Below are 72089 nucleotides of genomic sequence, written 5' to 3'. Positions count from 1 at the left end.
CGTGATGGACTTTTATTTAAACTTGAGGAAATCCTAGCTATTTAGCATACTCAGGTTCGATTCATTTGTGAGTGGTTCTTGTGCATGCTTCCTCTTGATCATTCTTAGTTTCATTTGTGAGTGGTTCTCATTCCTATTGATCACTCTTGGTTTCCAATTGTGGATGGTTTGTTGCTTACCATCTTATGTTCCCTTTGTTTCGAGCATATCCTTTCTATTTTGTTGCATCGAGTTTGAACACAACGGTTTTCGTGTGTGGCTTCTGGCTTGCATATCATATTCCTTCTTCTTTTTCATGCATCTTGTCATTTGGTGGTTATGGCTAGTTGGTGGCTTGTCATGTGGGAACTACCACGGGGGCCTGTGTAAGGGGGCTGACCACGTGGGCCTGTGTAAGGGGGCTAAGTCCTAAAGCTTATGATGATAATAATTACTTTTACCCTTAAAGTCAAAAGTAATGAAACTTGGAAGGTTTACATTGGCTTGCAAAATAAGATAATGATAGAGCTTATCCTAAAGCCACGTGAGGGAGTATTTGGAAGTTTGAGATTGGAAGAAAGGAGAAGCTTGAATAGGAAGATAAAAATATTCAAAGGAACTAATGATTGATTCTTACTCCAAAAGTCTTAAGTGGCATGAGTTGGAAGGCTATGAGTGGCTTGGAAGAGAAACTAAGGAAATCGTTTTGCTCGCACTAGGGGCTGTTTCTGCAGAAATCCTTTATCAACGGAAGCACGGATCAAACTTGAGTATGATAAATAGCTAGGATTTCCTCAAGTTTAAATAAACGTCCACCACGTACCAACATATCAAAAAATTATAGCATCTTCACAAATACATCCTTAAGTATCTTAACTGCTATTTACATTACAATATTGGGATTACACAGGTACACAAATAAATCCAACTCTAAATCAGCCAAGCACCACCTTTGAATCCTTGCTCGCGCTGGAACCTAGAGTACCTGATAAGCTTAACATACCTGGAACGCCTGACACTTATGAAAGCTGGGACGATGAATGCCCCAGGGGTAAGAAACACCTGAGTTAGATTATTACACCTAAGTGAGTGGTAAGAAAGAAAGAAATAGTGCATGCAAGAGTAATATGCAGCTTTGCCAAGAGACATGTAGAAATAAGAACAAAATCTCCCAAGATCATAGCTCACTGTAAGAGAAAGAGATCCCCTGTGATACCCCAACAAATAGCCACAAATACAAATACCGAGATGCATGTACAATAGGCAAGATTTTCTCAAAAGCAAAAAACACACGAGATGTAACCTCTCGGCCCTCTTACACAGGCACGAGATCTCCTCCTTACTTGCCATGTATGAACCCCTCGGCCCCCTTACACAAGCTCGAGGTAGCCCCCTTACACAGGCCCACGTGGTCAGCCCCCTTACACAGGCCCCCATGGTAGTTCCCACATGACAAGCCACCAACTAGCCATAGCCACCAAATGACAAGATGTATGAAAAAGAAGAAGGAATATGATATGCAAGCCACAAGCCACACACGAAAACCATCGGTGAGTTGTGTATGTTACTCGCAGAGTCACATATGCGTGTTTGAGGTGAGCATGGTGTGCGCGGCGGTGATTGCAACACCCTGGCATGGCTTCCACAAAGGGAGTTTCACTTTGCATACTTCCATTTCATACATGATCTACTCCTTTCTTGAAACCATCTCACTTAGATGCCAATATCTAACTTAGGTTGATGCCCCTTGGACATTCTATGTCCCAGGTATATTAGCGTGCCAGGTACCCCGGAGACAAGTAGGAGAAAAGGCTATGAGGAGGATGATGTTTAGTTTAACTCCATGTTGATCATGTGCTATGAATCTTATGTAGCCTTTGGATTTAAATGAGAATTTTGTATTGCAAGTGTATAAACAGGGGTTATGTAAGGCTTCCATGATAAGGGTTTATTCGCTAGTTCGGGCGTGTGTTGCAATTGTAACTTCTAGTAGTGAGTTACATCTTTTGCATTTATTGTAAGTTGTATGCATTTCTTGTGAAAATAAAGGAAATATAATGGAAACCCCTTTATTTAGCTTTGATTAAACTTGCAGGTTCGATCCAATGCTTCCATTGGTAAGGGTTTCCATAACACCCGTAGGTGATGTTAACTTATATTTGATATCATTGTGTATTTGGAAAAGTAGGGCGTTACATGTAGAGTCTTCAGGACCTGACCACGGTGAGGAATCAGCAACGTCGACGATCGATTTGACCAAAATTTTAGTTAGGAGATGGCCAAAAAATTGAGCTCTGAGAATCGATCTTTGGGGCTAATGATGATGGTTTTGGATTGATTTAAGGCAGGTTGAGGCATTAAAGATCTCGAATTTGACAACAAATGGTGTTTGAAGGCTCGAAATAGGGTATAAATAGGGATCGATGGCCAAGGGTTTTTACATAAGTTTGAGCACAAATTCAAAGCTTTTGAGGGTGAATCGAGGGTTGAGAATAAAGGGCTTCTATTCCTTGTATTTTGTAGAGTTTTTTTAGTGTGTTTGGTGAGCTTTCATTTAGGTTTGGGAGGGATTCAAATCCTCACTGGAAAACTAGAAGGAACCCTTAACCGAACCTTTAAACAGTTGGTTGAGCCACTTCTGGTGGTTGTTTCAAGCCTAAAGTGGTGCGATTGTGATTGACTTGAGGTGTAGATCAAGGTAGGGGCAAAAATCAGAAGTTGCCAGTGGTCGGAGCTAGAGAAGAAGACCGCCACGTGAGGTGCACGCGTCAGTCTTCACTTGCAATACACGCGCAGGGCGCATGAGGGTACGTGAGACCTAGGTATTTTCTAAAAATTATTTTATGAATTATGGTGTTGGAAAATTTGAAAAAATGTTTGGAATTATAAAGGGAAAAATATGAAGAAATTAGAGAAAAATTTATGAGAAAATTATGGAAAAATGAATATTGATACTTCTTTGAACAAATATGATGGTCAGGGTTCGTTAGGGCTCAAAGTTGAGTATTTGTGCATTTATTAAGGCTTGGCACGAAAATTGAGATAAGCACAAGATTCGAAATATACTGAGTTTTGTTCAAGGTGAGTGATTTTCCCCAAAATACTTATACGTGATATATTTTCCTATATTATGCATGATATTCACGAATGCTATTGCATCGATAATCATAATTTTTTCACATGGCATGATATTGTTGGCATATCGATACTTGTGTAACGACCTGCTCCCACCTGCAGGGCGCTACTTGTCAATAATCAACCGGATTACTCACGCACAACAACCGACAATGAAGAGAGGGACTATGTTTCATCATGAAACACCCTAAGTGGGCACTAGGCTTCGTCCTTCCCTTCGCTCCACTAGAGAAATCGATCCCAAACACAGACAAGGGAACACAGCAGAACGGGACCCAAAACTTGAGTGAGCTTCACCTTTCTTCAGCTCGCCTCACAATAAACCAAAAGTGACTCAGGCACAAAACTAGCACATCAAATATCTTATGAGTACTGGAATTTATGGGAAGATACCTTTTCGATCCTTACTTGATCTGAAACTCGACTCCACCAACTAATGCCATATACATCGAGCAATCTCACAATCACCTCAGACTATGATGATCACAATAACTAGATACATCTAGCGCTCAACAACATATACATTCACATGAATACAAGATTACATACATGAATATACCATATACAGTTATAGGAGAATATACAACAAACATCTCGGGCAACAATGCTAGTTGCCACCTCATCCTCCCTATGACATCCCTGCTTGCCTCTAGACTTGCAACATCTACAACATGAGATAAAACGTCATGAGTCATAAAGACTCAGTAAGGGTGCAATGCATAAGTAAATGAATCATGAGAGAGAGAGAGCATGTAATGCAAAAATGCAATGCAAAATGGGCAGTATTCCATACCCTCATAACGTCTATAGGTTAAGGCATCAACCAACTATTCCCACAACACTAGTCCTCCATATGGCCATAGGTACACTAAAACTCATATCATGCAAGTGTTACCACTACATGCAACTCATAAAGAAAGCATTTACAAATGCATGCAAGGCCACCACTCTTGGGGTCATCCCTTACTTGGCTCAATGCCTCTTCTACCACAACGAGAACGCCTGGCCAAACTCCAAACTCTTCTAGGATCACCGCCTCCCCGGACGAACCTAGATGTAACTATACATCCCAATCACATCAGACATCTAATCTAGTGTTCATATTTTTACCATACTAAAACCCAAGAACAATAAAAAATTAAACCAGGGTCTGTGTTTTTGCCATTCATTGCAAAAACCACCCGACAACAACTCCCAATCAACCCCAACCGAGGGTTTAATCCAACCAATAATTATTCTACATTAACTCACTTAATGCAAATTAACTTGAAAAGAATACATAAATTTACCTCAATCAATCTGAAGGAGAAATCAGGAAAACACCCCACTCGGCGTTGCCTTCTAAGCTGCCACTTTGCTCCCGAATTCCTATTTCCAAGCCTCTGGTACGCTCTTTGAGCCCCAAATTAATTTTCAGAATTTTCTAAAATTTTTCAGCTATTTTTCCCTAATTTTCCCCATTTTTCCAAATTTTTTATTTTTCTTTTCTTTTTCTTTTTCTTTCTCTTTTCCTCCCTTCTTCTTCCTCCTCTTTCCCGTGCCTTCTTCTTCCTCTACTCTTCTTCCCGCGTGGGCACCAGGCCTGGCCTCCTCCACCACCAACTCTGCCACTGTTGGTCGCCTTCGACTGCATCGCAGCAGCCATCGTCGGCAGCCTCTACCATAGCAACCCGCGGCCCGGCACCACCTGCACCTCTAACCGCTGCCAGCCCATGCTCGCAGAGCCACCGACCACCTTTGTTGCTTCAACAATAGACGTTAGCCCAAAACGGCCTCCCTATGACCCCTTCGACAGCCTCCGCCACTGCTGCACCGCCTATGCCTCCACCCCGCATAGCCTTGGACCCACTGCTCGCCGTCTTAACCCACTACCTCAGCCATGGCCAATCGGCCTTGCTCTACCACCAACTTTTGCAATCCGCCAACACCGGCCTTCTCCCTCTCTCGATCTCCCTTCTCTCTCCCACTCTCAGCCCAACTCTGCCTTCCATAAGTGCTTTCTATCTTTGATTTAATTTCAGAGAAATGAGGGCACTGTAGCATACTTTGGCCCCAAGCTAACATATATATATACACATTTACCCTCTATTTTTTAATAATTGCACTTGAACCCTCCCAGTTTTAAATTATTATCATCAAGCCACTTAAATTCTTAATTTTTCCAAAATTAATAACCGGCATCTACTCGAGAGTATCGATTTTGTCCATGTGCCTGCACGGGACCTTTTTTCCACCCAAAAACACTCTAGGGTTGTCTCACTCACAAAATCGGACCACCCCTAGGGTCCCCTCAGCTTCCCGGAGGTTCCCTACGATTATTCAATACTAGCACCCACTCAGTCTTATACCAAAATTATTCCTAGTCGTACTTCTTCCAGCATCATTAGTCTCACCTCAAGACGTTCACCAATATCATGCCTTCTTTCCTGGACATCCAAGTCCTGATGCATTCCTTGTCGTTGATTCGAAATTTTTTTATTAATTTACTTCTCAAAATTGACTTTTAGGCCTCCCGGACCACCCAAGGTCCTTTCCAAATAACCAAAAATTATATTCCTTCCATCACCATGTAATACTGGGTATTACAACTTGTGAACGGGATGCAATGTCGCCTTGATAGTGTAGCCATAATTCCCCAAGAGTGTTACTGGAATAACGTATAGAAGTATCTCGTTGCCTTGTTCATGCTGGACTGGATTGCTAGGGAAGTTACACTAGGGCATCTGTTTATTCTTGTCCATGCATCATTCATTCATTCATGAAAGTTGTTTTTACCATCTCTTAGAAGATTCGTCTTCTAATGTTGGACTTTTGTCCCTAGAATATTTCACGTTCTAGGCAAAACGAGTAGATAGAAAGACAATAGAGGAACCGAAGCTTGAGCGTGGTAGAGGTTTTATGGTGGGTCCTATGCCAAGGTTAGGACCATTTATCCAGTTAGTTTATGCTTAATTTCATTTACGATTATTGTAATGTTATGATAGATGAACAATATATAAGAACTTACTTATGTATTGATTTACGAGATTTCATGAGGTTCTGATTTGGCTTTTGATGAGGCTACATGTAGCGTCTGGCGTGCATAAACCTTTCGGGCCGCAAAAGAGTCTCCATCCAGATCCCCCTGCCAAAATTGAAATCACATTTGATTCTATCCATGGTAGGTGCATTGTCTCCTATTCCAATACTCAGTCCTGGTTGATCTCTTTAGGGGCTTCTTTATCCTTCCATCTGATGGGGTTGTTGGTTATCCCTCCTGTTTAAGGCATCATTCCTAGGACGAGAGGGCCTCCTATGATTATCTCTCCTAGGTCCGTCTCCCTTTCCCTATTCGTTTTTTGGCTTGTCCAGTATAAATCGATCGAGCTTCCCATCTCTAATCAACTGCTCAATCTGGTTACATAACTCCCGACAGTGCTTCGTATAATGGACTAGGGACTCATGAAACTTGCAAAAGGCCTCCATATTTCTTCCCAGTGGCTCTTTAGAATGAGGGGAGAAGTTGATGAGTATCGTGTGCGTAATAAAGGAAAGGATCATTGCCCTAGGCTCATTAAGGGGAGTGAAGTTTCGAAACTGCATCTTTAAGGGCTTTTCCCTTCTTTGTGTTTTGACAGCCTGGTTGGACTCTAAGTCTCTTAGTCTTCCTCTTCCTTTCACCTCCCAAGCATCCAAAATTTCCATCTAGACAATGAATTGTTCTACTTGGGCAAAAAAAATCAATCATGAAGCTAGGCTCAGAAAAGGCCAAAGATTTTTTAAGCGGTATGTAAGTAGTCTCGTTGAGAAAAGCCGATGCCACCAACCCAATCGGGAGATCCTTCACTTCTTGAGTGGCTACCCAAACGATTGTATGTGCCCTAGTAGCAAATCCGTGAACCATTGTTGAGCCCACCCTGCCAAAGAGAGGAGGGGAAGGCTCGGCACTTGGTTACCTCATTCCAACCATGTAGTATAGCCATGGCTACAAAATGCTACAGATGCCTCTCCGAATCTTCTTTCCCAAAATAAACAAGAAGCCGAGGCAGCTTGAATCCCGGTTGGACTGGTTGTCTCTAGAGTTCTTCTGATAGGGGGAAACCCTTGGTGGGGGCCTCTCTGGGCATTGTCATTACCCATTTATGCTCCAACACTTCCTTTATAAGAATTCTAACGCCTTTCGCGTCTAGCATTCCATGCTCAGTGTCTTCCCTCAGAGGAGGGAGGTAGAGAGCCCTGGAATGGGTGTTCTCCATTGTTTCTTCATACATTGGAGCTTTCCCGGCCCATCTACCACTTCTTTCAGGTGGATCTACCAGTCTCAAGGCACTATCATTTTCGCTTTACATCCCAATCCTTATCCCCGCTTGTGCTACTCTTAGGGGCTAACCTTGTGTTCTAGGTCTACTTTCTTTATCATCTGCATGTCCCGTACAGGGGATGTGTATGTCAGGCATCAGTTCCTATAGGAGGGTTATGATCCCTTGCATTCTCCTCACGTTCTCCTCATTATTCTTCTGAAGTTCTTCATTTTGATATCTCAGCTCCTCATAATTCTTTTAAAGTCTTTCGTAGTCAACAAGCGACACTATGGGAGATGTTATTTCAGACAGTCTTAAGATTCCTCTTGGGGTCGTGGCTAGATTCTCCCAGGGAATCAATAACTGTCCCAAAGAGTTCGACTTAAGAATCATACGAGTTGTGGGTGGGGCTCGTCTCTTAGCTCTTGCCCCAAGATCAGCAACATGTATTTCTCCTTACTCCGACCATCCTTGAACTCGAATCTATGCTATAGGGTCATCTTCTAAACCAACAATCTGATTGCCCCCAGCCTGATTACCTGACTGTCTTCCGACTAAAAGTAAAGCAAGATCGCTACGAGGCAAGCAGCGTAGTTCAAAAATTTTGAACCTTACCCCGATCCCGGTGATTGGATCAACGTCGAAATCAAACAATCGCATACATAATAAAATAAATCTAACCTTCAGATTTTTGAGTCATTCCCGGATTCGAGTTGTCCAAGCGTCCGGCCTCTAACTCGTGATATGCTGCACGCATCCGTTGGCAAGGAGAACGGAATAAGAGTGCTAGCTCCTTCTCCTTTTCACGGCTTGTGTATGGACGAAAAAGAACGCCCACATTTCAAATCGATGCCAAAAGGAAAAGGGAAAGAGTGAACGACAATACGTTTTTCAACTCTTGAAAAATTACACCAAAAACTGTCTAGTTTGGGCAACCCATAAAGGGGTATTTATAAGGAGTTCTAGGGTTTCTTAAACCCTAATGAATATGGGCAGACCTATTTAATTTAGTCCAATTAGGAACTTAATTAAATGGGTTTATTCTAGTCCAACTAGAAATATAATTAAATGATCCAAATCCTTTTATAGGATTAAATAAAATATTTTGGAGCAAATCTAATTCAAGCCCAAATATAATATTTAATATTTGACCCAAATCTAATTTAGTCCAAATATAATATTTAATTTAATATTTGGTTCAAATCTAATTTAGTCCAAATATTAACTTAAGCCCAAATATATTTTATCAATTGCCATTTTAGGAAATTCTTTCCATTATGACGACCCCTCATCATATCGACATCATTACGTCCTTTTATTCTTTTTCATGAGAACTTACGATGGCATAACTTCTTGCAAAGTGTCCCACTTAACCATACGTTCGCTCTCTTGGTTTAAGCCAGGGACCGTGCCTATTGCGTATGACTCATTAGGCTTTCGAATATGTTGGCAATGTGTCCGTAGGAACACATAAGATAAGATTGGCCTCTAGCAAGACATCATGACTACCCAATTATTCAGAAAGATTCATAATCCGCAAATAACCTTTCACGAGCATGGTTACCATGTAATTCGATCCTCTCATCAGTGTATCTTATGTGATCTTAAGTCTGGCAATGTGTTGCTTGATTATGATCACATTAGTTTTTCTTCTGTAATCCAGATATCTTTACTTAATAGAAAGTGAATCAATAACTCCTTATTGATCTCTTTCATCATGGCCATGGATTTAAAGTGAATATCCACCGAAGGCGCCTTAGATACATCATCCTCTATCAAGGGATAGACGAGTCCCATCTTGGCTATGCACCCATCTCCATAAGCCTCACGATATACCCAACGATCACCCACGTGTAGCCTTTGTCTAGGCCAATCGAAACGATGTCAAAGCATATCGGTCTTCTTATGAGATGACCATGACAGCCTCAAGTCCAAGGATTAGTTACACCCATCTCGTATGAGAATTCCATCAACATATAACCAAAATAGATTCTCATGGCGAGTCATGTCCAGTAACACATTCTCCAACATTGGTCACCTATGTACTTGTCTAGGCATCCCCATTGCTATCATATAGTAAAAACATAACACATACAAGTCTTACCACAATTGTCAATGTCTAGAAACTATGATGCATCATCTCGCATCTTTATAGATTAATCACAGTATACATTATATGGACTTCTATCTAGTTTCATCCGATTATTAGAATAGTAACAAGAAACTAATAGAATGACTTCTTGTGAATTTGAATAACTCCTTATTCAAATAATAAACATGATTACAATTGTCAGTGTACAACATGCCCAATCTGATTGGGTCTAGAGCACCTACACTAACACCGGCTGGGGTATACGTCCTGAGTGAACTTCTTACTCTTGATGATGTTACACTAATATTGGTTGTAGTAAGGGCACTAGGTTGGGCCCTTTAGTAGCTGCTGTTTTAGAACAAGTGCTTCTTCGTGTTTGGTGGGGCGGGCTTCCTAGGCCAGTCGATCTGGTGTTTTTGGTTATCTTGGCTTTTTATCAATTTCTCACAGACGGTGCCAAATTGTTATTGCCAAAAATACAACAATAGAAACTTCTTTAGAGTGAGAAAAATAGTCGTCTGAACCCGAGTGAGATGCCAATATCCGAAAGTACAACAATTGAAAGAGGTCTCTCGGAGAGAAGGCTTCCCAAGAGGAGCAAGCTACAGAAAGGATGGGTTGGAAAGGTGTTGCCTCTCGAAGAGAGGTGGACTCCTCGAGGAGGTAACGTCTCTCAGAAAGGGATGACCGGTCGAGGCCCAAATTTGGTAGAAGGCCCTCGGAGGGAGTTTGATACACCTCTCAGAGAGGAATTAACTGGCTTCCAGAAAGAGAATGGTCTCTTTTGGGAAGGTGCTTTGAGGGGCCTCAGAAAGAACTAGAATTCTCTTGGAGAGACAAAGATGACCTTACCTTAGCTTCTAGAAGAGCTGCAACACATGACAAAGGTCAAGAGGCTTACGGGAAGGATCTCCCACGAAAACCCTCCGACAATCAAGTTAGTATGCAAGAAAAGGAAAAGTCATGTAAAGAAATGTAAAGGGCTTCAGAAAGGAAAATTTGAGAAGATTAAGATCGGTTACCAGATGTTCGAATCCCGCTAATCGTGGTGAGAGAGACTCCTCTCGAATAGGCACCTCCGAGAGTCTCTTGGAGAGAGGGTATGGCAAATATAATATGGGTAACAAACATATTATATGTAGATAATAATATAAAAAATAATTTCCATATGAGAGTATAATTTCCATATATGTGGCTAAAAAACATAATATATGTGGCCAAAACTAAAATTTTATATTTAAAATTTCAATTGTTGCAACATCTATTACAATATAGTTCAAACATATATACACCTAAAAAGTTCAAACATACATGAAAAAAAAAAGCATAAAACAAATTTTTAAATCTCGTCACCAAACTCCTGCTCAGCAAAATGAAGGGAAGGGCTGGAGCTGGATGGGTTGAAGCGGGATGGGCCGAGGCAAGATCGTCTTGAACTATGATCCAATAGTACATGTGGAATAGATGGAGGAGACATAATATTCTTCTCAATCAACACTTGTCGCAACATCTTTAAGTCTCCCTGGAACTCTTGAAAAAGAGACTTGTACTGATTCAAATCTTTAACCAATAGATTGTAGGTTGGACGATTAGACTCCTCACTAGTGCATGTTGCCCTGGAAGTACTAGGAGATCGCCCCCAACCAAACAAGCAGACAAATTGTTGTCCAACAACCTTCTCTAAGATATCCTTATCAGTCATTTTATTTGGAGGATTATCTTGCCTCAACTGCATCATTTGTTCCTGTAAAAAAAATGTAGCATCATATTCTTAATCAACTGAAAAGAAAACAGTCTTTTCATGGTCTTTACCTGTTAAGAAAGACCAACAATAATAATAGTTACACCATTTATCCAAGAGAACCAAGTTGCATTAAAAAATAAGGGCAAACTCTCATCTTTTCTCTCTTCTACCCTATCTAACAATCAAGGCATGAAGAATGAAGATGTGAAGGTCAAGACTCCCCTTAATAACCGAGTGGGTGTCTCCCACTCACACCCACTCGGCTACCTCTTGTCCTAACACTCACTTGAGAGGCAAAGCACCAAGAGTAAAATGCATGAACTCGAAAGCAAGGCCACTCTGTCATCCAACCAAGTGGGTGTCTTTCACTCATGCCTCATCCCTCAGATATGCCATCACGGCCACAAAACTCTCGAGATGGGCCGCGAGACTCTTCGGATTGGCTACAAAACTCTCGAGATGGGCCACGAGACTCTCAAGATGGCCACCACGTGTCCCCTCTCTCCCTTCTCTATAAATATTAGGCCTCACCCCCTACCTCAGGTACGCTCTCTTTGGCACTCTGAATACATTCTTGTGCTCCCACTCTTGATAACTAACTTAAGCATCAAAGGGTTTGCACGAGGACACCCACCCACGCCCCTAACCATGCATTCATCTTATAAGTCTCTCGGTCATCAAGACTCTAGGCTATCAAAGGTCACTCGGTCATCAAAAAGCCTCCCGTCAGATCCAAATGAGTCTCTCATTCATCGGGTCACCCGTTCAAAAGATCCTGAGAGTCTCCCATCACTCAGCATACACAAGACTCTCAAGACACTTGGTGACGAGACTCAAAAAACTCTCAGGACTCACAAGACTCTCAAGATTCTCAGGACCCCTGAGATTCATAAGACCTTACACTCGAGATTCTCTTAATCAACCACACATTGTATTCTCCCACGTTAAAAATAGATTGTTGTATTTTGGCATCAACAATTGGCGTCGTCTGTGGGAAGAAAAACAAAAAGTCAACTTAAAATATGGCAAATACCCGTGGACATCGACGAACCCTCTCTCAAGGCGTAGAAACACGCCCACATCCTCGGAACTCTCAGCCACAGGGAGCACCTCCACCTCCTTTAAACTCTTAGCCACAGGAAGGTGCTCGCTATACCCCTCCCCCACACACACCCCTGAATCCACACGTGGGGTATTAGCCAGCCCCATCTCCACTTAACATCAGCTCACAGGCACACCCCATTGAACAAGCTAGGACTTCGCGACAGCCACCACTTATGGTCCCGTGAGATGAGTTGAGGCCTTAAGACAACAACATGTTGAAGGTATGCAAGCACTTCAGGACATGGCTGGGATACTCCAAAGCATGATGCCTAAAAGGACACTACCTAATACCTTGAGAAGGTTTATGCTAAAACCTATGCAGCCACATAAGTCTCAGCCTGATTTGGGAGCTGATTCCTATCGAGAAGCCACTCCCAGCTCTCATTCTTAGTCTTCTCCTCACCAGAAGAATAGGCTAAGATCACCACCATCAAGGAAGAATCTCCACATTGCACACAAAAGAAATGATAATTTGCGAATGGAGGACCGGGTGAGGAGCCTATAAAATGGGAGGTACCATGAAACCATGGCCAGTACTCCAACGAGGGAAAGACAAGATAACCAAACAATAACAAGTATACGAGATGATATGAAAAGGGTAGTTGAAGAGGTACTTAAACGGAGGAAACTAATCCCGATCGTAGAGGAACAACAACGCAAAAAATTTCTCTTTACTGCAGATATATTAGAGAAACCACTACCCAAGAAATTCAATATGCCCCAAGTAGCCCCCTATTTCGACAAGGACGATCCTTACAATCACATTCAAAACTATGAGTCGTTGATGCTATTGCACGGATGGGACAATGACATAATGTGTCGGGCCTTCTCTCTAACTCTAATGGGACATGCCCGAACTTGGTTTAAGAGTTTTCTTAAGGCCTCTATCTCTTTGTTTGGGCAGCTTATAACAGAATTCATTAAGGCCTTTGTAATTAACAATCAGAGGAAAAAGGACACTACATATTTACTCAGTATTAGGAAGGGGGATAAAGAAATTATGCGTCAGTATGTGGACAGATTTTGGAATGCCACCCTCGAAGTTCACGATTTATCGGTCAAGGTAGCAGTGTCTGCCATGCTCCAGGGGACACAACTAACCTCACTTTAGGAGTCGTTATCCCTGGACCCCCCAAAGTCCCTAGTAGACTTGTTCATTAGAGCAAATCGGTACATCCTTCGCACTGAGATCATGAGAACTGTGGGGGGAAAATGAAGACAGGGAGCAAAAGAGAAAGGAGCACAAAGGAGAAGAAGACTCTATCCGGCGACAGGAGAGGGCTAGGAGAGTAGACACACCTAGACCTTAGTTTAATCACTACACCAAGCTTCAGCAACCCCAGTTAGCCATACTTGTGACAATAGAGGGGGAAGGTCTCCTCAAGCTGCCTCGTAGAGTTAATAGACCCATGAAAGAAATGAAGAAGAATATTGCAGGTACAACAAGACCCGTGGGCATTCTATAGGTCAGTGTAGAAAATTAAAAAAATAGATTGAAATGCTCATCCGAGAATGGTATCTACAAAGATATGTATGGAATGAAGAAGAAGAAGGTAGGGAGCCCTGACGAAGGGAAGACAAGTGTGAGGAGCAGAAAAGGCAAAACCAAAGACAACAAAAGAGGGGGAGGGATCACAAACAAGACCCCCATCTAGATAATGAACCAACCCACCAAGCTATTCATGTCATCTCGGGTAGTGAAACTCTGGCTGGAGACACTTCAGCGTCACAGAAGGCATATACCCATCAAGCTTACCAGGTTAATTCATTGATAGAGGTTAAAGATGATGAGGAACCAATTACATTCACTCCTGCTAATAGAGGAGATGTAATACTTCCACATGACGATCCAATGGTAATCTCCGCAGTTATTGCAAAACACCTTATCAGTAGAATCTTGGTGGATAACAACAACTTTGTTAACCTCATCTACTGGAATTACTTTGAGCAAATGCATATATCCCATGATCAATTAAAGAAAGTGTCATCCCTCTTGTACAGCTTCACCAGGGAAGCCGTCCTAGTAGTAGGGTCTATTCAGTTACCAATCACATTGGGCTCAAATCCTCGAAAAGTGACTCAGCAGGCAAACTTTATGGTGGTTAAAGCACCTTCAGCAACATACAACATGATCTTGGGTTGACTCTTGCTCAATGATATGAGGGTTGTTGTGTCCTCTTGTTACTTATTGATGAAGTTCCCCAAGCTCGAAAGAGTAGGATAGGTTCGATGGGATTAAAAGAAGGCACGCACCTGCTATGTACCGTCTACGAAGGGAAAAATGACTGAGGAGAGTTTATCTATCACTGAATAGGTTATACACAAATCATTGGTAAGAGCAGTAGCCCACAACCCCCTGCCAATCGAAAAGTTAGAAGCAATACACTTGAGTGAGATTGATCTCGAGAAGTTGACATATGTCGGCTCACAGCTCCCAGGACCAATAAAGCAGGAGATTGTAAAGTGTTTTCAAGAGAACTTGGATATCTTTGCTTGGACACTAGATGACATGCCCGGGATTAGGCAGGACGTCATATGTCACCAGTTGAATGTAAATCCCCAGTTTAAGCCTGTCCGACAGAAAAAAAAATGAAATATTGCCCTAGATAGGCTGCCGGCACTAGAAGAGGAAATCTATAAATTGTTAAATGCGAGATTCATTCAAGAAGTGTTGTATCTTGAATGGCTGCCAAACATTGTCATGGTCAAGAAGCCCAATGGGAAGTGGCGTGTGTGTGTGGATTTCACTAATCTCAACAAGGCGTGTCCCAAAGATTCTTACCCACTGCCTCAGATTGATCGATTAGCGGACGAAACATCAAGATATCAACTACTGAGCTTCTTTGACGCATTCTCAGGATATCATCAAATAATGATGCTCTTAGCAGATCAGGAAAAAACGTCGTTTATTACAAAGAAGAGAACATATTGCTACAAGGTCATGCCCTTCGAGCTCAAGAATACTAGGGCTACTTATCAACGCATGGTGAATAAAGTCTTTAATGAGTTGTTAGGTAACACGATGAAGCGTGTGTTGATGACATGATTGTGAAAAGTAAGGAGAAAGAATCACATGTGAAAAAACTAACACAGGTGCTCAAAGTTTTCAAACGATACAGAATGAGGTAACCCAGCGAAATATGCATTTAGGGTACAGTCTAGTAAATTCTTGGGGTATATGATCACACAAAGGGGTATCGAAGCGAACCCCAAAAAAATTCAAGCAATACTGGATATGGATCCCCCGACATTAGTTAAGGATCTATAGCGATTAATGGGCTGAGTGGCAGCTCTAAATTGGTTCCTTTCCAAGTTAGACGAGAGGAGCCTACCATTTTTCTAGACACTGAGGGCAGGGAAAAAATTTGAATAGACAGAGCAATGTCAAGAGTCATTTGAGGCACTAAAGGAGTATCTGAAAGAGGTTCCCCTACTGACACATTCAAAAACTGGGGAGACATTATATTTGTACCTGGGCGTAAGTGACAGAGTATTAATTACGGTATTGATAAAAAAAAAGGGACAAGTGGACCGGCCAGTATACTATGTCAGCAAGATTTTACAGGGTCTAGAGACACGTTACCCCTTAACTGAAAAGGTGGCACTGGTAGGGGTGAGGAAAAGTTCAGATAAACTAAACTAACCGAACCGAACCGACCAAATTTCGATTATTTTATGAGATGATTCGATTTGATTAGTAGTATTTCCAATTTTTGGTTATTCGCTTAATCGATCTAACCGGTTCAGCATAACCGCCCCCCCCCCCCCCAAACACAGAACCCACACCCGACCTGCGACACTCACTCCCCCCTTCTCTCTCTCTCTCTCGCAGGCGAGATCGTGAGATCGATTCCGACTGCCCTAGAACACGGAACCCACACCCGATTGAATTAAACCCTAACCCTCACCCCACTATCCCTCGCCTTCGGTTCTTCTTTTCCTTGTACTTACATGATCGATGAGGGTTATTCCAAGATCTGGTCCATGGCAACGACTGCCAAAGTGGCGGAGGGGAAATCAGCGACGATAACGTGCGCTTCGAAGCTCGTCAACCAGGCTCTTTTTCTTCCCAAGCGCTACAAGATCCCTGACGACCTCAACTCTTGCGTCAAAGACTCAAAGGTACACGTATTTTTGATTCAATGATTCTTGTTCACTTGTTCTAAAAAATTCTGATTGGGAAACTCTTTGGCTATTTTCGATTCTTATTCATTTGTTTTGGAAATTTTGATTGGGGACTGGAAAATCATTTTGGTTTCATGTTCGGTTATACTAGGATTATCGGTTCTAATTGGGGATTGGGAACTCTCTTGTTATTGTCAGTTCGGTTCGGTTATTGCATTTTATTATTTGGTTATTTCAGTTTCAGTTAGTTTGGTTATACTAGGATTATCATTCGGTTCGGTTCTGTTATTAGGGATAATTCGGTTCAATTTGGTTAGTAATTTTTGGACAGTTCAGTTCGGTTATAACGAATTGCACACCCCTAGGCGCTGGCCCTATTGAATACCTCTAAAGAGTTAAAGTCATACTTTCAGGCTCATTCTGTCATTGTATTGACGAATCAACCATTGCAAAGCATCTTGCAAAAGCCTGAATGTTCCGACCGCCTCACCAAATGGTCCATTAAACTAAGCGAATATTATATACAAATTCATCCATGACAAGCCATAAAGGGACAAGCATTGGCAAACTTTATTATAAAGTGTACACCTTCTAGTGAGATGGGAGCAGATAAGCAGGCAGAATAGATACTATTCATGGACGGACATCTAGTTCATAAGGAAGTGGGATCAGGATAATACTAATGTCGCCCAAAGGAGAAATGCTAGAATACTCTCTGCGGTTTGCTTTCCCAAGCTCCAACAATGTGGCAGAATATAAGGCATTGATCACTGGGATGAGATTGATGCAGAAGCTGGAAATAACACAGTTAATAGCCCGCAGTGATTCCCAATTGATTATTCAGTAATTTCATAGGCAGTACGAGACCAAAGAACCGGTAATGGCACAATACTTGCAGAAGGTGAAAGGCATGGCACATACACTTCAAAATTTTTAGTTAGTACAAATAAACCGATCACTCAATGGACACATTGACGCTTTATCTAAGATAGCATTGACTAAAGAGACTACTAGTCAAACAGTATTTGTTGAGGTGCTTCAACAACCCAGCATTGAGGAAAATGAAGTGACATGTATCGATACAGGAGGTGATTGGCGAATGCCCCTCTATCAATATTTGACTAGCAGTGAACTACCCAATGACCTGCTAGAAGTAAGAAGATTAAGGATACGAGCTACAAGGTTTACCATTATTGATGGGGTATTGTACAAGCAGGCCTTCACTATGCCACTTCTCAAATGTTTAGGTCCTCAGGAGGCCGAATATACCTTAGCAAAAATTCATAGTGGGGTTTATGGTGAGCATCTGGGAGTAAGAGCCCTAGCAACTAAGGTTTTGCGGGCAAGTATCTTTTGGCCCACGTTACGGTTGGATGTGTTAAAGAAGGTTAAATCATGTGACAAGTGTCAGCAGCACGCTCCAATCCAATCCGCGCCCATATCCCAGTTACAACATGTATTCCAATCCATACCATTTGCTCAATAAAGTTTAGATATTTTGGGCCCATTCCCTCAAGCGTCAAGACAAAGGAAACTCTTACTAGTGGCAACTGATTATTTCACCAAATGAATTGAGGTCGAGACATCGGCCACCATTACAACTAGAAAGTTAAAGCAATGGTTAGAAAGATATTGTGTGTTAGTTCGGAGTTCCAAGAATTATCATCACAGACCATGGGAAGTAGTTCGATTGTGACTCATTCAAGAATTTTTGTGACAACTTGAGGATTCAACTACGATTTGCTTCAGTGGCATATTCTCAAGCTAATGGGCAAGCAAAGGTCAGCAACCATACTATATTACCTAGCTTAAAAACCCGTCTTGAATGAGCCAAAGAAACATGGGCTGATGAATTATCGTCCATTTTGTGGGCCTACCGAACAATCAATCGGATCGCCACCAATGAAACTCCCTTCAATCTAGTTTATGGAACAAAAGCCCTAATTCCCATTGAAATTTCAACCAAATCTCCTAGGCTAAAAATGTATGAAGAGGGTAATGGCTCTGGTAATTTCGTGTTGTTGAGTGAAAATTTGGATCTAATCGATGAATAGCGGGATAAAGCTACCATGAGGATGGTTACCTATCACAGAAGAATCGCCGGTTATTATAATTCTCGAGTAAGAAATAGACCCATGAAATAAGATGATCTAGTACTCAGAAGGTCCGCCATAACCAATGTGCTCAAGGGCAATGGAAAACTGCGAGCCAATTGGGATGGGTCATATCGCATACAGAGATTAATTAGCCCCAACACATGTATTTTGCAGACCCTTTCAGGAAAAACTCTTGGGAAGACGTGGAATTTGAATTTATCTCAAGCTGTACATGAACTGTGTATCCAATAAGTATCAGTAATAATATAAGCCCTAATTGGGGTCGTGGATGTAGGCACATTTAGCTGAACCACGTAAAAAACGCTTATGTGTTTATTACTTACGCTGTTATTTTGTTAAGTATATACTTGCATAACTCACTTGCAAAAAGGAAAACCAAGTCAATTCAAGCCCGTTGCCTCGTTTCTAGCCTAGCAATGAGGGGAAAATGAATTCAAGTCAGTTGACCCATTTACAGCCTGACAATAAGGGAAAAACGAATTCAAACCCGTTGTCTCATTTATAACCCAGCAACGAGGAAAAAACGAACTCAACGTCGTTGTCCCACTTATAACCTGACAATGAGGGGAAAATGAATTTGGGCCCATTGTCCCGCTTATAGCCCGATAATTGAGAGAAAAATCCAAACTTATTGCCCTATGCATGAGCCGACAATAACAGATAAATCATAATCCATTGTCCTACTCACAACCCAATAATTGGGGAAAAAATTCAAACTCGTCCCATGCGTGGCCCAATAATCAAGGATAAATCCTGACCCTTTGTCTCGCTCACTGTCCGACAGTAAGGATAAAAGGCATTCAAACCTAAGGTATGAATCGATCTTATCACACAAGATAATTAAAGAAGATGAATGTCAGGAACAAAATGACACTGAAAGTAAAATTTTTACTACTGAAAAGAAAATAGAAAGTATAAGATACATAAAAAAAAAAGGAAACAGAAAAAGATTTAGTCATGGGAGCGAGATTTTCAGGATAAATGCCTAGCAAACCCAAAGGATGTGGTAGGAATCTCCGTAGGCATCATTGGAAGTTCCCCCTCTTCAGCCTCGACCGCATCTAGCACACCTTCACAGCCTCACCTGGAACCTCCTCAATCACCCTGAGGTCTTAAGGAGCGCCTATCGTATCCTCCCCCAAGAGTTTAAGGGGAATGGCTCCCACAGGCCCGTCAGATTTTCAAAGTCATCCACTAAGTGAGAATCAAAGTATGAAGAAAGACTCATGGTAACGTTCGGTTCAAACTGTAACACCCGGTGTAACCAGTGTTAAGAGGATGAGAATGTTAGTGTAGGTGCTCTAGACCCAATCAGATTGGGCATGTTGTACACTGACAATTGTAATCATGTTTATTATTTGAATAAGGAGTTATTCAAATTCACAAGAAGTCATTCTATTAGTTTCTTGTTATTATTGTAATAACCGAATGAAACTAGATAGAAGTCCATATGATGTATACTGTGATTAATCTGTAAAGATGTGAGATGATGCATCACAATTTCTAGACATCATTAAACGTCCCAAGTCGTAGCAATGTCAAGAATGGACATTGACAATTGCGGTAAGACTTGTATGTGCTATGTTTTTTCTATGTGATAGCAATGGGAGTCTCACACCCATAGGCATGGGGATGCCTAGACAAGTACATAGGTGACCAATGTTGGAGAACATGTCAATGGACATGACTCGCCATGAGAATCCATTTTGGTTATATGTTGATGGTATTCTCATACAAGATGGGTGTAACTAATCCTTGGACCTAAGGTTGTCATGGTCATCTCATAAGAAGATCGGTATGCTTTGACATCGTTTCGATGGGCCTAGACAAGGGCTGCATGTGGGCGATCGTTGGGTATATTATGAGGCTTATGAAGATGGGTGCATAGCCAAGATGGGACTTGTCTATCCCTTGATAGTGGATGATGTATCTAAGGCGCCTTCGGTGGATATTCACTTTAAATCCATGGCCATGGTGAAAGAGATCAATAAGGAGTTATTGATTCACTTTCTATTAAGTGAAGATATCTGGAAGACCGAAGAAAACTCATATGATCGTTATCAAGCAACACATTGCCATACTTGAGATCACATAAGATATATTGACGAGAGGATCGAATTACACAGTAACCATGCTTGTGAAAGGTTATTTGCAGATTATGAATCCTTCTGAATAATTGGGTAGGCATGATGCCTTGCTAGAGGCCAATCTTGTCTTATGTGTTTGTACTGACACATTGCCAACATATTCGGAAGCCTAATGAGTCATATGCAATAGGCACGGTGTAACGCCCAAGATTTTTAAACTGAAATATAATGTAATACTTGGGATTTTATTTTAGCTTCTAATACTTGAGCAAATATGTCGTTTCAAGGGATTATAGAAGCCTTGAGACAAAGGTTCAATTTTTGAGCCAGTGGCAAAATCGTAAATATTGAGGTTCGGGTAAAAGTGTAATTTACCTAAAAACCAGGGGTATTAGCGTAATTAGTCCTTTCTTCGGGGACTAAAATGCAATTAAAAATTGGCCTAGGGACCAAGTTGAAAAGGGTCTAAGTGCAATTACCTGAAAAGTTTGGGCCAAAGTGTAATTCTTGAAATATTTTTCCTAAGGGCATTTGGGAGATTCAAGAAAAGCCTTATAAATGATTTTAGAGATAAGGATGAAGCCTCATGATGATATTAGAGATAAGGATGAAGCCTCATGATGATATTAGAGATAAGATGAAGGCTCATGATGACTTTAGAGATAAGATAAGTATTCATGATGACTTTAGAGATAAAGATTAAGCCTCATGATGACTTTAAGAATAAGATTTGATATGATTTGGATAAGATTTGATAAGATCTTATTTGGATAAGATTTGATAAGAATGATTGCAGAATATCTTAGAAGATTTGGAATGATTAGAGAATATTTTTAAAGATTTGAAATGATTGGAATATCTTGAAAGATTTAGAAAAGATTTGAAATGATTGTGACTTACTTGGTGACCAAGTTTCCAAGCCTATAAATAGGGCTCATGGCCAAGAGTTTCCTCATTCTAAGTTGGGATAAATTCATGCTAGACGGAAGTGCTTCGAGCTTTTTGTAGAGGTGAAGCCTTCAGCATTCAAATCTCATCAAACCAAGTTAAGGTAAGTACATTATGAACTATTTATGATGTTTAAGCATGACTATGAACTATGTTATGTGGTCCCTCATGTTATGTTATGTTCACGCAAGTTTCGGGACCGGAGCTCGGTAGCGCTACGCACGAGGGTTCTTACCCCTGCAAGTTGGTGGAACCTCTCGTGTCTCCATACGATATGTTATGTTATGTCATGACTTGTTTAAATACATATGATGGTTCTCTTGTACTTACTGAGATTTGCGTAATCTCACCCCCCTTATGTTTCCCCCTCTCCCAGGTGAGCATGAATGAGGAGACCAGGACATGGACGTGGAGCGCGGTGGCTTATTTAAAAAGGATTTTCAAGAACTTAAGTTTAGTTTTCTTTTGAAAACAATGTTTTTTAGGGTTGAACTCTGATCTTTTCCTATATGTATGCCATAAAGCATGTCTTGGAATTTTATTTGATTTAAAGGAAGTATGATTTTTGGTTTTAAGCTCCGAATATTTTTATATGAATATTATTATCATTAAGCATGTAAGTAAGTTACGGGTGTTACACACGGTCCCTGGCTTAAACCAGGAGAGTGGACGTATGGTTAAGTGGGACACTTCGGCAAGAAGTTGTGCCATCGTAGGTTCTCACGGAAAAAGAACAAATAGACGTAATGACGTCAATATGGCGAGGGGTCGTCATAATGGAAAGAGTTTCCTAAAATGGCAATTGATTAAATTAGGAAGGAGTTTCTAATTTAATAATTTTCTATTTGTTGGAGTGGCAAATAGGAAATAAAATATATTTGGGTTAAGTTAATGTTTGGACTAAATTAGATTTGGGCCAAATATTAAATTAAATATTGTATTTGAACTAAATTGGATTTGCGCCAAATATTAAAATAAATATTATATTTGGACTAAATTAGATTTGAGCCAAATATTAAATATTATATTTGGACCAAATTAGATTTGGGCCAAATATTAAATAAAATATATTTGGGCTTGAATTAGATTTGGGCCATAATATTTTATTTAACCTATAAAAGGATTGGGTCATTTAATTATATTTCTAGTTGAACTAGAATAAGCCCGCTTAAGATTCTAATTAAATTAGAATTAATGGGCTAGCCCAATCCATTAGGGTTTTAGAAACCCTAGGATATTTCCTTATAAATATCCCTTTATGGGTTGTCCAAAATTAAGGGGGGTTTTGGTGTCATTTTTCAAGAGTTGAAAAATGTATTGCCGCTCACTCTTCTTCGTTTCTTTTGGCATCAATACGAAACGAGGGCGTTCTTTTTCCATCCATACACAAGCCGCGCAAAGGAGAAGAAGCTAGCACTCCTATTCCGCTCTCCTTGCCAACGAACGCGTGCCGCGTATCACGAGTTAGAGGCCGAACGCTTGGACGGCTCGAATCCGCGAATGACTCAATAATCTAAAGGTTAGATTTATTTTATCTGTATGTGAATGATTTGATTTCGACGTTGATCCAATCGCCGGGATCGGGGTAAGGTTCAAAATTTTTGAACTACGTTGCTTGCCCCGTAGCGATCTTGTTTTCCTTTCAGAGAAAGGGAGTAAGAAAACTTCCAAAAATGCTCTTGAGGATGTGCTAGATCCTTGAGATTGAGGGTGCCCTATGAGAAGGGTATTTTGGTAATTTGGATAGTGAAATCTAATAAAAGGGTATTTTGATAAATTAGAAATAATTCCTATGTGGAATTAGGTGAGTAAGTGAATAAAATCCCAAATTGATATTTATGTGGAGATATGGGATTAATAATTCATGAAATGAGAACTTTGGTAATTTAGAGTGATTCCATAAAGGAATTTAATTATGGAAAATAGGAAAAATGGTGGATATTAAATTATTTGAGGAGAATAATTATATTTTTCCGAAGTTGGTGAATTAATGTGGTAATGCCACATGGAGGGATGAGATTAAACTTGGAAGCCAAGGTTAGTGTCTTGTTGTGACACTTGGCATCTTGTGGTTCAAGTATAATTGGGGTGATTTAATTAAATGCAAAAGAAATGTTAATTGGTCTTTCAAGCATTTAATGAGAGGCATGATTATATGGATTAAATAAAATCCAAAAGAAAATGGTAAATGGTCACCATTAATGCCTTGAAAAATATGGAGATTTTATTAAATGAGAAAGAAAGCATTTATGTCTTTCAAAGTGGTCTCTCATGTGATGGTGGAAAATGGTCCCATTAAATTTAAATGGGAAAGAAATGAGAAATTGGGAGATGGTGGCTAGGGACACATGGCATAATCTTGTGAATCGAGAATAGGCTATTACATGAAATTCAAATTGGTGAATTAATGGTCTTTCAAGTGTTAAATGCAAGCCATGATGTTGTTCCCTAAAAAGAAAATGCAAAAGAAATGGAAATTAGTCACTCATTTATGAGTGAAAATGGGAGGATTTATTTAAATGAGAAAGAGTGAAATTAGTCACTCAAGTTGATTTGTTGAAATTAGTCAAAATAAATATTTGAGAAAATGGCTAATTTTGGTATTGGAAGACTAAATGATCCAAGGGTTAGGATCAAGTCTTGAAAAGGTGAGATATATCCAATGGCTTATATTTAAGTCTTGAAAATGGATATGAAAATAGTCTCATTAAGTAAATGAGAAATAAATGAAAAATGCAAGAGATCTAATGGGTGAGATGCATTCTTGAGAAGGAGAATAAATCCAAGGGTGGGGATTTAAAGAGAGTAAATGGCATGGATTTCCAACCTATTTAAAAGTGTGTTTTCTCCTAGAGAGAAGTCTTGTTTATTTGAAATGGATGGTTGAGATTAAGTCTCCCTTAAGCACATGGATTGTGCTTTAAATGGATGGTGAAAATACATTCTTGAAATTGGAAAATGGTAGTATATAAGGGCAAGTATGGAAGACTTGTTTACCCTTTGGCCATTTGAATGAAAGAAAGAGAGAATAAGAAAGAAAAGAAAGAAGAAATGAGAGGAAATGGAGAAGAAATGAAGAAGGAATCAAGGTAAGTCTCATTCTTCTTCTCCTTATTTAGTGTTCTTGTATGTAAGGAAAGTAAATATCTTTTGGAATGCCATCTTAGATGGGAGATAATGAAGATGGAAGCTCTCTTGAAATGGAGATTTAAATATTCAAGAAGAGGTAAGGGATGGCCCCATGGGAGGGTGGCCTTGCAATGGGTTGTAAATATGTTTCATAAATGTATATGTTGCATTTGGCATGTTCTTTTATGTTCATGAGACTTATGGCCATAGGTTAGTTTGAGAACATGGTTGAAATGGTGGGTTGATGCCTCTAACCTTGGAGGGTTGTGAGGGAAAAGAAACCCAGCCACACTTGCATGCATTTGGCATCATATAAACTTGTTATTTTCATATTTATTTGGCATTGCACCCTTATTGAGCTTAATAGCTCATGAGGTTTTTACCCTCACATGTAGGTTGTGAAAGCATGGTAAAGTCAAGGCAAAGTGAAATGGAATGGGAAAGCATGGAAGAAGATTCAAGTGTATATTTTGGCTTATGGAAGCTTATGTGTTTGGTTTATGTAATGTAAATTTGTTGTTAGTTGAAGTGTATGTTGTATTTATACAATGAGATAGTGGCTTATGGCACGTTGGTGCCTAGGTTGAGTGAGGTCTCATTTGGTGTGTATGGTGGGAAGCACTAAGAAGTTAAATCCTATGATTTTTGGTTGGAAAAATAGTGGGTGTTTGATGTATGTTGTGGAGACATCAAGAATATTGTTTAAGCCTTAATTATGGAAAAATAAAGGCAAATTTGAAGGAAAGTGAGGTATTTTATTTATTTTTAATTTCTGGAAAAATTAGGCTTTAAAGGCCCAAGAGAAAAAACAAAAAAAAAAGTTACAGCAACCAGCAGCATCCAGCAGCAGCCCCGCGCACGCAGGCAGGGCCGCGCTCGCAGGCGGCAGCGGTCGCGCGCGGCCGGTGCCCAGCGGGGCCCCGGGCGTGCTAGCGGGCCCCGCCGGCCAAATTTTTTTAAAATTTTGGAATTTTGGGAAATTAAGGGGCATTTTTAAATTGGTTTTGGGCCCCGGAGGAATTTTCAAAATAAAGGGATTTTTCGGGCATTTTTGGAGAAAATGTCGAAATTTTGGAAAATTGAAAAATTGAGTTTTTCCTTCAAATTTGGTAATCAATCAATGGATTGATTTAAATGGTGATTTTATGGAGCCCGGTGAAAATTCTTGAATGGGAAAAAAATTAAAAATAATTGAGAAAATGGCGATTGGGCGTCTGAATGAGATTTTCTTTATAGCCAATGCGGTGTGGCTAAAGCCCAATTTTGCTAGTGAATCCTGGGATTCAGGGAAGGGAATGATGAGTCTAGTTCCCACCTAGGGCGTTTCGTCTTGAAACATAGTCCACCCTTCGCCAAAGGCCGGGCAGGTGGTCAATTCGGGTGATTATTCACGAGTAACACCCGTAAGTGGGAACGGGGCGTTACACAAACTGACGCCAGTCTACATGGGTAGACTCCTCAATCTCAGGAGTAAGAAGTTTGGGAAAAGTCTCCCCGGGGCACTGGGATTCTAGGTGAGTGCGAGCCAAGTAAAAGCCATACTTTAAAAAGCCTACAGCGTACATCCCCTTCTTATCTTGGCAGTCAACAGAGAGGCGATATTTCCTCACCGCTTCAGCCCTAATAGTGGCCCTCTCTGTTGATGAAACCTCATGGGCCTACTTGCGGCTTATCTCTAGCTTAACCAGAAGCAAGGAGTGTTTATGAAGAAGACCCTCATGCATTACCCTCAATTCGTCCTTCTCTTGCTCCAAAGCCTCCAGCTGGTAGCGCAACTCCTAGATTTCCCCTTGGAGACCCGAGGTGCCAACCTCAACCTCAAATAACTGAGCACGCACCCTCTCTAGTTCTACCTCTATGTTCCGCTTCCCTGTCGCCGCCCGTCGCACGTGACACTTTAGCTCATGGTGTTCTTCATTCCAAGCGAACTAGCAATTTCTCCACTCCAACATCTGGACCTCCACTTGTTCACGATATGCCCTTTCTCGTGCGTTGGAAGCAATAATCCCTTGAGTCCCCTACATAAAGAAAATGGCCAATCTGAGAGGTTGTCTAAAAATCCTTGTGCGAAAAGAGGAAGAGAAAATCAACTTACCTGCACTAGGTGCTACTTGGCTTCATCCCTGGCCTGGGTGTGGTTTCCACCAACAAAACGTCGCTCATCTCGAGGAAGAATGGTGGAATAGATAAGACGGGCACCAATCCCAGGTTCGAAAATAGAGTCTGTTTCTAGCACCCCAGTTGATACTTGAAAGTCCGGCCCATAAAGCTTGGTACCGTCCTCGAGAATCATTATATGCCTCACTTCGCCTAGATGAGGAAGGATGGGAGGTGATCCCAGAGACCTCTCGCTGTCAAGGCGCCGACAATCCTTCCTAAATTTACAAACAACATAATGTAACTAATGCTTGTTAATAAGAGCCAATGTGCTCATATGCACATATATATCTCTAACAAGTGAACTATTTTAATCATATGGAATGAGAAAGTATTAACATACAAAAATGGGCCATCAAATATATTTATGGAACAATCTTATGAGTGAAAAACCACAGCGAAGGAAATACAGAAAATAAACAAACGAAAAACAATAACTGTAAGGAATGATTCCCCCTCCCCCCCCCCCCCCCCCACCGCACCCCACCCCACCCCACCCCCACCCCCAAAAAAAATGCAACATATAGCATTATCAAGTCTACAAAATCCCAGATTCCTCGTCGTATTACTGATTGATAAGAAAAACAAAAACAAAAAATACCATAAAACTAAAATTCAACAGTTGCAAATTCACTAAATAGTAACATAACAAAACATATCAAAATCCAACAAACCCAAACATAAACCTCCTAAAGCTAATTCTTCGGAAAACACACTAGCAACCCGCAAAACCAAAATTAGAAGACCCAAAACACAAATTATTCAAGAAAAACTGAAAAAGTAATTAAACATTATTGTCATGAATTTGATTAGCCTTTGCCCACCAAATTAAAAACAAAACTAAACAACATAAAACATATTAAACCTTAATCTCAGAATTGGTATCAGCTACAAATTACAAAAACAAAAAAGCACAAATAGTTGTCACATTGGAAGATGAGCAATCACATCAATTAGATATATCGTTTATACAGCACTGAAACAAATATATCATATAGCACTCACAGTCGCCAAGCTACGTACCTTGTATTATGCACGCACAGTGCATAAGCCTTACCATCTATTTTGCACTTCTTATTTTTCATTTTGTTATCAAGTCACACCATTTATCGCTTTGTGTAGCAGTTAAAGGTGATGCAATGATTTCGTGGCATGCCACAAAGTTACGTACTGCTTTACCATCAAATTTCAAGTACATTCATGTTCCTTTTTTTTCCTTTTCAAAATGTTTAGAAATTAATATTTGCAGGCACTTAATGTATTTACTAAGTCTAAGAACTCATAAATAGCAACTAATAGAATTTCACAATGAGATTCATACCCCTGTGCTATTATAGTCGTAACTCTTGTGCAGATCATGCCTCAGCCTCAGAGGACCATTCCTAGTACTTTTTTCTATTGATTGACATAATTCTATAATCTGGACATAAAGTTTTAGCTGTTATTCGAATAGTGGGGATGAAATTAGCGTGCTCAACCAATTTATTTATGAATTAGGAGTGAATGTTGTTTGAAAAAAGAATTCATAATACAACAAGACATCAAAGAAACAAAATAATGAATAATACAACATAACTATGAAGAAACCAACACAGAAATATGCAATTACTTGTTGAAAGTGTCGAATAGATAAAAACCACATAATGAGGGAAAATAAAAAAAAAAATGAAATTGCTACAACGAAAAACAAGAAATTTAGGTTTAATTAACTTTCGTATGTAATATATTTGTATATAGAAGTAGATATTCAACAGAAACGGTCCCATAGAAAATGCAAAATTTTATGGATATGTTGATGGAAAGGCAAGCAATCAAATAAAGTCAATGTCGTTCCATTGAAAGGAATCGATTCAATGTCCTAAATGCATGAATAGCATGAAATTACCTTCTGCTACCAGTAACACCACTGTGGAAGAATAATACCTCATACTTCTCCGGAAAAGATCTTCAGCGGGCGTAGAGGCAACGAGAGGTTGCGGCTGGAGGCAACGACAGCGTTAAGGTGATGGCAGCGTTGAGGCAGTGGAGGCAATGGGCTGGAGTGATTGATGCTCAAAAATGTCAAAATTTTATTATATTTATACTCTTAGTTTAATCTGAAAATTGGTTTTAATTGAATATTTATATGCAATTTGTGGTTATATGCAAGTTTAAAAAATTAATATAAAAATATATAAAAAATAGTAATAATAAAATAAATATAATATAATATAATACCTATATAAATATAAAACACATATATATTCCATACATATACATGCGTGCATGCCTTATAATATACCATAAAAGCATATATAATATATAACATATGTTCACTTGAATTAGAAGCAACATGCGTGATGCATAACATATATAATATATTAATAATATCCTCAATTGCTTGCAGCATGAATCAGTGGGCTTGGAGGCCGAATTCAACAATTTAATCAAGCCTAAAGAGCAGCCCAGCTCGTGGAATTAGCAATGCACATCAACTTTCGCACGCGATCCCAACTTTGTAATTTAATTAAAATTAAAGGGGCATTTCAACTAGGGTGTGATGCTATACACAAGAGCTTATTTCAAGCAGATCACGCGTTTCCATGCCTCATAAAGCCATTTCAAAACAATACACGATATTTTGTCAGAGCATGCACAAATGAACGTGGTGGCATGCGACGTAATTTCTTCTTTGACGAGGGCTATTTGTAGAATATATACATATATATATATCAATCGTCAACTTTAAAAAAGAAAAGACCCCCATCCGCCATTTCTGCAAGAATAAGGGGGCGACCAACACTGTTCTTCTTGTTTTTTCTTTGAGTTGTTCTTTTTGTTTCCGTTCAACGCACTGTTTTGTTCTTTTCATTTTGTTCTTCCAATACACTGTTCTATTTCATTTCAGTTATTTTCATTTACATTTCTACTCACATATTTACATTCTGCAACTTTAATTTCTTGCACTTTAATTTCAGTCATTTAAATACTGCAATATAACCTTTGTTTCTGTATTGAATAATGGAGATGTGTGGCTAAGCTTAAACTTGGGCCAAGGCAAGGACTGTGTCCAATGCCACTGCTTACCCAAGAGAGCCGAACTCCTTATGAATTAACAATAGGTTGATTTTAATTGGGCAGAGTGTAAACTGAATCTATTGGTGTGGATTGAAGCGTGATCCTAAACTAGAGTCTCCATGCCATGTATGGAGGTTACTTAAATTGGAAATTGTTTTCATACCCAAACTCATTTGATTAATCTGAATTATTGATCTCTGTTCATTAATTGCAATCCAATTTATGGTAATTACTTAATCTAGACTCTCTCATGCCATGTATGGAGAGTGCTTAACTTAGAATTATCATTATCTGGAGTTGTGATTATTGGAAGAATCTCAAGGTATGTTAAGTGTATTTTGATTTATGATAGTTGCTTAATCCAGACTTTCCCATGCCATGTATGGAAAGTGCTTAACTTAGAGCTATCATCATTTTGGAATACAGTTAAGTGCATAGCCTCAATTTTAATCCGTCGATATTAAGTATTTTGATATCTCTTTGGTAAATCAGTGGGCTGGCATATAAATTGCTTTGTCCCAAGATTGCCTTCCATACACAAACATCATCTTTTTAATCTTGAAAAAAACAAATCGTTCAGCTGGACTAGTTTGACAAACCCGTTCAGCTCCTAAAAATCTTTCACCGCATTTCATTTCCGTTTTGATCTCCTAGTGAATTGACCTGGACTTACCCAGAAAATTAAATTGTGTTACAGCACACACTCGTACACTAGCGAGTATAAATGCCTTGTGCCTGCGCGCTTGTTTCTTCTTTATTTATTTTGTATATGTTTGTTTGAAATAAATGAACAAGGTTAAGCATAGCCAATTTTGGCGCTGTTGCCGAGGAGATCGGTGATGGAATTATTGCTGCGAAAAAAACATTGTAGTTTAGTTTCTTTTATTTTTGTTGTTATAAGTAATGCATGAATAGGTTAGGTAAGATTCATGAACCATTAATTGATATCATTGATTGTTAGAATTCTTATTTGCCTTTGATTTGTCACTGTCATATTTACTAATGTCTCATTATTTTGATTACATGTCTATGTTTGGAAATGCGTTTGGTTATCCCGATCCCATAGAGAAAAATGAGTCTAGACCTCTTAGGGATTATTTGCACCCTCCCGAGCAACCAACTCCATCTTGCATCAAACATTCGGTCAGTTCTTATAGTCTCAAATTCGACCCGCGTTGTAATACCCCTAGAGCCCAAAGAAGTTAGTATATATCAAGTATAGTGTAAGAAAGAAATCAACACCAGCTAGATACCTTTTGGGCTGAATGCAGGTAAAGAACTCCAGGGTTAAGCATGCTTGACCTAGGGAAATCCAATGATGGGTGACCCCCTTGGGAAGTTCACGTAGGCCCATCAGGATAAGTTGTTCTGGTCCTTCCTATCGCTCGATGCGAGATGTTACAGGTGGTATCAAAACCGACCCTTGGAGAAGGCGGTCCAATGAGGGTAGGGAGTGGCACCAAGGCTCGAGGGCCTGTACAAGGAGCGACTTCTGGTAGGCTTCTAGGATGGTAGCCTCCAAAGGGGAGAAGGTCTGGGACCAGTTGTAAGGTCGCATGACGAGGACGTCATGTGCTCTTAGGGGGGAGAATGTAATACCCCGAGAGTCCAAAGAAGTTAGTATATATCGAGGATAATGTAAGAAATGAAATAACACCAGCTGGATACCTTTTGGACTGAATGCAGGCAAAGAACTCCAGGGTTAAGCAGGCTTGATCTGGGGAAATCCAATGATGGGTGACTCTCCTAGGAAGTTCGCTTAGGCTCATCAGGATAAGTTATTTCGGTCCTTCCTATCGCTCGATGCGGGATGTTATACGCGTACTACCCAATTGTCATCCTTAGATCCTTTAAGAAATCTTGTCAATTCACAATCGAGTTTCAATGAGGATGATGAACTTAGAGCTAGGTTGGATTCTGTAACCCAGAAGGTGGAGTTGTTAGAAAAAGAAAATTTTCAAAATTTTTATGAGATAGAGGTTAGATGTTCGGTGTGTGAATCGTCAAGTCATAAAACAGATTTTTGTCCTAAAATACCTATTTTGAAGAATATTGTGAGTAGGCAAAATTCTGATTTTTACCCACACCACATCGAGGATAAGTTCCATTCTTTTCAGAGTCAAGGGGATGATTCTTATTTGTCGGGTTACGACCCAAATCTTTATACTAATTACCCCAGCTCCTATAACCATTTGAATTATCCATGGAGCAATTACTCTGCGTTCCAATCTCATGAGTCTTTCCCTCCATCACCTTACCAATTTGAATTAGAGTAAGGTTTACATCCAATGTTTATCAGTCTCCATATGAGAAATCTTTAGAGGATACCCTTCAGGAGTTCATGGAAGGTCAAAAAAATTTTGAGCAAATGGTCGAATTTCAAAAACAAACCATTAGGGCCACAAGTGACATTTTAGAACAATTGTCCTTGTTAACACAGTCCTTGAGCATGAGTGAGCCTGGTGAGTTTCCAACCCAACCCAATCAAAATTTTGTAGGTCAATGTCTTAGGAAGGAACTCTCGTCCAGTGATACCATAGGTCATGAACCAATCCAGCCTATGCCCAACCCTAGGAGTGATGAACCAATTGAGAGACTCGATGACCCTAGGATGGTACGAGCAATCATAAAAGAAAAAATGGACCAAAATGAAGCAAGTTTAGAAGAAGAAGCCCAAGAGAAAGAAGATGATAGAAACCAAGAGGAGAAATCTAAAGATGTCATAGGTTTATCCAAACTTGAGCCTAAATTTATGTTCCTTAGGTTGGTCTATGTAGGGGATTAAATTAAACCAGACATGTGTGAGGTGTTTGTGCAAATTAATATGCCACATTCTGATGTAATAGATCCAACACCTCTGAATGAAACATTTTCAAAATTCATTAAATGCTTTTATAAGAAAAATCCAATTGCATCATTTTGAAAATAATGTTATAAGTGGTTTAAAGCATGTAATCATTGTTGTGATTCGAAGTGCAACCACTTATTTGATCCTTAACTGGAAGAAAAGGAAAAAGCAATAGAAAAAAAATAATAAGAATAAAAGGCTATTAGTTTTGCCTTCATGTAGTTGTTTTTTATTTTGAATGTGTGTTTTTTGTTAGAGAGTTCTTTTGTAAGTTTGGCATTCCTCTTTAACATTCACTAGTTTATGCTTCTTCTTTTTTTTAGTTCAAGTTTTGAAATCCACTATGAGCATATGGATCTTTTCTGTATTGAAGACACCAGGTACTCCTAATCTCAACTTTTTATTATGTCTAAGCATATTTCACCATCCAAGTATTCCAAATTTTTGTGTTATTGTGCTTAAGAACAATACACAATCCAAGTTGGGGGGTGAGGTATAATTGATTCATGCTTAATTGTGGTTGTTTATTTGATTTATTTTTGATAAAAAAATATATATATACTTGCTGGTGTTTGATGTGTTAATTTTTCTTAGTATTATGTGGCTTTGTTAATTAGGCTTTAGCAATTCTAATTCTTTTGAAAAAAAAAAAAAAATGAGCTTTGTAACATTCGAATGAACTCTAGCACATTCGAATGGCCCATAAGTCCTTAGTGCACATTTTGCCAAAACCATTCGAATGTTCTTAAAGTCATTCGAATGTCCATGAAATTCATTCGAATGTCAGCACTGTTGCATTCGAATGACCAGCTAAATCCCTTCACAAATAAGATTACTGTTTAAAATTCATTAAAATGAATTTTGCTTACATTCGAATGAGGCATCCATTTCTTGACTTGGACTCCAAAGTGATCCAAAATTAGAATAGAATGACTTTTGAAATCCGCAATCATGACTTTTACTAACTCACTTTTCCCATCTTAACACCTCACCTCACCTCACCTCATTACTCCTTAGCATACCTTTTATGCCATAATTACTTTTACTAACTCATTTTTTTCCATTTCTAACACCTCACCTCATTACTCCTTACCATACCTTTAATTAATTTATGTCATGATTACTTTTACTAACTCACTTTTCCCCATTCCTAACACTTCACCTCATTACTCCTCATAATTAACCTTATTACTCCTCATAATTAACCAAAGCCATACCCTCATAATTAACCTTAAGGCCATATCCACATAATTAACCTTAACTTCATAATCCCATTTTAGACTTTACATAATCCTGAATTATCGAATTAATAATTATCGAGATACTTAAAATCCAAGATTGATAACTCAAAGTTACTTGATAAGTACATTTTTGCTCTAGTGCCCTCACAGGACCTTTGTTTCATCCCGATACCACTTTAGGGTTGTTCCTTACATAAAATCGAAACCCTTTCAGGGTTTCGATGACTTTCCGAAAGTCTCTTACAACCATTCAATTTTTTAGGCTGTATCTTACTTGTACTAAAAATTGTTCCCATTTTGATTGCTTTCAGCATTATAAATCTCGTCACACCCCGAACCCGTTGGGAGGCTCCCATCTAAAGACACCTGTCCAGAACATCACAAGATACACATACATACATCTATTTCATGGTATCATTTCAGTTAAGTATCGGAAGGCCTGCATGAGGGAGCTCCCAGCATGTCTTCTAACTATCCTTGTGTTGACCATCCAATGCCTACTCATTCTATAAGAAAGAGAACGACCAAAGAGTGCAGGATAATATCCGCATAAAACTCTAATACTTAAGTCAAATATTTATATTTACTGAAGACTTAGATATAATATTGAATTTAGTACCAAAGATATACATTTTTTAAAATGAGTATTAAATCTATTTATAAAAAATATAAGAATTTGTGATAAGTATTCTTAATATTTTAAAATTAAATAAAATTAAAACTCTCATAAATAATGCCTATTCTTCACAAAATTCTTAAAGAACTTTTCAAATCATGTTCGCGCTTCATTCATTCAGACCCCCCAAGGGATATTTATTGGGCAACTTTCGGGAAGCCCTGTCTCCTGGAGTTAGTCACAATCTTCAAGAGAATATGATCTGCTCTTGAAAAATTATGGGAGACTGAACATTTTTATGTTTCCGACAGACTATTCAGTCTTTCAAAAATCGTTTTTGGCTTTTGTTTTGAATACTTTATTTTTTAATTTTTTTTTATCTTTTTAGTAAACTTTTACTCATGATACATCACATATAAATCCTTAATAATATTTTTAAATTATAAAAAAATTAATTATAAATAACTTAAATGACATAAAATATAAAAAAAATTTAAGTGAGTCCAAAAACCCAAATCCTAAGGCTACACTGGAAGGCTCTTAACGGAGTTTGGACCGCCGAGGAAAAAAAAATGGGTGGCATCTGGGACATCACAGAAATAGACACGTGTCTGTCTGACAATAGCCGTTGCCTTACATGTTGGCCACGTTTTATCACACTTGTCCTTCGCTCTTTTCTTCCTTCAAAGCTTCTATTTCTATCATATTATCATCATATCATATATATTAGTACTCTCGTCAGTTGCCCGTCAATTTGTGTCCCACTGCAAACGGTTTGTTTAACTTCAATTGTTGTCAGTCAATCTGATAAGTTGCAATGGCCAAGAATAAAAGAATAGTATTCTCCCGGCCGGTATTATTAAGGTGGGGCGTGGTAATTGTGGTGGCGGCGATGGTGGTCACTGCCACCGGTGCGGTGGCGAAGGAGGAGGAGGACAGCAAGTATGTAGAGGGGAAGGTGAAGGTAGAAGAGGCGCGAGGGAAGGCCGGAGAGACTGGAAAGGAGGCGAAAGAGGCATCAGAGTCATGGACGGAGTGGGCTAAGGACAAGCTCTCCGAGGGACTCGGGTTCAAGACCACTGATGAAGAGTCGGCGATGCACGACACTACTGCCGAGGACGCCTCTCAGCAGGCCAAGAACACCGAAGACAAGATTAGGGACGTTGTTCCCGGTACTTCTTAAATTTTTGGGCGCAATAACATTAGTGCTTTATATATATATATATATCAATAGTACTACCTAAATTAATTAATGGTCGTGTCAACACATGACAAGATGATGTTGCAGGAGCTGCAGAATGCAGTACAGAGAAAGCCCAGGAAGCGGAGGATGCTGCGGCGGAAAAGGCTAGGCAGGTGAAGGAAACGGCACAGAAGGCAGAACAGATGAAGCAAAGGGCCGGCGAGAGGGCGGAGACGGTCAAGGGGAAAGCCTATGAGAACGCAGAACAGACGAAGCAAAGGGCCGGCGAGACGGCGGAGGCGAGTCAGACTGCTCAGGAGGCCAAGGATAAGGCAAAGGAGAAGGCGGAGACGGCGAAGGAGAAGGCAGCGAGGCAGGCGGAGGAGGCGTACAGGAAGGCGGAGGAGATGACGAAGAGGGCAATGGATGAAAGCCAGAAGAAGGCCAAGGAGGGTTACGAGGCGGCGAAAAGCAAAGCTGGGGAGACTCTGGAGGCAGCCAAAAGCAAAGCTGACTCCACCAAAGACACCATCGCCTCCAACTACGAAGCTGCCAAGCAGAAATCCTCAGAAATCAAGGATGATTTGTCCACCGGACGAGGTGATCGGGACGATGAGCTTTGAGCTTCCTTTACCTAAAATTTACTCTTTTACCTACAGCTTTGTGTGTTTTTTTTTTCCCGTTCTTTTTCGAGGCAGCATCCATGACAGAGACTTATATGTTAATTAGGCAGCGTGTGGTTTATTTATTCGTCCGTTACATTGTGATGAATGTCTTACTGCAGAAGCTGTAGCCATCAGCATGCTCGTAATTAATGTTTCCGTCTCTGATTGATGAGAATCTTCCACACCTTATAATTCATGTCGGCACAAAGTTACGAAATTAATTGAGTTTTTTTAAACTTATTGAAATCGATTTTTCTTTTTTTATTAGTGAACTCACTTAAAATGTTTTGTGAATAAATTAATGAACTCACTTAAATATTTAATAAGTTAATTAAAATGGAACAGATCACATAAATTTAAAAACTATTGATTTTCCTGGCACTACTCTTCGTAGTAACTTCTACACCCTTTTTGCAAAAGAATTTATTTTTAATTTTTAATTTTTAATTTTTATTTGAAAAAGTAATTTCATTTTAATTTCAAGAAGTCAATGCCATCAAAGATGGAATTAGAAAATGAATTTGACATTTTGTTCATAAATCAATTTTGTAGAGAATACTTTCTACTTTTTAAATTAAATTATTATACAAAGGGTGTTTTAGAAAATAAAAGTAAATAAAGTTATAATATTGAATTTATTTTAATTTTAAATTTTTAAAATTTAATTAAAATTTAATTAAAATTTTATATTTTAAGTTCTCCCAAACATGAGAATAAATTGTGTTTAAATTTTACATTTCAAATTCATTCCTTATATAATATATAAGTAAAATAATTAAGATAAAAATTAATTGATTTCTATGTAATTATAGATGAGATAAGCTCTTTCCTTAATTAATAAAAGGGATTTGGGTGAGATAAAATTAAAATTAAAGTTTTAATATTTGTTCCTTTAAATCTTATTAGTTAAGGCTCTCTCCATATAAATAAAGGTACTTATATAAGGTATTATAGATATATAAAAAAAAATTAGAGAGCATATCAAATATCTTGAGTTGAGTTTGGATTATCAAAGTGGTTATGGACATTTGGGTGCGTTGTGGCATGTTTTTCATCTTGAAACGTAAAGAAGGCTGATAATATGATGAGTCTTAAAGGTCTACTTTTGCAATTAGTACGATGCTTGGGAGATCTAGTGAGTTTATAAATTCGGTGATATGGTAGTAGAGGTTGTCATTGAGGTGGTTGTCCACGTTGTGTTTGATTTTGAGGATGCTTTGATAATAAGATTTAAGAAAAACTTCAATGAACCTTGACAATGAGTTTTTAAATAAAAAATATTTGTTTAAAATTGAAATTAGGATATAAATTGAGTAAGACTGCTCATCAATTAATTAACATTTCTTTTATCCGAGTAAAGTTCAAATGTTAATCAAGTAATTATAATTACGTTTGGAAATTCAGTATAGGCTAACTTTCAAATAGAAAATTGAATATTTGTAATTGAGTAAGACATGCTAGGTCTTGAAAAATTAATCAATAAATATTTGACCTTAATAGAGAAATTATCCTTAATATTATTGTCAAAATATAATAATTGAAACTTATTTGGAGTGAAGGAAACTGTCGTCAGAAGCTATATGAGATATTGACACCCAAAAGCATAGCTGTGGAAAGAAGGCACCTCACGGAGAGAACTAGTCTCTCGGAGAGAAGGAACCTCACAGAGAGAACTGGTATCTTGGAGATAAGGCACCTCGCGGAGAGAAGCTGGTCTCTCGCAGGAAGGGCTTCTTGTGGAGAGAAGAGTTGGGCCTCTCAGAGAAATTAGCTGGCCGAGTCCTCGATTCTATTGACGGCTCTCGGAGGAGGTCTGATACACCTCCCAGAGAGGAATAGGTTAGCTTCCAGAAATGAAAAATGCCTCTTTCGATAAGGTGCTTCAAGGGCCTTGGAGAGAACATGGGTTCTCTCGGAGGGACACGATTGACCTGATCTCAAATTCCGAAAGAGATACAACACAAGATAAGGGTTAGAAGGCTTGCGAGAAAGATATCCAGCGAAGACCCTCTATAACACCCATTTTCCTAGAACTGCCCGAGAAGAGGTGCTACTAGGGAAAATACAATAAAACTATCTAATAATATGAAATCTAATACTATAAATGAATATCTCAATCAACTGAAATGAAAACTCTGAGTCAACATAAACTGAAAACCATAAATTCTGTCTAAGGGACAATCCCTCAACTGAAATATAAAATAAATTTAACTGACAAGACATTATAAAACTCAACAACTCCCAAACATATTTGATCTTGAGCAGCTCCACGTACACACACTACTGACCACTACTGATAGGCCTCATATTTAGTACTTCCCCGCTAGGACTGGAATGGTGAAGAGTACAAGGTGAGCTACAAAGCTCAGTAAGTAATAAGATGAAAAGAATAACTGAAGTTGAATTGAAAAATATCGAAACTGAAAAAAATACTAACTGAACTTGTACTGAGCATAATCACTGTCTGTTTGCATTCACACAAATGTAATGCACATAAACTATAAATTAAATGCAGGTATGCAACTTTAGCACATAGGGCCACATAACTGTAAAACATACCTGTCTGATTTGAATCATGCATATATAAAAACTGTAAGCAGATACTGTGGGCCTAGCTGCTAGCCCCCTGGTCGTCACCAGGCAGGCAACTCATAATTGAGCTGAAACTGAAACTAGTGAGATTCCCGCAGACTAGCCGCCTAGCGCGCATATTGTAATGCAATGCTCACATACATGCTGACACACGATATATAGTGCTCCATATAAAATCATGCTCAATGCTCACACCAAAATGTATGCACATAATCTTACAGAATAATGCTAATCATGTCATAATAAACTACACATGTAATCTGATCTTCAATATTTTGGCATACAAAGATTCTGTAATTTCTAAGTATTGGCGTATTACATTTATCATAAATGTTATGGGTTTTCAATACTGAGGGTATTTATTATTTGATTAAATAATAATAGAAATTGGAGTTCACTGATCAGCAATTTAATTAACAGAGGGACTCATTCGTATGCGAAGAGAAACATCCGAATGTGAACAAGACATTCGGATGCTAAATAAAGCATTCGGATGAAAAGCGTAGCACTTGGGATGCATTTGAATGAGGAAGGGATCATTCAGATGACACATGAAGGTATTCGGGCATTGGCTTAAGCATAAAGGAATCATTCGAATAGGAAGGAAGAACATTCGGATGATATCAGAAATTCATTCGGATGATACCACTATAGCATTCAAATCCTACTCACAATCTTCGGAATCGAATGAAATTCATTCGAATGCTACTCACAAATCTCTGAAATCCGATGAAATTCATTCAAATGGGAGGGCTTACATTCGAATGCTAGATGATACAAAGCACAGGCTATTCAGATCTTCTAACGACTCAGTCGAATGCTAGATGATACAAAGCACAAGCTATTCGGATCTTCCAATGACTCATTAGAATGACAAAGCAGACTCATTCGAATGCTAGATGATACAAAGCACAGGCTATTCGGATCTTTCAACGACTCATTCGAATGACAAAGAAAACTCATTCGAATGACACACTCAAAACTTTAAAAACACGATAAGATGATACGATAACACTGAGAATTCATTCGGATGCCTCAAAACTCATTCGAATGACACAAGGCTCATTCGAATGTCTGGAATCTTATAAGAAATAAAACTCATGATAATAGAGACTACATCTTGAATCAAGACTTAACATTACTACACCATTTCGAAAGAAATCTTAGGAGAATAATCCCAATTGACATGAACTAACATAGGGATAAATCAAAGATCGTTTCTGAAAGAAAACGCTGTAAGAATTATGCATCACTTATCAAACTCACTAGATACTGATATAACTGTGTATGTACATAAGCATGTAAACACAACTGATAAAGATTTGGGAACAAGAACGAAGAGTCTTCTTTAATCTAAGAATGTATGCTAACATGATTTGGAGATCATATTTAAAAGAATTGTTACAAAGAATCATGCATATCTTCTTCATGCACTCACTGTTATACGCATATATATATATACGTGCACTGTCTGTAACAACTGAAACTCAACAAAGAGTTACTGAAAAACTGAGATTTAATACTGAATCATGATCCCGTAAGAATGATTTACATGGATAGATACTTGCTCAAGGAAGCCTTTGATATGCTAATCTAAACACGCATATAGGTATATATAAACTGGCTGCTAAACTGTGTATCAAACGAGAGTCTTAAAAATTCTGAAAACGAACTATCATGATCTTGTAATGGAAGGGATTACAAGGAGAATACTTGCCTTAATTTTCTTAACTGGATTGCAACGATTACAAAGCAACTTCTCCTATGCTAGACATTGCTGGAACTTCTTCTATCTTATGTTCTTCACACGACGTGAAGAAACTTATGGCCATCAAGCTATATATATAGGCATAAGAAGCCCTAGCCCATAACTCAATCTCCTTTTATAATTGGGAATCCTTCTCCTACTACCACTAGGAGACTCTCAATTCAAACCCATCTCACGCATGGATTCTCACTCTCCCTTAAATACATAATCTCACTTAATTAATAATAAGAAGAAATTATTATTAAGACTCTTAATTAGTAACTAAACTCTGGAATTACCTTCACGCCCTTACATTTTATTCTTAAATAATTAAATGCCATTAAATGCTATTTTTTTTCTTCAAAAATCTCTAAATTGCCACATTAAATATTTAATTGGCAAAAATGCTTTTAACTAATTCTAAATAAATTCTAGGCTCTCTAACAGGTCGTTACACCCTTCGACGGTCAAGTTAGTATGCAGGGAAAGGAAAAGCCGGGGGAAGAAACTTATGGACTTCAGAAAGGGAAATTTGAGAGAATCGAGATAGGTTATCAGATATTTGGATCCCGCCAATCGTGTTGTGTCTTGCCTTTTATAGAAGTCTGGGTTCCAATGATTGATTGAGACATGTGTCCAACGACCTTATTGTTCTCTTAGACAGACTTCTCCGAAAGGCTTCTCGAGAAAAAAACCTTCTCCAAGAGCTGGCCTTTCAGGATCTTTCTTCCCGAGAGATCTCTCTCGGAGAGAGAGAGAGGGTACGACATTTATAATCAAGTGAAGAAATGTTTTAGTTCAGTAACAAGTATTGTACTCAACTAACTATTTCTTTTATCGAGTAAAAATAGACCCTTTCTCTGAGAGGGAGTTCTCCTAGAGAAGGTAACAATCATGGGAGAAAAAGTTCTCCTGGGAGTGGAAGTTCTCCTAAAGAACTATCCTATGCATCAGGTGGAGTGTTCTCCCAGGAAAGTCACAGGTAGATCCGTTTCCCACACAACTTTGACCTACATTGTCCCACACAATGTGGCTTACTGGATAATGTGGCCTGCTTACAATAGGCCCTTCTTCTTTTGAGGGACTTTCCCCCATGGGGGTTTCTCACCAGGGTCTTTTTGAGCTTAACTCTAGGACAACCATGTATGTCTAGGTCAATTGCTCTTCTTATAGCTGAAAAAGTCGTGCACCTCCCTATACATGCATGTCGTGTGTCCCAGTCATAACTAAAGGGTATAAATATCCCTTAACCCTTCAACTTCTGGACTTTTCTTCTAACCTTTGCACGACCTATACCCACACAACTCTTATTTTCCCAAAGTATCCTTTACTTCTCTCGAACGACCTTTATTGCATACTTCACTCACTACTTCATTTGCCAACATCTGCATTTCTACTTTACTATGGCAGCATTTGACTTAAGCATTGGAAGGACTATGCGGGAGAAATCCCCACATGCTTTCTAATTGCTTTTTGGCTTGCAAACATTTCTTCGAGGTACATATCAACTTTCCTTGACAATGAAGACTCACCTGAACAACCTTTTCCTGGACTACTCTTTTCCAATCATTCTCAAGCTCTCCTGAACAATGAATTGAGCCCTCACAACTACAGTAGACTTTTCCTAGATAAGCCTTGCTTTTTTGTTTTGCCTAGCCCTGGCAATTTCTTGTTGAGCTTTCTTGGAAACAAATTTTAATTGTTGTAATCTAGCAACAATAATTTGATGTCATATGTGGGAAATGGGTAAAAGGTTTAACAATTGCAAGAAAGACAAGGTTTACTCGTGTTGGAGAGCCACCACAACCAAAAACTGTCAGAACTCGCACAAATCCTCTTGGACAATGGAGGACTCACCTTGGAGAAAATCCATAAGTCATTTCTCCCGGACAATAAGCATCAGAACATGCAACAAGTCCTCTTGGATAAAGATAAGGGGACCTGGAGGCCAACCAACAATATTCTCAATAACAAGGCTGATCCATCAAGTAGCACTCTTCGATACACGATTACAATTCTCCCAGACAACCTGGACGTGTGCCCAGATAATGGAGACGTCCCTCCGAACAGATCCCCATCCCTAACAACTTCCGTGATATGCTATCCCCAAGCTATTCCATTGCTCCCATGGGAAATGCGCAAGCCCATATAGGAGTTCCAGGGACTTTAAGAATAAAAATCCCCCTATAGTATCTCTCATGGAACATCAATAGTTGGAAAATAAGTATGATGCTTTGAGAAAGAGCCATGAAGAGAGTTTGAGGGCTTTAAAGCACTTCACCAACTTGTTACGCACCATTCTGCCTACTGTTAAGCCACTCCTGAGGCATATGACTTTAGGAAATATTCATATTAATCCACCTCTAAGGAAAACTCCTCCAAGGAAAACACATATGCCACCTTTACCCCCGCAAAGACAATAACCTTATATACCTATGCCTAAAGAGTTGTATATAGAGGAGGCATAGGAACAACGAAAAAGGCATTTCCCATGAAGAGACTATAAAAAGCACCATTTCCACCAAGAGTGATCAAAATCTGGGTGAGAAGCCTACCAAACACCTGCAGGGCCTGTGTAACGACCCGCTCCCACTTACGGGCTCCACTGATAAATAATCGATCGGATTACTCACCCGACAACCACAACTGAAGGGTGGGACTATGTTTCAATAGGAAACGCCCTAGGTGGGAACTAGGCTTCGTCCTTCCCTTCGCTCCACTTAGGAATCGGTCCCAACTCAAATAAGAAAAATCCAGCGGACCAAGACCCGAAACCCGAGTGAGCTTCACCTCTCTTCAGCTCACCCCATAGCAAGCCAGAGGTGACCCAGGCACAAGGCTAGCATACAAACACTTCGCTGAGTATTGGGGATTTATGAGAACATACCTTGCTGATCTTGACTCGGTCCGAAACTTGGCTTTCCGACTATACCACATTCAACAAGCAATCTCACAATCATCTATCACACTATGATGATTACACAATTAAATACATTTAAGCTCAATAACACAGACATTTACTCACAAGGGTATACACAACAACACATCTCAGGCAACAAATTTAATTGCCACAACAGCCTCCCGGCGCTATCCCTGCTTGCCTCTGGACTTGCAATATCTACACATGAGGTAAAACCTCATGAGTCATAAAGACTCAGTAAGGGTGCAATGCATGTAAATATGAATATAATCATGTTTATGTATGCCAATGCATGCAATGAGGCTAGGCTCACACGTCCTCACAACCCACTAAGGTTTGAGGCATCAACCTATCAGCCCCCACCACTAGTCCTCCATATGGCCACAGGTCCACTAGTTCTTGCATCACACAAGATATAACCACTACATGCCAGTGCAACATAAAAACATTATCAAGCATATTTACCAACTTGCAAGGCCACCTCCACATGGGGCCGTCCCTTACCTGGCTCGAAGCCTCTTCTCTGCTTCGGCACGAACTCCAGCCTGAACCGCAAGTTCCTCTAGGAGCACCGCCTTCCCGATCGAACCTAGAGGCAAATACACACAAACCCAACTCTATCAACATCCGACGTGAAACCAATGCCCTCAACTCTGCCACGCACACCATAAAAACCGTCCCTCAACAATTTCCAATCAACCCTACCCGAGGGTTTAATCCAACCAACACTACACAATTCATTATCTCACATAATGAAAATAACTAGAACGTAATTAAATTAAATACCTCGATTAATCTAGAGAAGAAGACCAATCAAACGCCCACACCGACGTTGGCTCCTGAGCCGCCACTTGCGCCCAAAATCCCATTTTTGAGCTCCTGACACGCTCCTCAAGCCCCGAATTAATTTCTGGAATTTTTCCAAAATTTTTTGGAATTTCTTCCTATTTTTCCCCATTTTCCAGAATTTTCCATTATTTCCTTTTATTTTATTTTTCTTTTCTTTTTTATTTTTTTTTTCTTTCCCGCGCGCCTCCCCTGCGCGTGCACTGTTCCTCTGCTTCTTCACTGCGCATCTTCTTCTCCTTCCTCGCTCACGGCCGCACCTCTGTATAGCCGATACCAGCCCTCGCCGCTTGGACCATCACTGGTCGGAGTTGCGGCCAACGTCGCCACCATCGCCCAACCCCAGCCGCGACGCTACTGCTGCTCTCTTGCAACCTACACACTGCCAGGGCTGAGGTTGCCATTGATGGCTTCCGAAGCTCCCCAGCCATTTTCGCCGCTGCTAGACACGACCTCGATGGCCGCCTCCACTGCTTGAAGCTCTGGATAGCATCGCCGTGTGCCTCCACGCGAGCCACCGCAGCCCGCTACTTCGCCCTGCATGCCCCGCGTCGGCCATGGCCGTCTTCGCTGCTGGTTATTCTTCCAGCCACCGGCCTGATCTCCCTCTCTCAATCTTTCTCTCATTCTCTTGATCTCTCGGCTATCTCTCGGCCATAGCTCCCTCGCGAAGGCTCTCGGCCATCACTCTCCTTCTCTCCCGAGCTTTCCCTCTGTTTTGATTTCAAAAAATTTGAAATGCTTACAACACTCACTCAGCCGCATATATATCGGTATATATATATATAATATGCATATATAACACATTAAACCCATTTAATTTTCATAATCCCACTTAACCAATTAATAATTGCACTTTGAGGATTTTTATAATAGCAGTTGTGCCCTCTCAAGGTTCTAATTAATTACCCTTAAGCCACTAAGATTCTTAATTTTCTCAAAATTAAATATCGGCATTTACTCGGGAATATCGATTTCGTCTCTACACTTGCGTGGGACCTCTATTCGACTTGAAAACACTTCAGAGTTGCCTTATTCACCAAATCGGACCACCCCTAGGGTCCCCTCAGTTTCCCGGAGGTCCCCTACGACCATTCGGTATTGGCATCCACTCGGGCTTATACAGAATTTATTCCGAAATTTATTCCCGATCGAACTGCTTTCGGTGCCATTATCTTCATCCCGAGACGCTCATCAATCTCTTTCCCTCTTCCCTGGACATCCAAGTCCCGAGGCACTCACAGCTGCCAATTCGGGAATTTTATATTAATTAATTACTCGAATTTAACTCTTGGGCTTCCCGGACCACTCAAGATCCTTTCAAAATAATCAAAAATTATTTATTTTCAACACCATGTAATACCGGGTATTACAGCCTGCCCTTGAAATTCCTTTGGGATTTGAAGTAAAGAGGCTTGGTAAAGAAATACTTGAGCAAGAGAAGGATGTGAAGGCTTATAGTAAGATGCATATGTAACATCCCAATGTTTTGAGAAAATAATAATACGTAATTTTGGGTGTTGAAAATAAATTATTGGGGGTTTATGATTATGAGAAATCTAATTGGGGGATTCGTGGTAGCTTGTCAAGGTATTATTGGATCGATGGGTTTATTGGAAAATGATAACATGGTACATTTAGTTGTATTTTGTGAAGTTAGATGCTGAGTAGTGAATTGGGAAATTAAGGTAATTAATTATTTTATTTGGTGGTATGTATGGAATTTTCAATATGAGGTAGGGTATTTATGAAATTAATGTATTTATGGAAGGGGTGTATTTGAGAATCTGTGGAAGTTTGGGGCATAAGGAGAATTATTGTAATGTCCCAGCTTCTTCAGGGCGTTTACAAATATGCTAGGATTTTTTTTACATACTGTTACGGGTATTCCTCGCTCCGCTCTGTGTGGGCTAGACTTAACATGATGATTCGGCCCAAATGCTCGAGGCCCAGTAAATCGAACTGAGCTCGTTAAAGCGAGCTCAGATAGTGCTAAAGCTCAGGGTCAAACATTGGGACCAAGCAAGCTCCCGGTAGCACCTCTAACTCTTTGGTGTATTCAAACGGTCCCCCAGCTACGCTCTGGGCAAGCTCCCAGCGACCTTCATAGCTCGTCGGCTTAGCCCGTCAGCTCGCATCACAGAAGAGGCCCGTGTTGCGGCGTACCAGCAAGCCAAGGGCCGCCTTGACTAGACCCCTTGGGCCCATTCTCTCGGCCCATTTCACCAGCCCATGCTAGTCCCATCCTGGCCTTCGGGAAACAACATCATTACAGCTGCATCTGGATTTCCAAACATCCTCCTCAGATCCCATCCGCATTAATGACAGATCCCATTCGCATTAATGGCAGATTCCATCCGCTTTAATGGCAAATCTCGTCCTCATTAATGAGGGTCTCGTCGACACCTCGCTGCGGCAGGGACACCCCCGCCGGCTATTCCATCCCATCACCTCTACATGTACGGAGCAGGCAAGGAAGCTTTTGTTGATATATATATCAACCAGCCCTCTTAAGGGTCGGGGTACGTACTCTTTACGACTAACTTACAAACACCCAATATACTTGCTTACTCGCTCACTAACTTGAGCTTCGGAGTACCTTGCAGGGACGGGCCGTCGACTCGACAAACTAGACCGGATACCTCATTGTTCATCTCTTGGGTCTACCATACAAGTGCGGGTTAACAAATCTCCGTCGACCAATTCTGAACATCGACACATACATAAATCATACTAGAATCCTTAACATATCCATAAAGAATAAAATTCCTAAAATAGACTAAGGAATGGTAAACTTAATCATAAGCGGAAGCAGGATCAGAACCTAATGATCTCGTAAATTAAAGCATAATAGATTCTGACATTCATTTGACCAACATGATATTACAATATCAATTAAAACCAAATACAAGATCAAATTGCATGGTTGGTCCTAGCCCTGACATAGGACCCACAAAACTTCCATAGTGCTCACGCCTCAATCACTCTCTTTCCCTTCCGGCTACTTGTCTCACTTGGAACATGGAATATTCTAGGTATAGATGTCCAACATTAGAAGATGAATCTTCTAAGAAAGTAAAAATAACATGGATGAATGATGCATGAACATGTATAAATAGATACCCAAGTGTAACTTGTAACGCCCCTCTCCCACTTACGGGTGTTACTCATGAACAATTACTCGAATTTGTCCACCTGCCCGGCCTTTGGTGAAGGGCAGACCATGTTTCAAGACGAAACGCCCTAGGTGGAAACTAGGCTCGTCCTTCCCTTCCCTCAACCCCAGGATTCACTAGCAAAATTGGGCTTCAACCACTTCGCATTTGGTTGAAAACAAAACTCATGAAGATGCCCAACCGACATTTTCTTATTTGAATTTAATTCTTTTTCCATCCAAGAAATTTACCGGGCTCTATAAAAATCACCATTTAAATCAATCCATTGATTGATTACCAATTTTTGGAGGAAAAACTCTCATTTTCAATTTTCCAAAATTTCGGCATTATTCTCCAAAATGCCTGAAAAATCCCTTTATTTTGAAAATTCTCCCGGGGCCCAAAATCAATTAAGAATTGCCCCAAAATCCCCCCAAAATTCCAATTTGTTTAAAAAATTTGGTCGGCGAGACCTGCTGGCGTGCCCGAGGCCCCCGTGGGCCCTGCGGTGCGCTGGCCGCGCGAGCTGGTCGAGCGCCGTGCTCACTGGCCGCGCATGCCGTGCGCTCGGCAGCCCATGCGGCCCTGCCTGCGCGCGCGGGGCTGCTGCCTGTTGCTTCCAATTTTTTTTTTCTTTGGGCCTTCCTAGCCCAAACTTTCCAAAAAATAAATTAAATAAAAATAATTCACATTCATTCAAATTTTGCCTCTATTTCTCCATAATTAAGGCTTACACCACCTTTTTGATGATTACACAACATACATCAAAATTTCCTTCCATTTCACACATGAGCCTTACACAACCTATTGTTGCTCACATAACAACCTCCAATATAAATACCACACATGATCAAATACAACAAATGGGCTTTCCTAAGCCATAAGGTCACAAATGAAATAATCACATGCCTAGGCTTCTTTAAGCCTTAATTTTACAACAAAATAAATAACACCATGAGCTTCCAACCACAAGCTTGCAATTCTTCCTTTTCTCTTTTGACATAAGAACAACCTACAAGGGGAGGATAAAACCTCATGAGCCACAAAGCTCAATAAGGGTGCAATGAACATAAGTATGAATAAAAACATAATATGTGATGCCAAATGCATGTATGCAACATGGTTAGGGCTTCCACATCCTCACAACCACCTTGGTTTGAGGCTTTAAACTACCCTACCCCATACAACCTCATGGCCATAGGTCCTTGAGCACAAACAACATGCCAATGCACATACTCAAAGTTTAAATACATACTTACAACTTGCAAAGCCATCATCCCATGGGGCTATCCCTTACCTCTTTCCATTCCTTGAAGCTTTTAACTCTTCCTAGATTCCTTCCAACTCTTCTCCTTAAGAGATCCTTGATACAAATTTTAAAGAAACTAAGCCCCCCATCAAAAGAAAAAAAAAAGAGTTAACACTACCAAAGGTAATAATACTTACCTTCTTGATATTCTTCTTTCCCTTTCCTTCTTTTCTTCTCTTTTCTTTTCCTTGGAAAGTTTCTTCCAATTTCTTCTTTCTTTCTTCAAATGGCCAAAGGAAGACAAGTCTTCCTTACTTACCAATTTATACCCAACTTTTCCACTTCAAGAATAAATCCTAGCCATTGGATTTATTTGGTGAGAATAAATCCTTACCCTCCAAACTAACACAATCCATGGCATTTGGTCTTACTTAATATCCACCATTGGATTTTATTTCACTTTACAAGACAAGATCTTAGCCATCCAAAGGAAGCACAATCCATGTGCTTTGCTAGGTTTTAATCCTAGCCTTTGATTTATCTTGGAGATTAAATCTCCACATTCCAATCATCTCTCTTTAAAATCTCTCCACCCATTTGGCAATCCATGCCAACTTCTAAGATTTAATGGTGGTCCTTTGATCACTTTCTAAATCCAAGAATTAATCTCATCCCTTGAATTTTCATTTCTTTCTCATTTAAATTATGAGACTATTTTCCACCATTAATGCATGACTAATTTTATTTCTTTTTGGATTTTCCTTTAATCTAACACCATCATACCTCTCATTAAATGCTTACAAGACCAATTATCATTTCTTTTGCATTTATTTAAATCTCCCATTAACTTGGACAAGAGCTTGCCAAGTGTCACCTTTAGACATTAACCTTGGCTTCCAAGCTTCCATCTCCACCATCCATGTGGCATCACCACATTAATCCATTATTTTAGGGAAAATTAATTACTCTCTCAAATAATTGAATATTTATCATTTTCCCTATTTTCCATAATTAAATTCCTTTATGGAATTAATTCTAAAATTCTCAAAATACCCTTTATGAATTATTAATACCATATCTCCACATAAATACAAAATTGAGATTTAATTCACTTACTCACCTAATTCCACATAGGAATTATTTCCAATTTACCAAAATACCCTTTATTGAACTTCACTATCCAAATTACCAAAATGCCCTTCTCATAGGGCACTAATATTCTCAAGGATCTAATACCTTCTCAAGGGCATTTTTTTGAAGTTTTCTTACTTCCTTTATCATTCTCATAACACTAGGATTACAGGGTGTTACATAACTTCCTTGCCAACCCAACCCTGTACAGAACCCTAGGTAGTAAACCCGACTTGCACACAAGGCAACGGGGTACTCCAAGCGTTGTTCCAATAATACCTTTGGGGAAGTACGGCTACATTATCAGGGCAACATCCTATCCCATGCATAAGTTTTAATATGACAATAATATCATGTCATGCGAAGAAACACGTTTATCGATGCAACAATATATATATATATATAGATATGGCAAAAATGCTTGCTGATTACGTATTACTTAGCATGCCTCAGGAATAACATGCACATAAAGGAAAATCACTCACCTTTCAAACTAGATTCAAAACACCTCAAAAAGCGTGTACAGCCTCGATTTGCTTGTCAGGCCTCAAAAAGTCGCACAACACTAAATCTTGAGCCGCAAAGCACCATATTCATCATATTTATTCAAATAAATATCAAACCCTATTTTTTCACAATTTCTTTCTATTTTTCTCTAATTTTCATCTCTGATATTCCAAAATAAATACCTACGCAAATATTTTTTAAATATTTTTGCACCAATATTTCAAAAATAATTTCCTAAGAATTTTAAAAAGAAATTCAAAAATTACTTGTGCCCCACGCTCCCGTATGCGTCTCGTGTGAAGTGAGAGTGAGAATTGACGCGTGTGCTTCATGCGTCGATCATCTTCTCTGGTGTTGGTACACCGACGATGCTGGCTGATGCCCCTGGCCTGCTCTACTCCCTTGGTCAATCACGTTGGTACCAATTTATTCTTTAACCAAACACTGGAGGTACCCTAACTGGCCGTTTAAACTTTTAGCCAGAGCTACCGCCTCGCTTTTTCGGTGACCCCCCGAAACCCTACCAAATCTATACGAAAGCTCTCCAAACCTTCCAGAAATACTCTAAAACCTTCAAGGATCAAAAGCCCCTTATCCCTTGCTCTCGATTTAGCCCAAAACGAGTGTAAATTGAGTTTGAAAAATGAGAAACCCTCAGCCCCCTCGATCTCTTTTTATACTCGAAATCGAGCCCCCAAAAGTCCAATCTCATTTAACCCATGGCCATAAATTCTTTTACTTGCCTTAGATCAGTCCAAAAACCTTGATGAAAGCCCCCAAAACCCGATTATAGAGGACTTAAATTTTGGCCACTTTTTGGCCATTTTGGCTGTCGACACGGCCGATTGTCGGCCAATGAACGACTTAAGCCTAGCCCTGAGTCCCCTTAGCCCACTCCCTCGAGTCTTCCACAATTGAAATTGGCAATGGGAGGTGTGGCTTGTAGCCTAGTCGGCCATGGCTGTCTAAGTTTTTGAAAAATTTCACTTTTGCCCCTCTCAAGTTTCAAAATTCCATTTCAGCCCTTTCCACAAAGTCCCCGGGCTTTCCAAAATTTCTATTGAGACCCTCACGTTATAAACTTCTCATTTGATCCCTGAAGTTTCATAAATAACATCATTTCGACCTCCCCCGGTCAATTTTAAGAAATTACACTTTGGCACAAAATTATGCTTTGATTGTGGAATCCCCTTGTTTCATCCCGAAGTCCCTTATGTTAATTCAGTTTTTCATCCTGAATCGAAGTTGTACCAAAAACTATTTCTGATCCGATTTCTTTCGATGCGAAAAATCATTCCTCAAGATGTTCATCAACTCCGTACCCTTTTTCGTAGATATCTAATCCCCAAGTTATACCCTGCAATCAATTTGGTTAATTTTTCAAACTATTTAGATGCTAATCTTTTATAAAACTCGTACTTTTCTTAAATTAACCATTCCCAAAACAACCCAAACTTTTTGGGTGTCACAATTATTATGGTGGTGTATGTGAAATTGTTGAAAACTGTGGGTGTTGAAATGTAATTTTTGGAAGTGGCTGTGAGGTCAATTTAAAATTAATTGGAGGTGTATATAGAGTGAAGGTGCAGCCAATGGAAGTGGCACATGCGCGAGGGACCCAGGCTTGTGACAAGAGTTCGATTTCGTTGAGGGGCGCGCGGAGGGGGAAAAATGACTAATTTATTTGGCCAATGGAAGGCTGAAACGACATCATTTCGGCCCAAGTGGTGGCTACCCCAGCGTGGCCCAGCGGCTGCGCCTCAACCCTTCATTTTACTCTTTTAAAAGCCTAAATCGAGTTTGAATGGAAGCAAAAATCGGAGGGGAAACGTGTGAGTGTGTGTACGCGAGTGTATGCATACATGACGTATAGTGTGCATTGTTGCATGTTGTGTGAGCAAGTAATTGTGTCCCGCCATCTCTATGTATACATGCATGGAATGTGGTGTATGAGTAGGTGATCATATCATGACAAATTTGTGTAGGTATACCCCCGGTACATGGGGTGCACGTTAGCGCATGCAACGTGAGCATTTGTGCATTTGAGAAGTTTGTGTCATAGTGTGAGTGTTGGGTGTGGAAGAGCATAGCATTATGCATGATATGACATCAAATGTGACACGGGGCATTATGTGACATAACATAGCATGTCTATGCTAGACATACTTGATTGTATGTTATCGGTGAGTATAGCGCGGGCATATGGGGCTCATGAGTATGGCATGGCAGTCGTCTATATGACGGGTAGTGTGATCTTGCTCTGTGTCGATTTCATATTGTGCCCTTTTGTTTCAGATATACTTGATAAGCCTTGCGGCTCACCTTGTTGTTGACATCATTCCAGATACAAGAGTTGACATTGAGGATGGGCTCATAGTGTGTCAAGCTTAGACGACTATGTGTACAGCGCAACCCTGACTGAAAAGATTTATGGGAGTGAGTTGTGAACAAGGGGGGTCAGCTAATGGGACTGGTTAGCTTTGATTGGTTGATGATTGTGGTGTATGATAAAACCCCTTGAGATGTGTAATTACAATTAAATTGCTACTGATATTGTAAATAATAATTGAGCAAAGACCTGAGGTGATACAACATCACCAAAGAGTACCATTCTCTACTAAGTTGTTATGGCGCCTTTTCCCTCCAAGGTTTAAGCTCCCACAATTGCATGTGTATACAAGAAGGGGAAATCCCAACCACAAAGTACAACACTATGAGTCCCTGGCTCTTCTTCAGGGATGCGATGACGCCATGATGTGCTATGCTTTTCCCCTATCCCTGGCTTAACAATCCCATGCTTGGTTTATCAAGTAACCACATAAGACCATTTCTTCGTTCGAGCAGTTGTGACAGGAATTCATAACATATTTTTCTATCAATGCTCCCAGAAAGAAGGACCCTACTTGCACAACATCCACCAAAAGACCAACGAGTCCCTATGGCAATACATGGACCATTTTTAGAATGTCACGTTGAAGGTTCATGAGTTACAAGTGGGCATAGTGGTTGCAGTGCTACTTCAAGGCACCACTTTCATGTCGCTAAAGGAGTCCCTAGCTTGTGATCATCCAACATTATTAGATGAATTATTTTCCCACGCAACCAAGTATGTGGTTCAAATGGAGATTTTTCACACCTTTAACACATCTCAAGACAGGGACAAGAAAAAGAGAAAAAGGCCATCTAGCAAAAGGCTTGGAAGACATGAGAGGCCCAAAGACTTGATGATTTCACCAAGGCTAAGTTCCAAAAGTATACTTTTCTCTCAGACTCCCATATTGCTATCCTTTTTATTATGGGGCAGACAAGGATGATCAACTTTCCTCCTTCCTCTAGCAAGCCTAGGTGAAAAGATATAGAAGCTTATTGCAAATTTTACCAATACCTAAGCCACTCAATGGAGCAATGTCGTGGTCTTTGAGATTAGATTGAGCAGTTTATAAGGGAAGGAAAATGGGACCGGTTTATTCTTGATGGTCCAAGGTGACCCTAAGACCAAAGAAAGGTTCCATGATCGAACAACTAGTAGCAACAAGGAAGGCGTCCCAGACCTAATCACAACAATCAATGAAGGAGGAATAACAATAATAACGGCGAATCAACAACATGAAAGGAAATGAGGGCCCAAGAGTAAAAATAAAATAAGTGGATCTATGCAAGGATTTATGAGTTTTAAAAATATTTTCAAAACCAAGAACAACATCAAAGTAGCACAAAGTAAAAGCGAAAACAATCCTTGCAAGACTAATATACTTCATCCATTTACTACAAAAGAAAAACCATGCTATAGAGGGTTTTTCGGTATACCTTTTTGAAGAACATAGATACCAGTTATCCAAGGGGTGGTTGCTCCTCCTTGCTGTCCGTCTAAGCTCCCACATCCAAGTTGCTGCTCTAGGTGACTAGCCCGCCTTCTCACCTGTCCAAGTTGCTCCTCCTTGCTGTCCGATTTTAGTCGGTCCACGCTTGAGACACAACTAAAACCCTCAAATGGAGTTAGGCTAGAACTCTCTCAATGAAGGTGAACTGTTGCTCTATAAGTGTTCCTCCTTTGGTTTGCTATATGCCTATCCAATAGCCTCTACAAAATAGGAGAGGAAAAAGTGAAGCTATACCCAGTATTGCTTGGAGCAAGAGCAAGGAGATAACTATAGCAATGGAGGAGGAGAAGAAGAAGAAGAAGAAGCAGGCAACAAAAGGAGGAGAAAGAAGATAACGAGAAAGAGAAAGGAGCAGCTGCTAATAGTGACCACCTCTAAAACCCTTTTGTCACACCTTTTAATCTCTCCAAATCCCCTGTTGTACCCATTTGCATGCCAACCTTCCTCCTCCAAATTGTCCTTTGCAATCAAGATGACAGGACATTAAATGCTCTTGTTAAACCATGCGGTGAAATTTTGGTCCACTAAACTAAAGGCTCGGTCTACCAAAGTCAACCAGGAGCAAGCTGGCCATGTTTGGTCGATCGAAGTCGACCAATCTAAGTTCGATCGACCGAACAGACTAGTTTAGTCTACTGAACAAACCTAGTCAGTTGATTAAACTCGATCACAATTGTTTGGTCGATCAACCTAAAAGGTATAGTCGACCAAACCCAACCTATTTTTGCCCATTTTGACATTTATACATTTCGACCCTCCTATTAATAAATAATAGCCCTTGCATTATCCAACAATGCCACTATATGGCTGAATGAAATCATTAGTATGGCAGTATAGGCAAAAATAAAATTTTTGCTGAGTATCAGATACACGCAGCAAAATATAACATACATGCCATACACAGCTTGAGTATTTAAGCAACACGCATATACAACAATAATTGAATGCATAAATAAATGCATACCTACTGCTCGATATAAGGTTGGGGTATAGAAATTATTTCTATACTGAGACTGTGTCCACTTCACGATGTGGTAGTCCTAGTCTGTCTACACCTAGTATGCAGTAAGGTATCTTTCCAGTCACTTCTTCCTGTGTTAGACACAAAGGATCTACGTATCACCTTTGCCATGTCTCAAAATTATACGTGTAAGTATTACACATATTTTTGTTGATATTTTAGAGGAAGAAGAAAAAGAAGTGAAAGTAGAAACGAGAAAGAGAGCGAGAGAGAGGCAGGGGCCGAGCCTCTGCCATTTTATGAAATCCCCTCCTCCTTCCCCAGATAACACCTCTTTCCCCTCAATTATTGCATGCAATTATTCAGAGGTTACGATGCAATTTTACTATGCACTTTCAATATGCACTATGCACTTTGCAAATTTCAGCGCCACCTCTTACTGTTGCATTATTACTATGCACTATTGGCAGGGGTCAATGATTAACATTTGACTAATCAATTCTGGAAACATTCTTGGGCACACCTAGACTACTCACTAGGAATCAAATAACACTGAAACCCTTTTCGGTATCGGTCAATCCCTTGACCCATCACCAGAACTTCTCCAAATCTCGACGATGTTCTAAGAGTTCTTGAATAACACCTAGCAGCGGTTTAAGACAGTATAGGTGGCAGTGAATTCTCACTTCAAGTGAACCTAACACAGCTGATGATTATCATGTGCTATAATCCTTCCATCACCTAACTTCTCAACTAAGCGAGAGCCATGGAGTGATAAACTCACAAACTCAGTAACTATGTGTAATACTCGGTATTACATGGTACTGAAAAATAAATAAATTTTGAATATTTTGGCAGGACCTCGGGTGGTCCGAGAAGGCCAAAAGTCGATTTCGAGAAATTAATTAATAAAATTATCGAATTGACGGCAGGGAGTGCCTCGAGACTTGGATGTCTAGGGAAGAGGGCATGAGATTGGTGAGCATCTAGAGATGAGGCTAATGACGCTGGTGGTGGTCCGACTGAGAATAATTTTCGAAATAAATTCTGTATAAGCTCGAGTGGGTGCCAATATCGAATGGTCGTAGGGGACCTCCGGGAAGCTGAGGGGTCCCTAGGGGAGATCCGATTCTGTGAGTAAGGCAACCCTTAAGCGTTTTCGGGTCGAATAAAGGTCTCATGCAGGCTTAGGGATGAAATTAGTATTTTTGAGTAAATATCGGTTATTAATTTTTGATAAATCGAGATTTTGTCTAACTTAATGGTATAATTTAAAGCCTTGGGAGGGTCCAAGAGCAATTATAGAAAATTTTAAAGTGCAATTAATATATTCTTAAGTGGAATATGCAAAAATGGGGGCATTAATATGCAATTTATATATATATATATATATATACAGAGGGCTGCGATGGCGGCCATTTCAATTTTCAAATTGGGAAATCAAAATCAGAGAAGGAGGCATTTCGGCCGAGAGTCGAAGCTCGAGAGATTGCGAGAGAGAGAGAGAGAGCAAGAGTGCAAGAGAGATGAAGAGAGAAATGGCGAGAGAGAGAGCCCGGGGCGTCGGTAGCCATGGCCGATGCGGTTGAAGCAGCTGCGACCTGAAGCAGCAACATTGGCAGCCGATCAATGGCCAGGAGCGGTGGCATCTGATGATGACAGAAGGCGGAAGCGACCGAAGCTAGCCGAGCAGAGGTTGATGATGGCCAGAGCCAGCCGCAACTCAGCAGCTTGATGCAAAGAAGTGAGCAGTGGCGGTTGCGTGCGAGTGGTTGCTGCGGTGGCTATGGTGAGGCGGCTGGTGGCGGTAGGACGCGAGGCTGGCAATGTGGGCTATATATGGCAGTAGGGCTAGTGGCGGCGGCTGCTAGTGCGCAGCTGTGCGCGCTGGAGGTTGAAGAAGAAGAAGGTCGCGTGCAGGAGAAGAAGAACAGGGAAGAAGAAGAGAAAAATAGAAAAGAAAAGAAAAAAAATGAAAAGAAAAAGAAAATAAGAAGGAAAATATAGAAAATGGAGAAAATATGTGAAAAATAGCCAAAAATTCCAAAAATTTCTAGAATAATTCTGAGAATTATTTTAGGCTTGACGAGTGTGTCAGAGGCTCGAAAATGAAATTTGGGCCCAAAATTTGCAGCCAAGGAGGCAACGCCAGTATTGGCGTTTTTCAAAATTTCTCTTCCAAAATTGAATGCAGGTAAATTAATAATTTCTTTCCAAGTTATTTGCATTAAGCGAGTTAATGTAAAATAATTATTCGTTGGATTAAATCTTGGGTCGTGGTTACTTGAAAAATTGTTGATGGTTGGTTTATGTTGCGGTTGGTGTTGTTTGGAGATAGTGTTGATGAGTGATTTTGCTATGTAAGCAAAAGAAAAGGCATTGGTTAACATTTGATATTGTGGTGTTTTTGTGTGATTGGTATCTAGGTTCGGCCGGGGAGGCGGTGATCCTAGAAGAGCTTAGAGTTCGGGCTGGCATTCTCGCCGAGGCAGGGATAAGGCTTCTAACCAGGTAAGGGATGGCCCCACGTGGAGGTGGCCTTCCAAGTTGGTAAATATGTTTGATAATGGTTTTATGTAGCATTTGCATGTAGGGTTATCACTTGCGTGATGTGAGATCTAGTGGACCTATGGCCATATGGAGGACTAGTGTTGTGGGGGCTGATAGGTTGATGCCTCAAACCTTGGTGGGTTGTGAGGATAAATGAGCCTAGCCTCATTTGCATGCATTGGGCATACATAAACATGGTTATATTCATATTTACATGCATTGCACCCTTATTGAGTCTTTATGACTCGTGAGGTTTTACCTCATGTTGTAGATAAGGCAAGACCAAATGCAAGTAGGGATGGTGTCGGGAGACTGTTGTGGCAACTAGCATCGTTGCCCGAGATGTGTGGATGTGAATTCTCCTGTATATTCTTATATGTATTCATGTGTTTGAATGTAAGCGTATTGAGCACTAGAGGTATCTAGTTGTTGTAATCCTAATAATGTCATACATGATTGTGAGTCTGCGTGATTTATATGGGGCTTTAGTTGTTAAAGCCAAGTTCGGACCGAGTAAAGATCAGCGTGGTATGTTCTCATAAATCCCCAATACTCAGCGAAGTGTTTGTTAGGCTAGCTTTGTGCCTGGGTCACCTTTGGCTTGCTATGAGGCTAGCCGAAGAAAGGTGAAGCTCACTCAGGTTTTGGGTCTTGGTTCGTTGTGTTGTCTTGTCTGTGTTTGGGACCGATTCCTGAGTGGAGCGAAGGGAAGGACGAAGCCTAGTCCCCACCTAGGGCATTTCCTGTTGAAACATAGTCCAACCGTTCAGTTTTGGTTCGTCGGGTGAGTAATTTGGTCAATTATTTATCGGTGGCGCTCATAACACTACAAGAAACAAGCTTTTTAGTGGAGGCCAGGGTCGTCACTAAAAGCCCAAAAAGCCATCACTAAAAGTATTAGTGACGGCCAGACAGACCGTCACAAGTCGACACTAATTGTAACGCCCCGCTCCCACTTACGGGTGTTACTCGTGAACAATCACCCGAATTGTCCACCTGCCCGGCCTTTGGCAAAGGGTGGGCCATGTTTCAAGACGAAATACCCTAGGTGGGAACTAGGCTCGACCTTCCCTTGGCGGAATCCCAGGATTCGCTAGCAGAATTGGGCTTTAGCCACACTGCATTGGCTATAAGGAAAATCTCCTTCAGGCGCCCAATCACCATTTTCTCGTTAATTCTTTTTCATCGAAGAATTTTACTGGGCTCCAAAAAAAAATCACCATTTAAACCAATCCATTGAAGGATCACCAATTTTGGAGGAAAAACTCATCATTTTCAATTTTCCAAATTTTCGGTGTTTTCTCCAAAAATGCCCGAAAATCCATTTGCTTTGAAAATTCCTCCGGGGCCCAAAATCGATTTAGAAATGCCCCAATTTCTCCCAAAATTCCAATTTTTTAAAAAAACTTGGCCGGCGGGGCCCACTGGCACGCCTGGGGCCCGCGCGGGGCCTCGCTGGGCGCTGGCTGCGCGGGCTGGCCGCGCATGCCGGGCGGCCGCCTGCCCGAGCGCGCGCCCGCGCGCAGGCACGGCCACCCGCGCGCGGCCGCCTGCTCGCGCGCGCGGCCGCAGCAGCCCGCGCGCGCGCGGCCGCCCATGCGGACCAGCCCACGCGCAGGCTGCAGCCTACTGCTGCTGATTTCCAGCAGCTGGTTTCCCTCCTTTTCTCTTCTTTTTTTTTTCTTTTCTTTGGGCTATAAAACCCCAAATTTTCCAGAAATTCCACTCTAAAAAAATGCATTGAAAATTTCCACATTTCCAATTTCCAAGCCTATTTTTTACAACAAAAATTCTTTTCTCCAAACTCACAATTTATTCCAAAATAAATTACATTCATGGTTCTAGGCCTTCACAAGCCCTTGCAACCCTTAACATACATCACATGAAGCACTTACCAATAATAGGCTTCCCTAAGCCATTAAACCACAAATTGAACACCACAAACCTAGGCTTCTCAAGCCATAACCTTAGCTTTACAACAAAAATAAAATGATACACCATGAGCTTCAACCACAAGCTTCCAACACATTCCCTTTTCTTCTTTGGCATAAGAACAACCTACAAGGGGAGGATAAAACCTAATGAGCTCAAAAGCTCAGTAAGGGTGCATATGCAAAGTAAATACAAGCATAACAAGTCTATGTAATAACAAATGCATGCAAGTATGGTTAGGTCATTCCATCCTCACAACCCAACATGGTTTGAGGCATCAACCTACCACTTCTTTCCCACCCCCCATGGCCATAGGTCTCATGAACAAGTAAAGCATGCAAAAAGATACATAAAGATTTATGCAACCTACTTACAATGCAATGCAAGGCCTCCACCACTTGGGGCCATCCCTTACCTTAACAATCTTCTCTTTGAAGCTTTAAATCTTCTTCTCAAGAGAGCTTCCCCATTCTCTTCTCCCATCTAGGATGGCATTAAAACAAAAACTCACTTTCCTTGCATATAAGATCACTAAGTAGAGAAGAGAAGAATGGAACTTACCTTGATTTGATCTTCCTTTCTTCTCCATTCTTTCATTTTCTCCCTTTCTTCTTCTTGGAAGACAACTCTTCCTTCCTCTCATTTTCTTTCTCTCTTTGAAATGGCAAAACTTGAGACAAGGGCTTACTTTCCCTTTAAATACTACTCTTGTCTTGAAATCTCAATTTCAAGACTTGATCTTAGCCCTTGATTTCCATTTGCTTTTTGAAAGAAAATCCCAACCACACAAGAAAGCACAATCCATGTGCTTTGGTCTTGATTACTCTCATCCATTGGATTTTATTCACTTTATAAGAGAAGATCTCAACCTTCAATTTAAAGCACAATCCAAGTGCTTTTGAAAGATTTAATCTCAACCACTCATCTCTTAATATTTGGCAATCCATGCCATTTCTTCTCTTTGAATCCTCACCTTTGGATTCATTCTACTTCTCAAGAATGCATCTAAGCCCTTAGATCACTTGCATTTTTCATTTATTTCTCATTTACTTAAATGAGACTATTTTCATAACCATCACATGAGAGACCACTTGAAAGACATAATACTTTCTTTCTCATTTAAATAAATCCCTCATATTTTCCAAGGCATTAATGGTGACCATTTACCATTTTCTTTTGGATTTACTTTAATCCATATAATTATGCCTCTCATTAAATGCTTACAAGACCAATTATCATAACTTTTGCATTTATTTAATTCACCCAATTATACTTGAACCACAAAATGCCAAGTGTCACAACAAGACACTAACCTTGGCTTCCAAGTTTAATCTCATCTCTCCAAGTGGCATTACCACATTAATTCACAACTTAGGGAAAATATAATTATTCTCCTCAAATAATTTAATATCCACCATTTTCCCTATTTCAAAATTAAATTTCCTTTATGGAATTAAATTCCAAAATTCCTAATTACTCTTTGTGAATTTATTAATCCCATATATCTCCACATAAATACCAAATTGGGATTTTTATTCACTTACACACCTAATTCTTCATAGGAATTATTTTTAATTTACCAAAATACCCCTTTATTGGATTTCTCTATCCAAATTACCGAAATACCCTTCTCATGGGCATTCTCAATCTCAAGGATCATCACTTACTCAAGGGCATTTTTGGAAGTATACTTACTTCTTTTCCTATTCTCTTAACACCAGTTACACCGGGTGTTACACTAATGCCCTCGTCACTAATGTAATTAGTGACGATAAAGGTGACCATCACTAAAGTGAACCCATTAGTGACAGTCATATGTGGCCGTCACTAAAGTTAACCCATTAGTGACAACCAATATGGCCGTCACTAATGTAATTAGTGACCATAATGTCGGTCGTCACTAATGGCAACCCATTAGTGACAGCCATACGTGGTCGTCACTACATGTTGACCGTCACTAAAGTTAACCTGTTAGTGACACGATGTCGGTCGTCACTAAAGTTAACCCATTAGTGACGATCATGTGGCCGTCACTAAAGTTAACCCATTAATGACGATTATGTCGGCCGTCACTAAAAGTGGTTTACCCATTAGTGACGACCATATGTGGCCGTCACTAAAAGTGGTTTACCTATTAGTGATGCCCATATGTGGCCGTCACTAAAGTTAACCCATTAGTGACGATCATGTCGGTCGTCACTAAAAGTGGTTTACCCATTAGTGACGACCATATGTGACCGTCATTAAAAGTGGTTTACCCATTAGTGATGACCATATGTGGCCGTCACTGAAGGTGATTTACAATTTCACATTATTTGGCCTACAACCTATACCGTGTACACTTATTTTACAAATTTATGAACACTTACTTTACAAAATGTTACCAACTATCACAATATATGAAATATATTGCTACACGATCATCAACAACCCAAAAGGCAAACGTATATATACTCAAATTATCAACAATCAAAAGCTATAATTCAAAGTATCACTTTACAAAATTAATAAACCAACAAAATATGGAATGTTGAATACTATTCATCAATCAAAACATGTCATATCAGTAGAGCAATATCATTCATTACTAACCATTCCTAATCTAACCTCTTCCATGAAACTTTTCAGCAAGCTAAGAGTTTCTGCTTGAGTTTGCTCTACTGTGCTTAGTTTTTCTTTCAACTCTTTATTCTCTTGTCTTAGTGTTTCAATTGTTGAAGCCATTTGTAATTGAGAAGGAAGCTTGCCAGAGACTGAAGAAGGTATGGGGCCGAAACCATATCCATGAACTCGACCATGCCTTTCTTTGCCCATCACTTCAAGGAAAATTTGATTTTCATCAACAAGTTCAGAAGGCTGCTCCTCAGCTCTTTGGGCTGCTATAGTTTGAATATTTTCCTGTAATAAAATGTTGCATAAATAATTATTACATATTACACTTAAACAATATTAGAAAATAATCATTTTCCACAACTAAACAATTAAGTTTGAGAACTTAGAATGAGACAAAATTCATATCCAAACAGAATTAACAGAGTTACTAGTTCCTTTTGTTTTTCTCTAATGCTCATGGATGAATGTAATATGAGAACATTTCTAGTTAGTTTTTACCTTCTTGGATTGGGTCTTGCAAGGAAGAACTTTAATTTTCATCCATAATAAGATCATAATTATTTTTATGATATCAAGAATAACAAAACAACAGCATAAACTTAAAAGTAATTGAAATGCTTACCACAATTCCTGATGATGTCGAATCAACCATTGACCCATCCTTCTTTTTGTGTGTTAAGTAAAACATTTCTACTTCTATTGGGTCATGTCCTAATTTTTGAGCCTGGATTTAAGTAATTATCAATAAAAAAGGCATTTTTAATTAATAGGTAAAAAAATACTACACAAAATGAGATGTTATGATAGAAATTAGAACATTGAAAATTTATACCTCTTCAGCTCTAACCCGAGCAAAACTTCTTGTACCAGTAGTTTTGCTCATCTTTAACTTTGATCAATTTTCCTTATTTCGAGCACATGTGGCCTTAATGTCAAGTAATATGAAAAAATTAATTAATCAAATCAAAAATCTTAATGAATTTCTTTACTTTATAAGTAAATAATAATAAATACAAATATAAAAAAGCAAACACCCTTCAAGTGAAGTATACCTAAAACTCAAATGAGCTCAACCAATGCACAAAATCTCTCCATTGCTCTATCTCAATGTCTACTGGACCCACTTGAATTCTCTCTTAATCTATGGTGTACGCGTCGTAGTATTTGACCTTCAATCTATGCTTGTAGTTTGCAAATTTGTTTCCCATTTTTCTTATAATCCAATTTTTCCTATTTTCGTTTTCCTCAAACTCAAATTTGTCCTATCAAAAAAAGGAATTCATCTAAAAAAGAATTAAAAAATGACTATATCTATTATAAATTTTACCTATTAACCTTACTAATACATATGAATACATTTTAGTTTTGTTGGCTTGAGGAACATCTTCCCACCGTTTGCAAGTTATTGGAGCATCCTCACACACTGCAACAATCTTCCCTAAGTAGCTTGCAAACACGTTTGCATTTGGACCTATTACTTAGCTATAATTGTTAAACTGTAATGGCAATTTCTGACCAGGCGCTAAACTTGTGAGTTTCCTATTTTTGGTATTTCCCTGAGTTCTTTTTCTTGAGACAGAACCTATTCATGTTAGAATAAATACAATGTAATTAACATAATTAGGAAAAAATTAGCCCAATATAAATTAGGTAATTACATTATAAATTAAACTTAATTTTAACCTGCACTTCCAACGGAAGAGTTTAAAGGAGGCAATGATGAAGGAATTGAACTTGGTGATATAGATGGACTTTGATCAACTCTTAGAGAAATGTGTGCACTACTCGCCATTTGCTACAAAATGCATCAACACAAATGAAAATTACACTATCATGTTATTTTCATGGCATTGTTTTCCAAAAAAGGCAATGATTTAATATTTTATTTTTCAATAAGCAACATCACTTAAAAAATATTAAAAGTTTATGTAGAAATAAAAAAAGAATTTATCTTATAATTAAAATTATTTTTTATATTTAAAAATTCATTAAATATTCACATCACATAAAAGAGAATAATTTTCTAGATGACTGATGCATAATTTAGGCATGTGACTACGTAGCTTGATAAGGACAAATAAATGGTGGCCATGAATTTAAAGGATATGCCCTTGCAAAGAGAACATTTTATATTAGATATTTTAATTATAATCAACATAATAATAGACAGTGATTTAGAATTAATAAGCTAGAATTTAATGGCACTTTCAATATACATAACCATTGCTCTAAACTTCCACTATATTATATTTTCAAAAGTTCACAATATACTATTGTTTATTCTATTTCATTTACTCTCCATTAAGCTTTTGAATCATACTTCAAATATTATCTTAAAGAATGGTGGTCTCTTATCAAAGCATGGATCTCATATTTGTACTAGCATATTTTAGGAAAAGATTAAGGTTTGCATTATTGGTTTAAATATTAAATAAAGTTCTTTGAACATTTCAGTCAAAAAATGAGTACATGAGCACCTTTTTCTTTTGAAAACTGTTGCTTTTGAAAGCTTTATCCCAATAAGCATGCAAGGTTGGATGCAATTGATAATGAAATTAATATACCAACTAAATCTAGAGCGGAACTATTAGATTAGAGTCTTGAATTATGACGCACCATGTTCTGCCTATGTGCTTAAGTACTCCAAGACATTCAACAATAGAAGTTGTTCTTGTTGTGATCATATCAGTTAGGCACTCACCCAGCAGCATATTATATTTATTAATTTACTTACATGCATTTTTTCAAAAATGTTATTTTTAATTAATTTACCTCTTTGACCACATAGAAATATTTTGTGCCATTTAACCTCTTATTCACCCATAACTTACTTTTGGCATCTAGCAAGCCCACATACAACACACTATATAAAAATATAATTAGCATCTAAGGCTCACTAGACGAGTCATTACCGATTAAATCTTATCACTCACATGATACATATAGTATTAAGCATTAAAAATTTTAAAAAATGAGTGATCACCCACCACTTGGAGGGAGTGATTAAATCCTATCACTCACAGGATACATATAATACTGAGCATTAAAAATAAAAAATAATGGGTGATCACCCACCACCCGGAGGGAGTGATTAAATCCTATCACTCACAGGATGCATATAGTACTAAGCATTCAAAATTTAAAAAAAAGGGTGATCACCCACCACCCAGAGGGAGTGATTAAATCCTATCACTCACAGGATACATACCTCGAACAATGCTAGTATCATAAATGCACACACAAGATGAAAAAGAGAATGACCAACCTATAAACCAAAAAAATACTAAAAAGAGAGAGAGAGAGAGAGAGAGAGAGAGAGAGATAGAAAGATAAGAGTTATAGTTTGCCCATATAGGCTAATCATTTGTCTGCATGTAAATTCAATCCAAATCCAAAGGAGTACATACTCTATCCAAATTAAGTCAACTTAAATTGATTCGTACTTAGTTTATAAACATCAAGACTATTATACAATAACTAGCACACATATGCAATCTCTAGTATCTATAAAGTTATAGTGCCTCATACTTACAAACCAAAAAGTCAAAACACTCAAGTTCATTCATCATCATCATCATAACATTCAATGCCTTTTTGTTTTCCTCTCCTTCTGACTTTCTTTTTTCCCTTCCCACTCCCTCTCTTTCGTTTTCCTAATTGACGTGATACACCTTCTTCACATGGAATCTCTGCTGGAATGTCACTTCTAATCAATGTAAAGTCTTCCTCATATGCACTCACATCTTGGGGTGAACACGAGCTAATTAATGGCTCTTTCTGCTGATATGGTTGATCTTCGTTGCCTTCTTCAACATGCATATCATAAAAATCTCGAGGTTGTGACCTTTGAACAACATACCAATTAGGATCACGCATATCCCTCACATAATAAACCTGTTCAGCTTGGCAAGCCAAGACAAAAGGCTCATTGGTTTGTAAGGAACGTCCAAAATTTAAGGAAGTGAACCCATGTTCATCTGTCTTGATTCCTCTTCCTTGAGAATAAACATCTCTCCAATCACACTTCAATAGAACTACTCGATTACCTCCGAGATATTGTAATTCAATAATGTTTGTTAACACGCTATAGTAATCCACATTACCGATAGTTGGACTATTATCTCGTGCACTGGCAAAACTATTTGTTTCTCCTGTCACAACAACTCCACTGTTTTGAGTCTTTAATTCTTTGTCACGATCTTGAGTATGGAATCGAAAACCATTAACAATATAACCCTTGTATGATAATGCACTATGAGCTGGACCTCGAGCAAGTGATAACAAATTATTATCCACTCCAATCTCTGAATTGTGCATTTGTGTCACCTATTCATTGAAAGGCACTGTTAGAGAATACATCCCATTAATGCGAATTGTCCAATGTGAACCCAAATGCACATTATACTTACTTGATTCTCAAACCAACTGGGAAAATCTTTATTGTGAATATTTTCTATGTGTTGAGGAAGAGAATGGGAAAAAGAGCGAGCCAAGGACTGCTTATGTTCTCTGTTCCAAATTGTATAATACCAAGCCTTAGGCAAACATGAAAGTTAGTTTATATATATATATATATCAAACTTAGCACTTACTCAATGAACAGTAGAACCTCATCACAATTTTTAGAACATACAACAAAGCTTGCAACCATTCCTCCCTTTCAATCTCACATTGAGTCGCTTTCCCTAAACCACGACCTGTTTTGGAAAACACAGATAATCCTCCAGTAGGTTCCACCCCATCCCTATCATCATTCCTATTGATGCGATTGAATTTTGTTTCGATTCCACTGAGATACCTAGAACAAAAGTTTAAGCATTCCTTCGCAAGATATCCTTCTGCAATCGAACCCTCCGGACGACTCTTATTACGCACATAAGACTTTAATGTACATAAATACCTATCAAAAGTTTTCAAACAAATGTCAACCTCTTGTAGTAACATATATATGCTTATTTTCTCAAATATATTATGTTATAAGATAATGTGTTCACCTTTCAATTGGATACATCCATCGATATTGGACCGGTCCGGCAATTCTAGCTTCAGAAGGCAAGTGAACTGGCAAATGTTCCATAACATCAAAAAAAGTGGGAAGGAAGATCTGCTCTAATTTACAAAGAGTCTCAGAAATATGGAGCTCTAATTCATTTAGCCTTTCAACCACCAATACTTTAGAACATATTTCTCAAAAAAAGTTGCTTAATTCAATCAATGCATTGCACACTTCTTTTGGCAAAATACCTCGTATAGCAAGTGGTATTAACCGCTGCATAAGTATGTGGGAATCATGACTCTTCAAAGAAGAAATTTTGCGCTCCTTCATATTCACTAATCTTGAAATATTTGATGAATAACCATCGGGTACTTCCACCTTTTTCAAGAATTCCAACAACATCAATTTTTCTTTCGAAGATAACATATAGCATGCAGGAGGTAGTTTACCATTTTCGTCGATGTGAAGTTCCTTCCTAATGCCTAGCTCCATTAAATCCATGCATGCTTTCTTACCATCCTTTGATTTTCGTTCAATATTCATGATCGTTCCAAAAACATTGTCACATACATTCTTCTCGATGTGCATGACATCAAGATTGTGACGTAATAGGAGATCTTTCCAATATGGCAAGTCAAAGAAAATACTTTTTTTCTTCCAATGCTTTAACCAAGTTTCACTAGACCCCTGTCAATTTTCTTTCTCAAGCGTACACAATTGATTAAGAACATCATGCCCAAATAGTTGTGGTGGTTGTTCCCTTTGTTCTGCCTTACCATCAAAACGAGATTTATTGTTACGCCATGTGTGGTTCATAGGTAAAAAGCGGTGATGAGCCATGTAGCAAAATTTTTTCCCATATGTCAACCATCGAGAAACAGTGTGCTTGTTGCAACAAGGACAGGCCCACCTTCCCTTTGTACTATATCCAGATAGATTAGCATATGGAGGGAAGTCATTAATAGTCCACAAAAGAGCTGCATGTAGCTGAAAATTTTATTTCTTTGAGGCATCATAAGTTTCAACACCAATCTCCCATAATTCTTTTAATTCCTCAATCAACGGTTGCAAGAACACATCAATCTGATTTCCAGGGGCTTTTGGACCAGGGATGAGCAAGGAGAGCATGAAATATGGTTGCTTCATACACTTCCATGGGGGAAAATTATATGGAACTACCACCACAGGCCATGTACTATGAGCAACACTCATGGTGCCAAATGGATTAAATCCATCACTTGCTAGGCCAAGTCTAACATTGCGAGGATCACTTGAGAAAGATGGATAAAGCCCATCCAACCTTTTCCAAGCTTCAGAATCAGCTGGATGTCGTAGCAACCCATCCTTAACACGCTGCTCATCATGCCATCTCATATCTGTAGCTGTTTTTGAAGACATATATAACCTTTGAAGCCGTGGGGTCAGGGGAAAATATCATAGGGTTTTGACAAGTATCTTCTTGCTAGGTGAATCATTATGTGTTGCTATCATCTTCCATCTAGAAGCGCCACATTTTATACATTCATGGGAGTTTGCATATTCTTTTCGAAAAAGCATGCAGTCATTTGGACATGCATCTATCTTCTCATAGTCAAGACCCAAATCTCGAATGAACTTTCTAGCTTCATAATACGAAGATGGTACAGTTTCACTTACAGGAAATACTGATCTAATGAGCTCAAGCAAAGTGTTGAAGGAATTATTGCTCCAACCACTCAAGCATTTCAAATGTAGCAATTTCACAAGGAATTCAAGCTTCGAAGCATGATCACATCCTGGATAAAGAGGTTGTTCAGCATCTCTCAACAAATCATAAAACTTTTTGGCGGGTTGGTTAGGCTCATCATTACTAGTAAATGAACATCCACCCATCTCAACGTTGATGTTGTGCATTCCAAATGCTTCTTCTAACATAGGATGCATACCATCATCATTACTGTAACGCCCCGCTCCCACCTACGGGTGTTACTCATGAATAGCCAACTTACTATTCACACGCTAGGGCAAAGATGAAGAGACGGCTACGTTTCAACGGGAAACGACCTAGGTGGGAACTAGGCTTTGCCCTCTCTTCGCTCCGCTCGAGGGTCCGGGAATTATCAAACGACCTATTAAAACCCGAAACCTCGCAATCGTCACCCCTTCTCGAGCTCTTTAATGAAGGGCTAAGGGTGACCTACCAGGATCGAAAGAAAATAAGCTAACTCTCTAGCTTAAAATAATTTATGGCATAATGCCTTAATTATAAGAAAATAAATTTTTCCTATCTTTGCCCCAACCATTAACCCATTTATCTCTCTTCCAATTTGGAAAATATTTGGATTAATATTTCTTTGAAAAAATTTAAATAAATTTTCCTCATTAAAGCTCCATTGATTTTCCCTTTATTTATTTCAAAAATTCCATAATTTTCCAACCATTAGGAAATTAATTTTTGAAATACAATTCTCAAAACATCCTCATCCAATTTCAAAATTTAAGGAAAATACTCCATTATTTAATTTCCCAAAATATAGAAATTTTTCCCCACAATTGCCTCAAATTCACATTAATTTAAAAATTAATTTAGAGGGTAAATACTCATTTATTTATTTATTCATTTTAAATTATTTCAGAATTTTATAAAATATTAGAAATAATTAGATAACCCAAAAAAAATATAAAAAAAAAAATAGGACTTCAAACAGCAGCCACAGGGTGGGGCAGCAGCAGCCGCGCCCCCCAGCGCGCGCAGGCCGCGCACGCCCCGCGCGCGCTGGCCGACCGCGCACGCACGCTGCGCGCGGCCGCGCCAGCCTCGCCCTGGCGCGCCCTTGGCCGCACCAGCCCACTGCCTCAGCCATTTTTTTCATAAAAAAAAAATATATATTTTTTTTAAAAATCCCATGTTTTCCAGAATACATTTCCATACCAAGGGGCTTCCAAAACACTCAAGTTTACCCCCCTTTTTACCACATTTACATACATTCCAAGTTTAACAAAATAATACAACACAAACACAAAACTACATAACCACTACTCATGGTTTCCTCTTTGCTTCAATACCTTCACCCTTGCAAAACTCCCTTTCCCTTGGATGATTCTCCACCTACATTGAGGTCAAAGGACCTCATGAGCCAATGCTCAGTAAGGGTGCTATGCAAATGTAAATGAAGTATGAGAAACATAACATGTAATGTAAATGCAATGCATATCAAGGGTAGTTCTCCATGCCCTCATAACCACTTAGGTTAAGGCACCAACCAACCCCTCTCTCCCCTCACAAGTCCTCCTTATGGCCATAGGTCCACTTGGGCACAAAACATGCAAAGAACCATTACATGCAACTCATTCACACATGTACAAATGCAAGCAAAAACCCCTCCACTTGGGGCTATCCCTTACCTTGTTTCCTTGAAGCTTTAACACTCTCACAAGCCAAGAATCCCTCTTAGACTTTGAAGCTTAAACACCTCCACAAGCTAAGACTCACCCTTAAAGAAAAATAATAAAGGGACTTTAGTTCTTAAACACATGCATTCAACTATATCAAGGGAGAAAACTAGGCTTACCTTTGCTAGTTTTTCTCTTCTTTCTCTAGACTTGCTTGCCTTCTTGCTTCTTCAATTCACAAATGGGGAAAAAGCTTTGAACCAATTTCTCACTTCCTATTTATAGAGTTTTCTTCTTAATCCATGCCAATTCTCAAGATCACATCCTAGCCATAGATTTCTTCTTATTTCAAGAGACTTAATCTCTACCTTTGAACATTAGCACAATCCTTGTGCTTCTCCCAACTTAAATCCTAGCCCTTGATTTTAGGAGAACTCTTGTCTAGATTCAAAGGAAACACAAATCCAAGAGACTTGTCTTCTTAATTCTCATCCATTGATCTTTCTTTGGAGACTAAATCTCCTTCCTTGGATCAATCCCAATTTTCCATAATTCTCCATTTTCCAAATAATTAAATCATGACTAATTTCCAAGATTGACTAATTTCCCAAATTTGCATTTAAATTAAATCCATAACTTTTCAAGCATTTAATGGAGACTTAAATAATTTCTTTTTGATTTAATTTTAAAGGCTCTTGAAAGACATAATCCATTTACTTTAGCATTTATTTAAATCCTCTATTTTCCAACATTAATGCTTGACACATTTCTTTTTATTATTGATTTTCTTTTTAATTCTCTCCATAATGGCTCTCATTAATGCTTGAGAGACTAATTTCTTTTTCCTTTTTGCATTTATTAAATATCTCTCTTGATTCATAAGATCATGCCATGTGTCACCAAATTCTCTTAATTAAATAAATCCTTATTCTCCAAATTAAATTAAATCTCTTTCCATAAGAATTTGCCAAGTGTCACCAATCTAGCCATACTTGGTTTTCCAATTTAATTCCTAATTATCCATGCACTTAATCAAGAATTAAATTCTCCAAAATTAATTCTCCAATATAAATAATTTCTCCAAAAATAATTCATCCTTTGGGATGAAATTCCAAATTACTATTTTGCCC

General features: G+C 39.2%; 1 protein-coding gene across 2 annotated transcripts; it reads left to right on the top strand.

The window, feature by feature from the left end:
* The first annotated feature begins 35364 nt into the window (after window positions 1-35364).
* On the top strand, window positions 35365-36702 carry LOC127810144 (late embryogenesis abundant protein D-29). Of its 2 annotated transcripts, none has more exons than XM_052349425.1 (2): window positions 35365-35831; window positions 35936-36702. In XM_052349425.1, exons 1-2 carry the CDS (start codon window positions 35477-35479, stop codon window positions 36463-36465), a joined length of 885 nt encoding a protein of 294 aa, XP_052205385.1. In that variant the 5' UTR covers window positions 35365-35476; the 3' UTR covers window positions 36466-36702. The 2 variants fall into 2 exon arrangements, with proteins under 2 accessions (XP_052205385.1, XP_052205386.1); XM_052349426.1 differs by having other exon boundaries at window positions 35369-35831; window positions 35948-36698.
* The last annotated feature ends 35387 nt before the right edge of the window (window positions 36703-72089 follow it).

This window comes from Diospyros lotus, chromosome 9 (genome assembly GCF_014633365.1).
Source record: "Diospyros lotus cultivar Yz01 chromosome 9, ASM1463336v1, whole genome shotgun sequence".
NCBI classification, from domain to species: Eukaryota; Viridiplantae; Streptophyta; class Magnoliopsida; order Ericales; family Ebenaceae; genus Diospyros; species Diospyros lotus.
The sequence above is the reverse complement of the archived record's forward strand: the minus strand, read 5'-3'. Positions and strand labels throughout refer to the sequence as shown.

Bases quoted from the DNA above. Each gene is read 5' to 3' on its own strand.
- LOC127810144 (XM_052349425.1), top strand. From the start codon at position 35,477: ATGGCCAAGAATAAAAGAATAGTATTCTCCCGGCCGGTATTATTAAGG. The intron at 35,832-35,935 runs GTACTTCTTAAA...ACACATGACAAG, and splicing joins GATTAGGGACGTTGTTCCCG to ATGATGTTGCAGGAGCTGCA.